Source organism: Dermochelys coriacea, chromosome 23, assembly GCF_009764565.3.
Source record: "Dermochelys coriacea isolate rDerCor1 chromosome 23, rDerCor1.pri.v4, whole genome shotgun sequence".
In the NCBI taxonomy this organism is placed as follows: Eukaryota; Metazoa; Chordata; order Testudines; family Dermochelyidae; genus Dermochelys; species Dermochelys coriacea.
The window spans coordinates 7168049-7228996 of record NC_050090.1 but is presented as its reverse complement, the minus strand read 5'-3'; the positions used below and the strand labels follow the sequence as shown (position 1 = coordinate 7228996).

At 47.8% G+C, this 60948-nt stretch overlaps 1 protein-coding gene across 3 annotated transcripts; it reads left to right on the top strand.

Moving 5' to 3' along the window:
- The first annotated feature begins 11841 nt into the window (after positions 1-11841).
- LOC119847287 (zinc finger protein 333-like) lies at positions 11842-43094 on the top strand. 3 transcript variants are annotated; one of them, XM_043501485.1, is made up of 6 exons: positions 11842-12569; positions 13733-14239; positions 20826-20914; positions 22205-22331; positions 23908-23910; positions 41507-43094. In XM_043501485.1, exons 1-6 carry the CDS (start codon positions 11957-11959, stop codon positions 41872-41874), a joined length of 1707 nt encoding a protein of 568 aa, XP_043357420.1. In that variant the 5' UTR covers positions 11842-11956; the 3' UTR covers positions 41875-43094. The 3 variants fall into 3 exon arrangements, with proteins under 3 accessions (XP_043357420.1, XP_038237860.1, XP_043357421.1); XM_038381932.2 differs by lacking the exon at positions 23908-23910; XM_043501486.1 differs by lacking the exons at positions 23908-23910; positions 41507-43094 and adding an exon at positions 24807-24951.
- The last annotated feature ends 17854 nt before the right edge of the window (positions 43095-60948 follow it).

Here is a 60948-nt window from a genome sequence, read left to right as displayed (position 1 = left end):
GAACAAATAATTGATATTGGGCTCTTCAGTCTAGCAGAGGAAGATCTAACATGATCCATTGGCTGGAAGTTGAAGCTAGAGAAATTCAGGCTGGAAATGAGGTGCACATTTTTAACAGTGAGGGTAATTAACCATTGAAGAACTTACTCACAGTCATGGTGGATTCTTCATCACTGGCAATTTTAAAATCAAAATGGAATTTCTTTTAAAGAGCTGCTCTAGTTCTCTGGCCTGCGTCACACAGGAGGTCAGCCTGGGTGATCTCAGTGGTCCCTTTTGGCTTTAGACACTATGAAATAAAGCCTGAAAGGACCAAGGCTTTATTTTTTCCATGAATCAAAAAGGAGTTGTTTTTTCTACCTCTGTATCTCAGGGGTGAGAATGCTGGTCTTGTAAATGAGTGCTTGAGAGTTCAACTCTCCATAGACAGGGCCGGCTCTAGGCACCAGCAAAACAAGCAGGTGCTTAGGGCGGCACATTTCTAGGGACGGCATTCCAGTGCCGGCCATGCCCTCCCTAGAATTGTGCCCCCGCCGCCCCAGCTCGCCTCCGCAAAACAGCTGTTTGGCGCGGCAAGCCTGGGAGGGAGGGAGGAGAAGCCGAGCGGCAGCGCGCTCAGGGGAGATGGCGGTGGTGGAATGGAGGTGAGCTGGGGCAGGGAGCAGTTCCTCTACCCTCCCATTACTTCCTGCGCTCCCCCACCTCGCTCCCTTCTGCTTCGCCTGCTCCCCTGAACGCGCTGCCTCCCTCGCCTGAAAAGGGAGGGGGAGAAGTGGAGCGGAGGCGTGTTCAGGGAAGCAGGCGGAGCGGAGGGGAGCTAGGGTGGGAGGTTGCGGGAGGGAGAGCCGCAGGAAGCAATGGGAGGGGAAATGCAGCACGCCTGGGGGAGGAGGCGGGGCCAGGGATTTGGGGAAGGGGCGGAGTTGGGGCAGAGCTGGGGGCTGGGGGGCACGAAGAAAAGGGGGGGCGGCCAAAAATTTTTTTGCTTGGGGGTGGCAAAAATCCTAGAGCTTGCCCTGTCCATATAGCAGGGGCGGCCAAGCTTATTGACCTGCTGAGGTGCACCTGCCAGGGCTTGGGGTTTCAGCCCTGCTCCTGCTGAAGCCCCAAACCCTGGTAGGTGTGTCCTGCGGAGCTCAATCCCCAAGACTCCCCTCCCCGCCGGGCAGAAGGCCCTACCCCTCCACTCCATTGCAAGGCAGAGGTCCCGAGCTCCTCCCTCACAGTCTGGTAGGTGGAGAATGAGAGGGCATGGTGGGGGCTGCACGAGCCACACTTTAACTGTAAAAGAGACGCATGCGGCTTGCAAGCCATGGTTTGGCCACTCCTGCCATAGCCTTGATTTTAAATTTAAATAACTTAAAATTTTCCAACTCTTGAGCCTCTGAGTCTCTAAGGAAAAATTCCTGAAGGAGGAAGAGATTTTAATCTCGAAATTTATAGTTTAATTTGATCAAAGAGTGAATATTTTGGTAGGGAATTGATGGAAATTTGTTGATAGAAAAAAAATCCTAGTGAAAATTGGCAAAGCTGAAGATATTTTGAAAAGTTACAGTGAAGTTACACATGAAGATACACAGAGAGAGAGAGAGAGAGAGATACACAAACAAAGCAAATCACAGAAAACCACAGCGTGGATAGAAACAAAAACCATACAGGATGCACATGCACAAAATCACACAGCACACAAACCCACATGCACATACATAAAAGCCACCCAAAACATTCATGTAACAAAAGCAACATAAACAACACAAAAAAGCACACAACAGCAAAGCACAAGGCTGCACAATGAAAGAACTCAAAGTCATATCACACAAAAACAAATGACATGCAAATTCACACACACACACCAAACTACACAATATATCCACAAAATCACACCAGACCCACATGCACATCAAAAAAAGCTTACAGCAGATACATGAACCACACCCCAGGTAGGGTTTGAGTGTCAGAGCCTAGGACAATGCAGGAAGGAGATTTGGGGAGCCAAGGATCAGAGGATGTGCGGGACACTGGCCTATGCTTGATGGACTCTGTCACAGGGGGATTGGTGGACTGAGCCCCACTGGAGAGGGGACCCCACTCTGATTCAATAGCAGCTTGACTCCTCCATCTCGGTTAACCCCCTTAACACCAGCCTAGGGCTCTGGTGCTCTCCTGCAGCTCCCTGGGCCCAGCCACTCCTTGGCTCAGCTGCAGCAACCTTGTATCAGGGGCTGTTCTTCTCCCTGCAGAGTCTGTAATAGGCAGCAGGTTTAAAACAATGTACAGTAAACCCATGGAACTCATTGCCAGGGGATGCTATGAAGGCCAAAACTATAACTGGGTTCAAAGCAGAATTAGATAAATTCCTGGAGGACAGGTCCATCAGTGGCAATTAGCCAAGATGCTCAGGGATTCAACCCCGTGCTCTGGTTGTTTCTAAGCCTCTGACTGCCTGATGCTGGGACTGGATCACTTGAAATTGCCCTCTACAGTTCACTCCCTCTCAAGCATCTGGCATTGGCCATTATTGGAAGACAAGTTACTGGGCTAGATGGACCATTGCTCTGTGCCAGTATGGCCGTTCTTATGTTCAGAGCATTGTAGATCTGTGGAATCTGACCTGCACCTCGTAGAGAAGGGTGCACTTCTTGACTCTTCCTCTTCTGCTCCCCATCCCTGTCCCCATCGCCCCTTCCCTTCAGTGTCCCTCTCCCTCCCCTTTAGCTGGTCCCAGCCTAATTAAACCCAACAACAACAACAACAAAAACACAGTGGCACTAACCAGGGGCAGATTAGATGTTTGTGGGGCCCTGAGCCAGAGCAAGTGGGGGCCCCTACTCACCCGTTCCTCCTGCAGTCACCCCTGTCCTCACCCTTGCTCCTGCCACTCCCTGGCTGGAGCATCAAGCATGCTGAGCGGGTTGGGATGTGGGGGGTGCCCATTTTTCCAGAGGCCCCCAATTGGCCAGGGCCTGTGAACAGGGGCCACATTGGCCCAGTGGCTAATCTGCCCCGGCACTAACATGCCAGTTGCTGCATTCACACTGCTGCCCTTTCCCCGCCCCCACCCCTGTGTGTGTCTGGAGGGTCAGCTCTTCATTCTGGGCCTGTCTTCTTGTTCCATGTCTGTACCGCGCACAGCACAGCCAGTCCTGGGCTGTGTGACTGGGGCTTCGCGAGCCAAGGGAACAGAAATAACAGGAACTAAGAAACTGCTCCCCTGCATGGTTTGCTTCCTTGCTGGCACTGAGGACGCCCACGTTTCAACACCAAAAACAGTGTGTGTTGTGTTGTGTGCATGTGTGTGGTGTGGTGTGTGGGTCTGTGTGTGTTTTGTGCGTATGTGTGTCTGTGTGTGTGGTATGGGTGTCTGGGGTGTTATGTGCATGTGTGTGTGGTGTGTGTGTGTGTGGTGTGTCTGTGGTGGATGGGTGTCTGTCTGTCTTTCTATGTGTGTTGGGGGGTGTGGGTGTGTGGGTCTGTGTGTGGGTGTGTGGTGTCTGTGTGTTTGTGGTGTGGTGTGTGGGTGTGTGCGTGTGTGCGTGTGTCTGTCTGCCAGTGTGGTGTGTGTGATGTGGTGTGTGTGTTGTGTGCATGTGTGTGGTGTGGTGTGTTGTGTGTGTGGTGTGGTGTGTATGTGGGTGTGCTGTATATGAGTGTGTTCGTGTGTGTGTGGTGTGTGTATGTGCATGTGTCTGTCTGTCTGTGTGCGGGAGTGATGTGGTGTCTATGGTGTGTCTCTCTGTCTGTGTGTGTCTGTGTGTAAACAATATGTCACAGCTTCTAGTCTCCTTCTGCAGCTCTATACATCATTTGTCTAGGCCTACGGATGCACTGTGCCTTCAGAACACAGCCCGAGCGGGGGGGGGGGGTACAGAGATGGACCATCCTATGGGGGGCAATAAAGCCCTTCTGCCTCCACACACTGTTTGCAAACACTTCAGAAGGCTCCCCCAATTCTGAGGTAACTGTTATCCTCTAACACCTCCCTATCCCGGGTATGCCCTCTGCCACTGGCTGCTGGGCACCTCCCCTTTTCTTAACCCCAGCGCCTACTCCCTGGCCCTGACTTTGCCCCCCGTCTCCCATGCCGCCACCTGTGTGACCCATCAATGCGTTCAGCTTGCCTGCCCTGCACATATTCTACCCCCTTCCTCCCTTCAGATTTGGCCCCTCTGCCTCCTTTCACAGCCCCATTTTCAGCAGGGCGTGGATTCTGCTGGTGGTAAGGGCCGAGGGAGGCCAGCGGCTTCAGATGCTATTGAGCAAGCTTCCCAGTGTTGCTGCTGCAGCAGCTTTGTTACTGTTCTTGGAGCCCCGATGTCAGCTGCGCTAGCAGACATGCAGCGTGTTCATTCCACAGCAGCCCTCGGTGTTACTCATAAGGAAAGACCATTGGCACGGTTCGGTGACAAAGGCACTGGGCCAGGTTTATTGTCGACAAAGCAGGGTACCAGCGCCCGGGCTCCGCGGTTACCAGCGCACTAACACCCGTATGCCCCTGACCATGGTACCAGCTCAGTCAGGGTACCAGGACGCTGCCCCCTTGGCTGGCCAAAGATGTGACTTCTGTGACTTCTCCTTCTATACATTGATACCAACAAGTTACGTGTTCCATGCCAGACGTGGCTAGTTACCAACCCTACACCTTGTACCCACGAGTTCAAACAAAACATCCCCATCCATTGTCCTGTCATCCCATCCTTATCTTATGAGGGGTCAGTGCGTACCTGAACCATCTCTTAAGGAGGTGTTTATATAGTTACTTGAGAACTCTGGGTGTTTCTGTACCATATTCCCCAAGCAGTCAGGCATGTCCCTGCCCAAACTCCGCCCCGAGGTCCCCTCCTGCTTCCCGTTCTTCCCCCGTGGCCCAGGCTGAGGCTAGGGTGGGCCAGCCTATGGCCCAGGACTTGGGGTGGCTAGGGCCACTGCTTGGGCTGCCTGGCAGGGGCGTCCTGCCCAGCACTCCAGGGCTGGGGGCACTCATGTAGGCTGTGGGGGGTGGCCATGGTGGGGGTCTCGGGGATACGGCGGGGATTGGGGACTTGGGGGAGCGGAAGGGGAGGAGGCAGGGACTCAGGCAGAAGGGGCCCTACTGGTCTCGCTGGTTGTTGCTAGAGCCCTGTAAATCCGCTGCTTTATGTCCATGGATATCCATGTATATAAATTGTGTATCGCGCAGGGCTCTGGCTAACTCCATGAAAAATCCTAATGGGAACAAGACCCAGGTAGATTTAACCTCAGTGTATCCAATTGAGGTCACCCCTGTTCCCACACCTGGGGCTGGTGGACAATCCTACGGGAAGTGGGACACACTTCCATGGTATAGGAGTTGATAAAAAGGACCATGGGATTCACCATAGGGAAGGGTGAGCTGCAAGATGGAGAGGACGGAGCTGGGAGACCACGGTGACACAAATGCTGCAAACAGCCTTAAAGTTCACCATGTGGGAATTAGCAAAAGTATAAAAGGGGGGAAATCTTTTCTCTGCCCTAGAAAGGTTTTTATGGTGTTGAACCTCCCGTGCAGCTTCTCCGACAAGTAAGGGCTGAGCACTGATGGAAGCACTTCCCGCACCTGGAGCATCTACCTAAGGGGTGTTCAAACTATGGCCCTGGGGGCCACATCCGGCCCTCCACACATTTTAATCCAGCACTCAAACTCACATCAAGAAGCGGGGTCCGGGGCTTGCCCCGCTCCGGCTTTCCAGCCAGGGAGCAGGGTCGGGGTCTTGCCCCACTCCACAAGGCTCCCGGAAACAGCAGCATTTCCCGCCTCCGGCTTCTACGCATAGAGCCAGCCAGGGGGCACCACAGGCTGCCCCCACCCCAAGTGATGCCCCTTAGCTCCCATTGGCCAGGAACTGCAGCCAATGGGAGCTGCAGGGGTGGCGCCTGTGGACAGGGCTGCACGCAGAGCTGCCTGACCATACCTCCACTTAGGAGCTGGAGTGGGGACATGCCACTGTTTCTGGGAGCTGCTTGAGGTAAGCGCCTCCTGGAGCCTGCTCCCCATATCCCCCTCCTGCCCTCCAAACCTCTTGATCCCAGCCCAGAGTACCCTCCTGCACCTCCAACTCCTCATCCCCGACGGCACGCCAGAGCCCACAACCCCAGATGGAGGCCTCCCACACCCCAATCCCCAATTTTGTGAGCATTCATGGCCCATCATAAAATTTCCATACCCAGATGTGGCCCTTGGGTCAAAAAGTTTGCCCACCCCTGGCCTAGCTCCATCCTCTTTGGAACCCCTCTTCAGGTAATTGAAGGCGGCTATCAAACCCCCCCCCATTCTTCTCTTCTGCAGACTAAATAAGTCCAGTTCCCTCAGCCTCTTCTCATAAGTCAAGTGCCCCAGCCCCCTAATCATTTTCATCGCCCTCCATTGGACTCTCTCCAATTTGTCCACATCCTTTTTGTAGTAGGGGGCCCAAAACTGGATGCAATACTCCAGATGTGGCCTCAACAGTGCCACATAGAAGGGAATAATCACTTCCCTCAATCTGCTGGCAATGCTCCTACTCGTACAGCCCAATATGCCGTTAGCCTTCTTGTCTGCTGACTCATATCCAGCTTCTTGTCCACTGTAATCCCCAGGTCTTTCTGCAGAACTGCTGCTTAGCCAGTCAGACCCCAGCCTGTAGCAGGGCCTGGGATTCTTCTGTCCTAAGTACAGGACTGCACACTTGTCCTTGTTGAACCTCATCAGATTTCTTTTGGCCCAATCCTCCAATTTGTCTAGGTCACTCTGGACCCTATCCCTACCCTTCAGCATATCTACCTCTCCCCCCAGCTTAGTGTCAGACACGGACTTCCTGAGGGTGCAAGGAATCCCATCATCCAGATCATTAACTAAGAGGTTGAACAAAACCGGCCCCAGGACCGAACCCCTTGGGCACTCTGCTTGATACCAACTGCCAACTAGACACTGACCTGCTGATCACTACCCATGGAACTCGACGATCTAACCAGCTTTCTATCCATCTTACAGTCCATTCATCCAATCCATACTTTTTTAACTTGCTGGCAAGTATACTGTGGAAGACCGTATTAAAAGCTTTGCTAAAGTCAAGATATATCACATCCACCACTTTCCCCATATCCACAGAGCCAGTTATCTCATCATAAAAGGCAATCAGATGGGTCAGACATGACTTGCCCTTGGTGAATCCATGTTGACTGTTCCTGATCACCTTCCTCTCCTCCAAGTGCTTCAAAATGGATTCCTTGAGGACCTGCTCCATAATTTTTCCGGGGACTGAGGTGAGGATTTTCCTTCTTCCTCTTTTAAAAGATGTGCACTATATTTGCCTTTTTCTAATCATCCGGGACCTCTCCCGATCGCCACGAGTTTTCAAAGATAATGGCCAATGGCTCTGCAATCACATCAGCCAACTCCCTCAGCACCCTCGGATGCATTCATCCGGCCCCATGGACTTGTGTATGCCCAGCTTTTCTAAATAGTCCTTAACCTATTCTTTCACCACTGAGGGCTGCTCACCTCCTCCCCATACTGTGCTGCCCAGTGCAGCAGTCTGGGAGCTGACTTTACCTGTGAAGACAAAGGCAAAAAAAAGCATAGAGTACTTCAGCTTTTTCCACATCATCTGTCACTAGGTTGCCTCCCCCATTCGGTAAGGGTCCCACACTTTCCCTGACCTTCTTCTTATTGCTAACTAGTAGAAACCCTTCTTGTTACCCTTTACATCCCTCGCTAGCTGCAACTCCAGTTGTGCTTTGGCCTTCCTGATTACATCCCTGCATGCTTGAGCAATATTTTTATATTCCTCCCTAGTCATCTGTCCAAGTTTCCACTTCTTGTAAGCTTCCTTTTTGTGTTTAAGCTCACAGAAGATTTCTCTGTTAAGCCAAGCTGGCCGCCTGCCATATTTGCTATTCTTTCTGCACATCAGGATGGTTTGTTCCTGCACCCTCAATAAGGATTCTTTGAAATACAGCCAGCTGTCCTGGACTCCTTGCCCCCCTATGTTATTCTCCCAGGGGATCCTGCCCATCAGTTCCCTGAGGGAGTCAAAGTCTGCTTTTCTGAAGTCCAGGGTCCGTATTTTGCTACTCTCCTTTCTTCCTTTTGTGAGGATCCTAAACTTGACCATTTCATGATCACTGCTGCCCAGGTTGCCACCCACTTCTACTTCCCCTAGCAATTCTTCCCTGTTTGTTAGCAGCAGGTCAAGAGGAATGAGGTGCTTCATCTGGGGGCATTTTGGGGCAGGAGTGAGGTGCATTGTTGGGGAGCGGGTTGCGGTCATGGAGTGAGGAGCATTGTATGGGTGGGGGCTGAGTCAGGAGCGAGGTGCATCACTGAGGTAAAGGGGCTGCAGGTTGGGAGTGAGGTGTATCATTGTGGTGGGGGCCTGCAGGTCAGGAGTGAGATGCATCATCACGATGCAGGGCTGTGAGTTCGGAGTGAGGTGCATTGTTCGAGTGCAGGGCTGCGGGTCGGGAGTGAGGGGCATTGGCAGGGAGACTGCGAATTGGGAATGAAGTGCATTGTTTGTTGGGGATGCTAGTCAGGAGTTGGGGATGCTGTGAGTCAGGAATGATACGCGTCAATGGTGTGGGGGCTGTGTGTAGGGAGTGAAGTGCATTGTTGGGGTGAGGGGCTGCGGGTCAGGAGTGAGGCGCATCGTCTGCAGGGGCTGCGGGTCAGGAGTGATGTGTATTTCGCAGGCTAGACCTCCCTCTAGCCGGGGTTCAGCCCTTCTCCCCAGTTCAGTCCTTGTTTCTCAGGTGTTTCCGGCCGTCTCCTTTGCTCAGGGAGTCTGAGAAGAACGAACCATGATGATGTCACTCCCCTGCCTTAAATAGCTTTTGCATACAGCGGGACCCTTTGTCTCCCCTCTTTAGTGCCCAAGCCTGTCAGTGGAAAAACACTGGTATTCTATGATGGTGTCCAGTACCAGGTGACTTGATCACATGCCCTATCCCTGGCAAATAAAGGCCACAAGGGGCCCACCCCAGAGGTGGCTACATCTCAGTGCTGGGAGAAGCAACATGTCATAGAGCTCATTAGTTGTGGGGTTTTGAGTCACTTCCAGTTAACATGGTGATGGTAAAGTGAGGGGTTAATACAGTAGCATGGAGATCGTCACCCACTCTGGGGAGTGCCTGGGGCAGCAAAAACCCAGGGCTTATCTTCACTGCCGCACTAGATCAGTGCAGCCATAGGCAGTGGGTATAATAGGCCAGGGGAGGCTAAGACTCCCCTGCGGCATAGCCACCGATCCACTGCTGCCTTTGAGTGACCAGACACCTGGGCTGTGGTGGCCCAGCTTGTGCTCTGTCCCCAATGTCCCCTCCCACTTTTCCTCCGGTGGTCCCCCAAGCGCTCCACCTCTTCCCGTCCCTGCTCGCCCCTCCAACGAGGCCCTCATGCTGCCATTCACCCAGTCTCCCCTCCTCCACTCTCCTCTCCCGTGACCCCGCCACTCGCCACAACGCTCGCTGAGTCCCGACTTCCTCCTCTGCTCCACCCTCAACCCTGGCCTCCCCCACGAGCAGCAGGGTCTTGAGGGGGGGGGAGGGAGGGACTCGGCGAGAGGTGGGCAGGGGGGCCTTGGGGACAGGGGTGGAGGGACTCAGCGAGTGGCAGTGGAGGGGACACGGGGAAGGAGGTGTAACACCAACAGACCCGAGTCATCGGGCAGGGGGGATCGAACCTGGGGCCTATGGAGCTTAGTGCATGAGCCTCTACTGCATGAGCTAAAAGCCAACTGGCTGTTAGTTAAGGCTGTAGAGCAAACTCATTTAATCTCTCTCTCTACGTGGTCTTGGTGCCACTAGATGGCACAGAACACCACACCCAGGAGGTGTGTGGGTTACAGAGGGACTCAACCAGTGGTGGGTGTCTCGGGACTCGGTGGGGTCTTGGGGAAGGAGGAGAGGATGGACTCAATGGGTGGGCGGGGGGCCTTGGGAGAGAAGGCTGAGCAGGAGCGGGGCCTGAGGTGGAGCAGAGGTTGAGCATGGGCAGGGCCTCAGGGGAGGAGGCCACATGGGGGAGGGGCAGGGCCTTGGGGCCCACAATCTGAACACCGGTGGAGCTTCTGGCACTCGGGCCAGCCTCCAAATGCTGGAGCCACATGCCACCCATGGGTGCAGCTGCTATCGATGTAGTGCATCTGGTGAAGACATGCGATGTCAGCCGCAGACGCTCTCGTTGACATAGCACAATGTAGACAGCCCTGAAAGTCGATGTGACTTATGTCACTTGGGGGGGTTCAAAATCTGACAGCTGATATCAATGTTCAGTCGTTAAAGACAGAAGGTTGGAAATCTAAAGAATTTTGGATCAATTTTCATAAATTAGAAAAGAAAGTGGAAAAATATGAGGGATTTAATACTTTGAGTCAATAATAAGTAAAGAAGTAAAATTTGAGTGAATTTCTGATAATTATTTCATAAATAGAAAGAAAAGGGGCAACATTTGGAAGGATTTTCTATCAATATTCAAGAATTTGAGAAAAGGGAAAGTTCTGAGATTTTATGTTAATATTTTAAAACAGAGACGGGGAAAATCTCCGTACACTTAAATAAGGAATAGAGAGGCAGAGAGAAAGCAGGGCAAAATTTTACGACAGTTTATAACAATCCTTGAGACATGGGGAGAAAATAGGATAGAAATAAAATATTTGATCATATGAGAGAAATACACCATGCTGTGAAGAGATTTGGTCTCAATATTAAATACGTGGGAAAGTTAGAAGGGATTGTACATGAACGTTCAATAAAGAAGCAGACAGTGATAGTTTCCCACCACCACTGCCATTCACACGGGCAGCAGGCAGCCCTTTGGAGAGCTGCTTTAAGAGGGGGGTATGGAAGAAGCAGACTCCCTGGCAGAAGGGAGGGCGCAGCAGCAGGGGTGAGCAGGTAACCTGCAGCACACAGGAGCTGGGGAGGGCAGATCGGGGGGACAGCAGCTCAGAATGGGTAACCTTGGGCTGGGCAGTCTCCCTTCCTCCTTACCCATTCTGTTCCCAGGGGCCCTGCGCTCTGAAAGACACTTTCCTCCCATCCCCAGCCCTTTCTCCAAGGTCTCTCTCAATTAGCTGGTGTCTCCAGCTCAGGGGTTGGTGTTGGCAGAGCCCGGGGGGCAGGTTCCAGCTGGAGAAAGTCCCCACCTCAGCTGAACACAGGAAGAACTTTAATGAAGGTCTCTCCCCAGCATAGACCTGGCTGGGAAAGCAGGAGCTGCTCAGCCAGGGCTCCCCGCTCACACTGGAGGTAGCAACATCTTGTGTTTCACAGAGCACCCAGTCAGGAGCTGCCCAGTGTCTTGTTCTTTGTGCTTCCTTCCTGCCAGCACCCCCTGCTCCCAGCTGTTCCAGCCCCTCCTGTCTCCTTCAATTCCAACCTGGCCTGCAGCCTGCCACACACATTGGGACAGGGACTTTCTCCAGAGGGAACTAGCCTCCATCTCTGCTCCTCCTCCTGCATCTGTGAGTCCCAGAGCTGCTGCGTTTCTCTCTCTCTCACACTCACACTCACACATACACGAGATTTTTGCTCCTGTTAGCCCTTGTAGGAGCCAATGCAGCTACAGAAGAGTGAATGCCCTGGGAACAGAAAAGTGACCAGGGCTATCTCTATACTGCAATGTAAACTCAGGCTCAATGCAAACCCCACTAGCTTCCACACTGCAATTGTGCTAACCCTGGGCTTGAACCCAGGGTCCCAGGACCCTGAAGGGTTGGAGGTCTGAGCCCTATTGCTTTGCAGTGTAGACATGACCCTGGCTTGATTCAGGTCCTGGGAGTCTGCCGGATGTATCCCACAGGTCACTGGGACAACTTCCTTAGTCCTCTCTATGCCAGCAATCTGCAATGCACTCTGTTGCAAACGGAAGCCCCCCTTGCGAATGGCAGCAAGTCAGCGTTAACCCATTGTCTTCTGAGCACCGCTCTGCAAGCACGCTCTCAGAAACCCTCCAGGGTTTGCAATGGAGACTGATCCATTCAAGCCTTTTGTAAAGCGAGCGGCTTCCTGGTCACTTGAGCACAGCCAGATTTTGGTGAATCTGTGGTGTGAGGCCAGTAAAACTGTGGATTTCAGCAAAAGCACCAGGAATGATCACCTGTACCAGCAGATCTCTAGAAAGCTGGCCACTCTGCAGATTTTCCGGACAAGTGATCAGTGCAGGGAGCGAATTAAGAGGCTAAAGAGAGAATACAGGAAGACCAGGGATAAGAATCGCTCCTCGGGCAACTCACCAATGACATGCCCATTTTATGATGACTTTGACCGGGTCCTGAGCACTGTGCCCAGCACAGAGCCAACCGTGCTTCATGACGACCTGGTGAGCCGGGACGGTGCCCTGCTGGCCCCCGAATCCAGCCTGGGGTCTGATTGCAGGCAGCAGCCGGCTCCCAGCCAGGATCATGAAGTGACATTTTTAATGCAACCAGTTCAAGAGCGTGCTGTGGATCAGGATCAAGAGCAAATTCTCAGTCCCTACTCACAAGCGCTGTTTGATCCTCCTGCTTCTGAAGAACAGCCCTGTGCCAAGTCTGCTGAGAACCCGGTGGAGCCAGAAGCGGCCCTAGAACCCGCCGGTAAGTGTATGATTCCAATTAAAAGTGGATTATTACAGTAATGGGAGCCATTTCTGCTTTAAGAAGCAATGCAAAACCACTGAATGCATCCGATGAAGTGATCGTAGCTCACGAAAGCTTATGCTCAAATAAATTTGTTAGTCTCTAAGGTGCCACAAGTATTCTTTTTCTTAATGCAAAACCAGTAAGCTACCCCTGGCTTACCAGCGTTTGGCTAGTAATGGCGGGTTGTATCACAGTCCCTAGGCGACCCCCCTTCCCCTGCCCCATCGTGGAGTTCACAGTGGTGACTTGGAATTTCAAACTTCCATACACAGCTGTAATGGTTATTTTAAGTATTAAGACACAGCGATTTGCTATGGTCATTCTCGTTTTCCTTTCAGTAATTAGAAATTTGCCACTCTACAATCACTCCTAGATCTAGGCAGCTGCCTGTAAACAGTGAACTGAGTGTGTGTATTTGGGAAACAGTGTTCTATATGTCCAGATCTAGTCCATTTCAGTTAGAGATAATCCATGCAAAGGTGGAGTAAAGTTGCAGATTTCAGAAAATGCTGCATACAGTAATAACGGGATAAGCCATGTGTGAGCTAACACAGCATCATGTTAATTCCCTCATGGATTCTGACCCAAGCCTAGCTGCTGATAGCTGCAAACTTCTCCTGAAGCAGGAACTCCAGATAGGTTGCATGGAAGAGCAAAATTTCCAGGCCCCCTCCAGTCACTGTACATTTGAATACTTCTGCTGCTTACACTGTTGGTTTACCTCTAGCAGTTTGGAATAACATTTCTGTCTGCCACTAGGGCACCACAAGGACGATTATGCCTTCTGAAATAAGAAAGATCTGAAATGACAAAAAAAGCCTTTTGCAGCAAGGGTGCTATACACCCCCCTCCCCCATATGACAATAAGTTACAAAGTTTTTATGAAGCAGAGTAAAGGTTTTAATTTTAAACTTACCATTGCTTCTGCACATCTGTCACTGTGATTAACAAGGCAGTGTCCAGAAACAGTGTGTGGACTGAAGTGTCCACTTCACAATATGTGTAGGTTCACTTCAGAACGGTTACATTTTATGGCCTTGGGATTCCTCAGTTACTGATTTTGTCTCCTCCGCTGAGCTAGTTTAGACACTAACGCTCTCTTTCTTGTCCTGTTTCAGGACCCTCAAGCTACACGGCCTGCTGTTCTTTAGGAACTCCATCCCTGACCCAGCGTACCCTCGCAGACCATTCCAAAAGAAAGCGTTTCCGTGATGAAGTTATGCTCCATGTTCTTCAGAGGGTAGAGCAGCAGGTGCAGTACCAGAAGCAGAGGGATGAAAGACTGGAACAACGGCGTGCTGAGAGGCAGGTGGAGAGGCTGAGGCTCGCCATCCAGCTGGAGGCAAGCGTTTCAACCAGGGAGCAGGCACTTGCAAAGCAGTTCCTGGAACAGGAACGGCAGCTAAGGGAGGAGGACAGAGCCCAACAGAGAGAAATGTTCCAGCAGCTCCTGTCTATAATGGCTGCAAGAGCACAGGCCCCTGCTGCCTCTCCCACACCACGGCATGGTGCCCCAGCAACGTACCCTCAGCTCAGCAGAAAGTGGGGACTTTCTCTAGCTGGAACCAACCCCCTACGACAGCTCCCGGCTCTGCTGACTTCAACCCCTGAGCCGGGGACACCAGGTGATGGAGAGAAACCTCAGTGAAAGTGCTGGGGACTGGACAGGCACAAATGCTCCTGGAATGTCACATCTCACGGCCTCTGAATCTGCTCCCTTGTTGCTAATGCTCCTGCGGGAGACACTGGAGTTGTGTTAACAACAGTGATGCTGTTGCTCTCAGCTCTTGCCAGGATCTGCTCCAGGAGCAAAACTGGGATTGTGGGGGGGAGCAAGGAGACCTGTCTCCAGTGGGTTTTCCCCTTTGTGTTTAGGGGGAGAGTTGTGAGGAAGGGAAGAGAGACAAAATAAAAGAGATTAAAGGGAGGGGGGAGAGAGACAGTGTGAAATGTAGATTTAACTATCTCTGTGTAGTCAGGAAAGTACAGCGAGAGGAGAAGAGAACATAGAATAGAATAGAATAGAATAGAATAGCAGGGACAAGGGAGGATGAAATCACCTCAGAATTGACCATTTCCCTCCCAAATACTGATAAAATGTTCTCCAATTCTCCCCCATTTCTCTCTAATTATCGAATATGGAGATAAAATCCATGTAGATTTCCCCCCCACACTTTTTTCCCTCAAATTACTGACCCCTTTTCTATTCTCCTCAGATTTTGCCCCATTTTCTCTCTAATTCTCCACTGTCAATTTCAAATCTCCTCAGATTTTGGATATTTCCCTGCCTGTTTTCTCTGCAGCAGATTGTCCTTGTTTAGGCAGAAAATTGTTGTCCTGATTCATTCCCCAGATGGGAAGGGGGTTAGTGGGTGCTGCTTGGGAGAGCCTTGCAGCCTGGCTACCGGTGGGATGGGATGGGGTGGCCGTTCTCTGCCAGCCGGCAGGCATGGAAGATGCAGAGGAGAAGGGAGGAACTAGAGTCCCCATGGAGACTGCCCACCCAGACTCAGAAAGAAAAGGAGTACTTGTGGCACCTTAGAGACTAACAAATTTATTAGAGCATAAGCTTCCGTGAGCTACAGCTCACTTCATCGGATGCATCCGATGAAGTGAGCTGTAGCTCACGAAAGCTTATGCTCTAATAAATTTGTTAGTCTCTAAGATGCCACAAGTACTCCTTTTCTTTTTGCGAATACAGACTAACACGGCTGCTACTATGGCACCCAGACTCAGGTTACCCAGTCCTAGCTACTGCCCCCCCCCCAACTGCCTGATGCAGCTTCCACGAGTCGCCTGCCCATCCGCCTTCAGCTCTGTATTCCCCTGCCTTGTCCTCTTAAAGCAGCTTTTCAAAGGACTCCCTGTTCATCATGTGAATGGGGGGGGGGGTTCCTTTGGTTACAAAAAGCCATATAAAATCCTTTCAAGTGTTCCCACTTTTCTCTCTCATTATTGAATATGGATGTAAAATGCCCTCAGATTTTACTGTTTCTATTATCAAATATTTAGTTTTTGACCCACTTCTCCCCAATTCTGATATAAGACTCCCCAAGATTGATATAAAATACCCTAAGTCTTGCCCCATTTTCTCTCTAGTTATCTATTACTAATTTAATATCCCCTGTTTCAGAGTAGCAGCCGTGTTAGTCTGTATTCTCAAAAAGAAAAGGAGTACTTGTGGCACCTTAGAGACTAACAAATTTATTAGAGCATAAGCTTTCGTGAGCTACAGCTCACTTCATCGGATGCATTTGCATCCGATGAAGTGAGCTGTAGCTCACGAAAGCTTATGCTCTAATAAATTTGTTAGTCTCTAAGGTGCCACAAGTACTCCTTTTCTTTTAATATCCCCTGCGATATTTCCATATCTCTCTCATTATAAAATGTTAACATTGAAATCTCCTCAGATTTTGCCCTTTCCACAAATTCTTGAATATTGCAAGGATTGCATATCAAGTGTTGGAGTTTTTTCTCTCTCTTGATAAAATACTGATAAGAAATTCATTCAATTTTTGCTTCTATTCCTATTATGAACTATTAACATACAATTAACATACCTGGCTCCAGCACTGTTTGAGGCTGGGTCTCTCCCACGGCCCCGCTTTCTGCCTCCAGGCGCCCCCCCCATGCATCTCCTGGACCATTTAAAAGAGCCCAGGGCCCCCCACTCACCACTGGCAGCACAGAGGAGCTGAGTGGCTTCCTGCCTGCTCACTGCATGTGGCTGCCAGCCCCTCCCTGCAGCCCCTGGGCGGGGGGGGGGGGAATCTGTGTCCCACCCCAAGCGCCCCTGCCTTCCAATGGGAAGCTGCAGGGGGAGTGCCTGGGGGTAGTAGCGCGTGGGGACCCCCAGCCTGCCCTGCCTCGGAGACCTAGGTGAGTGCCTCACCCCCTCCCAGAGCCTGCACCCCCGCCCCTACCCTCTGACCACCAAACTTCCTCCCAGAGCCTGCACCCTCTCCCTCTGCACCCCCTCCCATCCCCGAACTCCCTCCCAGAGCCTGCACCCCCACCCTCAGGCCAGAGCCTGCACCCAAACTCTATCCCAGAGCGTGCACCCCCCCCCCACCCTCTGACCCCCAAACTCCCTCCCAGAGCCTGCACCCCCTCCCATCCCCTAACTCCCTCCCAGAGCCTGCACCCCCACCCCCAGCCCAGAGCCTGCACCCAAACTCTGTCCCAGAGCGTGCACCCCTCACCCCCTCCTGCACACCCACTCCCTGCCCTAGCCTGGAGCCTGCACCCAGCACCCAAACTCCGTCCCAGAGCCTGCACCCCCACCACCTTCCCACACACCTCCTGTCCCCAACTTCCTTCCAGAGCCTGCACCCCAGCCCTCCGCACTCTCCCAGAGCCTGCAACCTTTGCCCCAGCCCAGAGACTACACCCAAATGCCATCCCACAGCCTGCACCCCAGACCCCCTCCCACACCCAAGCTCCCTCCCAGAGCCCAATCTCTATCCTGCACCCCAATCCCCTACCCCAGCCCAGGGCCTGCACCCCAGACCTCCTCCCCCCCGACCAAACTCCCTCCCAGAACCTTAGGCAGGTGGAGGGGCGGAGTTTGGGGGGTGGCAGGCTCTGGCCATTCTGGGCACAACCAAAATTTCTACAAATCTGCTGCCCCTGCCCATTCATACTTCTGGCCTTCACAACACCCTCTGGCAATGTGTTCCACAGGTTGACTGTGTGCTTTGTGAAGATGTACTTCCGTATGTTGTTTTAAACCTGCTGTCTATTAATTTTGTTAGGTTCACCTGGTTCTTATGTTATGTGAAGGAGTATGTAACACTTCCTTATTCACCTTCTCCACACCGTTCATAATTTTATAGATCTTCATCATATCTCCTCATCGTCATCTCTTTTCTAAGACGAACAGTCCCTGTCTTTTTATTCTCTCCTCATACAGAAGCTTGTTCCATCCCTCGAATCATTTTTCTTGTCTTTCTCTGTACTTTTCCAATTCTAATATATCTTTTTTTGAGATGGGGTGACCAGAAGTACACGCAGTATTCAAGATGCGGGCGTACCGTGGATTTATATAGTGGCATTATGGTATTTTCTGTCTTATCTATCCGTTTCCTAATAGGAAAACCTACTTGCATTTCCTAATGATTCCTAACATTCTGTTCGCTTTTTTGACTGCTGCTGCACACTGAATGGAGGTTTTCAGAGAACTATCCACAAGGACTCCAAGATCTCTTTCTTGAGTGGTAACGCTAATTTAGACCTCATCATTTTACATGTATAGTTGGAATTATGTTTTCCAATGTGCCTTACTTTGAATTTATCAACATTGAATTTCATCTGCCATTGTGTTGCCCATTCATCCACTTTTGTGAGATACTTTTGTGTCTCTTCACAGTCAATATCTTGAGTAATTTTGGGTCATCTGCAAACTTTGCCACCACACTTTTTAATATGTTGAACAGCACAGGACCCAGTACTTATCATTGGAGGATCCCACTGTTTACCTTACTCCACTTTGAAAACTGAACATTTATTCCTACCTTTCCTTCTCCCCCTCCCCCACATCTTTTAACCAATTACTGATCCAGGAGAGGACCTTCCCGCTTGTCTCAGAACGGCCTACTTTGCTTAAGACCCTTTCGTGAGGGACTTTGTCAAATGCTTTTTGAAAGTCCAAGTATACTACGTGCAGTGGATCACCCCATCCACATGTTTGTTGACCCCCTCAAAGAATTCTAATAGATTGGTGAGGCATGATTTAGCTTTACAAAAAGCCATGTTGACTCTTTCCTAACATTCTTTTATTTGTCTGATAATTCTGTTCTTTACTATAGTTTCAACCAATTTGTCTGGTAGTAAAGTAAGGTTTAGTGGCCTGTAATTGCCAGGATCCTCTCTGGAACCTTTTTTTAAAAATCAGCATTACATTAGCTATCCTCCACTCATCTGGTACACAGGCTGATTTAAGCAGTAAGTAACATACCACAGTTAGCGGTTTTGAAATTTCATTTGAGTTCCTTCAAAACTCTAGATTGAATATCATCTGGCCCTGGTGATTTATTACTGTTCAATTTATCAATTTCTTCCAAAACCTCCTATTGACACCTCAGTCTGGGGCAGTTCCTCAGATTTGTCACCTAAAAAGAATGTCTCAGGTGTGAAAGTCTCCCTCACATTCTCTGCAGTAAAGTCCTATGCAAATAATTCATTTAGCTTCTCCACAACAGGCTTGTCTTTCTTGAGTGTCACTGCCTGTCTGTCCTGGGGGAAATTCCTTCCTGACCCCAGCCACTCAGAGCCCGAGCAGATGAACAAGAACCAGCCAGCCAAGCACTTGAGAGAGAGAGAGTGCTCAGTGCCACCTCAGAGGCTTGGGCCTCCCATCTAGCATCCCATCTCCAAACATGGCTGTCTCTTACAAAAATCAAATCCCATGGGGAAAAAAACAGAATGAAACATTAACTGTGGCAAGTCACAGGAAGCATAATTAGGCAGGGAGGCCAAAAACGAATCTGAAGAACAATTAGCAAAAGACGCACAAACTAAGAGCAATTGTTTTTAAAGTACATCAGAAGCAGGAAGTGGCTAGTCCAGTGGCTCTGACATCGGTGGTCCTCACTCCCTCCTAGTCTCTCCCTGTGGAACATAATAGTTGATTTTCCCGTGGGCTGATATGCTGGGGTCTAATTTCAGTCTCTGGGTTAGTGTGATGACGCTGCATGGTGCTGGTGGTTTATGATATACAGGGGGTCAAACCGGATGATCTGCTGATCCCTTCTGGCCTTAAACACCATGCCTAACCAGAAGTATCCCCAAACCTTATGACAAATGGTCTCCAGGAGGGTTTGCTTTCCCCAGGGCTGAGATGCAGCCGCCTCTGGAGTGGATCAGTGGCCACTGTTAGCCAGTGACGGCATGGAAATTTCACACCCTCCATTCTCCGGTTAAAAAAGCATCACCCAGTGCTCCCTGTGTGAGTGGCCAGCAGGTGGTGAGCTAATGTTCTATCCTTTTAGCAAATACTGATATGAAATCACTTTCACCGTTCAGGACAACTGCACATGTATCTCCACTGCATGGTCCACCAAGGGCACCCATTTTTAGGCTTCTGGCTCCCAGCCAGCACCTCTCTAATGCAGTGTCCAGTGTTTCTCTTCCTCCTGTCCAGAGTGTTTCCTGGTTGCACAGCTCCCTGCCTACATTGCGATATCCCCAGCACGCCACACTGCAAAAACAGGCCAGTGTCCGCACTTTGCGTTGTCTCCAGAGGCGATCAGCAGTGTAAAAACAATAAAAACCTTCACACATGCTTATAAGCTTACCAGAAATCAGCCTCCACCCCCAGCAGGGGCTCTAAAAGGAGCCAGGCCCTCAAACTCCACTAAGCTTTTTTTCTGTTGTTACAAGTTCATAACAGCCTTAACTAGAACCAGAACAACCATAAATAGTTCAATCTTGCCTCTATACAGATTTGGCCTTTGATCTTGGCCTCAAATAACACGTGGCCAGCAGACAAAGGCCCACTCCTCAGGGCATATCTTCAGAAGGCTGGGAATTTGCATAAACTGGGGTGGGGGGATTTGCATTCAAGATATTTCCCAGGAAATCCAGTTCACACACCTTGTCCCAAAAGACCATTCTTGTCGGCCACCTTGTTCAATATAGTCCTTTGATCTACCTGGCCCACAATAATACAAAACCTCTGCATTTCCTACAATGGTCTCCAAAGATACTTAACTTCATTCTGTAACACTTACCAAGGAAATTGCCAGATCTGTCACAATCACCACAACTTTTGCTGCACTGGCCCCTTCAGTACTGCCAGAACTTCACATTTGGGAGGGAAAACTATTGCCCTGAGTCCTTATCCCAGATGTGACCTGTTGAAACAGATTCTGTCCTCATCTCTCCAAAGCCATGTTTCGTGTTTCACTGAAACTAGTGTTAATCCTGTCACTGGAGGGAAGGAGAAGGAGTGACTCCAGATTAACATAGGGATCAGCATGTGGTTAGTATTTGATTCAGAGACTTCGTTCCTGGGAGGGTTTAAAAATGTCTCTGTGGGTTTAGTGCTGGTGAGAGAGGCCAGGTCTGCTCTGCAATAAAGCGACCAAGCATTTTCCCTGCATGGCAGAGTCGAGAACAGCTCTGCCGGGAAAGAGCCTGTGGGGAATTGTGAGGTAAATTGAAATAAAGCCTTTTCTGCAATCTGCCCACTTGCTCTTTTTGTCCTGACAGGCTGCAGAATAACATCCCGGTTTCGCTCCTGCTCATCCCCTCTTCCCCAGCGACAGGGCAGGGAAATGGCTGCCGTGGAGCCAGTTCAGGTAGGGATGCTGGTAGGCTCCTGTGTGAGAGGGGAGAATACATAGCAGACGGGATCTGCTGGGCAGTTTGGCCTGGAGGTGGGAGAAAGGGAGGAGCTGGGTCCTAGGAACAGACCCAGGAGGTTTGGGGGCAGCGGTGCTGGAACTAGGGGTGCTGGGGGTGTGGCAGCACCCCCGGGCTTGAAGTGGTTTCCATCATATACAGGGTTTACAGTTTGGTTCAATGGCTCTCAGCACCCCCACTATAAACATTTTTTTATTAGAGCATAAGCTTTCGTGAGCTACATGCATCCGATGAAGTGAGCTGTAGCTCACGAAAGCTTATGCTCTAATATTTGTTAGTCTCTAAGGTGCCACAAGTACTCCTTTTCTTTTTGCGAATACAGACTAACACGGCTGCTACTCTGAAAACTATAAAAATTGTTCCAGCACCTCTGTTTGGGGGTATAAAAGTCCTGAACTGTGGAACAGGAAACAACCCCCTGAACTGCACTGGGAAAACTCTCCAGCCTCTAAGTGCTGGAGTGTGAATCTACTAACAAGGGGCTGCTGTGAGATATGAACGGGACCCCCCCCCCACCCAGTGAGGTGTAGGGGAGATAACCCATCCCCTCACATCCAGCTGATGGCAATGGGAAGGGCGTTGGGATTCCTACCAGGGAGCTGTCCCTGCACCATGCTAGCAGCTCTGTTTCCTGTATCTGCCTCATAGGCGCCAACTTCGTGGGTGCTCCGGGACTGGAGCACCCACAGGGAAAAAAAAGTGGGTGCTCAGCAGCCCCTGTGATCAGCTCCTCCCCCCCTCCCAGCACCTCCCACCCGCCGAGGATCAGCTGGTCAGTGGCGTACAGGAGGCACTGCGGGGGAGGAGCTGGGGCTGGGGCAGGGGCAGGAAGAGGCAGAGCAAGGGCAGGGCATGCTCTGGGGAGGGGGTGGAAGGGGGCGGGGTGGAGCAGGCCCAGGAAGGGGCGGGGTGGAAGAGGCGAGGCAGGGTGGGGCCTGGGGTGAAGCAGGGATTGAACCCCCTGGGGGAAATTAGAAAGTTGGCCCCTCTGATCTGCCTCTGGCTAGTAGGTGTGTGATGAATGCAGAGACCCCCCCCCACCCCCTCTGTCTTCTGGGAGTGGGGAGAGGTCTCCCCCCCTCCCCCCCGCCAAGTCTCCTGGCTGCTGTGAGTGGGGTAGGGCTGGCACTCTGCTGACTGCCCACTTCCCAGGGCTTCCATGTGATTAGCCCTTTTCTCCTGTGATGGGGGGGCAAGCACTAAGTAGGGGGCTCTTGCTCTTTCAGCGGCTGGTGACCTTTGAGGAGGTGGCTGTGTATTTCACCCGGGAAGAGTGGGCTCTGCTGGACCCCACTCAGAGAGCCCTCTACAGAGACGTCATGCGGGAGAACTATGAGAATGTGACCTCTCTGGGTAAGGATTCCTGACCCCTCGGTTCTTAGAAGGAGAAAAGAAGAGTTAAGGTTCACACCACCCACACAGTGCAACTCCAGCTCTGCCCTGCTTCAGCAACATCCCCATGTACCAATGACACATATTCAAGCACTCTACCCTCCACGCCACAGCACACGCTGGGAACAGAGCACAGGAGCAGCATGGCACAGAGTCTAACACCTCTTTGCAAAGGCCAAACTTGGGTTTGGGTCTGGTGTAGGGAATGGAAGTTTCCTGCTCTGAACCAGTGAGCCCAATCCACACAAAACAGCTCAGACTTGCAAAATGTTGCCACCCATTCACCCTTACGTGTATGCCAACAAACTACTGACAATCCCTGTGGAAAGGACACACCTTTGTGCACCTTTACTGACACAACCTACAATAATCAGCACTTACATGAGGCACCCTGTTCCCTCAGGGTTGACATACACCTGTCTTATCACAGTAACAACTCTGCCAAGCTGCTCCACTAATTCCTCCACCATTCAATTATAGTTGCCACTGACACAGTGCACCCAGCTGGAGGGCATGCGGAGAAATGCTGGTATTCCAATAGCTATTATAGATTTAGATTTTAAGGCCAGGAGGGACTGTTAGGTTATCTAGTCCGACCTGTATAACACAGGCTCTAGAACTTCATCCAGTTATTGCTGGGTTGATGTCAGGGCTGGGCCAGATCTAGTGGTCAGAGCTGGTGTCCACTGTCAGGAGCCAAGAGCCAGCTGGGTCAGGATCTGGGGAGCTCAGAGGCAGGAGACAAACCAGAGTTCAGAACCACAAGTTAGTAACCAGAGTCAGTCGAAGTCAGGATACCAGGGGGTCAAAGGCAGGCAACAAATCAGAAAGAACCACAACTCAGATGTCAGGAGCCAAGAAGATGATCAGGGCCCCTAGAAGTCAAGCCAGAGGATTGGGTATGAGAGCCACAAGATACACAGAGCAGGGTGGATCCCAGTTATTCAGACAGCTTCCTGTTCCTGTTGCTGCTTTAAGTAAGGTCAGCAGCCCAGTTGGCAGCTCTGGGACTCTGCCAATTGGATGTCAGGGGCGAAGCCTCAAACTGGGTCTCGGCTTCCAGGATCCTGGTCAGCAGTTAGCAGGCTGCCAAGTGGAAGGTTGAAGGGAGGTATGCACAAAGCTGGGAGGTATTGCCAATTCGGAGAAGGATCGGGATATTATACAGGAGGATCTGGATGACCTTGTAAACTGGAGTAATAGTAATAGGATGAAATTTAATAGTGAGAAGTGTAAGGTTATGCATTTAGGGATTAATAACAAGAATTTTAGTTATAAGTTGGGGACGCATCAATTAGAAGTAACGGAAGAGGAGAAGGACCTTGGAGTATTGGTTGATCATAGGATGACTATGAGCTGCCAATGTGATATGGCTGTGAAAAAAGCTAATGCGGTTTTGGGATGCATCAGGAGAGGCATTTCCAGTAGGGATAAGGAGGTTTTAGTACCGTTATACAAGGCACTGGTGAGACCTCACCTAGAATACTGTGTGCAGTTCTGGTCTCCCATGTTTAAAAAGGATGAATTCAAACTGGAGCAGGTACAGAGAAGGGCTACTAGGATGATCCGAGGAATGGAAAACTTGTCTTATGAAAGGAGACTTAAGGAGCTTGGCTTGTTTAGCCTAACTAAAAGAAGGTTGAGGGGAGATATGATTGCTCTCTATAAATATATCAGAGGGATAAATACAGGAGAGGGAGAGGAATTATTTCAGCTCAGCACCAATGTGGACACAAGAACAAATGGGTATAAACTGGCCACCAGGAAGTTTAGACTTGAAATCAGACGAAGGTTTTTAACCATCAGAGGAGTGAAGTTTTGGAATAACCTTCCAAGGGAAGCAGTGGGGGCAAAAGATCTATCTGGTTTTAAGATTCTACTTGATAAGTTTATGGAGGAGATGGTATGATGGGATAATGGGATTTTGGTAAGTAATTGATCTTTAAATATTCAGGGTAAATAGGCCAAATCCCCTGAGATGGGATATTAGATGGATGGGATCTGATTTACTATAGAAAATTCTTTCCTGGGTATCTGGCTGGTGAATCTTGCCCATGTGCTCAGGGTTTGGCTGATTGCCATGTTTGGGGTCGGGAGGGAGTTTTCCTCCAGGGCAGATTGGAGAGGCCCTGGAGGTTTTTTTGCCTTCCTCTGTAGCATGGGGCATGGTTGACTGGAGGGAGGCTTCTCTGCTCCTTGAAGTTTTGAACCATGATTTGAGGACTTCAATAGCTCAGACATGGGTGAGGTTTTTCATAGGAGTGGTGGGTGACATTCTGTGGCCAGCGCTGTGCAGGAGGTCGGACTAGATGATCAGAGTGGTCCCTTCTGACCTTAGTATCTATGAAGTGTGGCTGCTCCCACGGCCCTGGCTTCAAGGCCCCTGGTTCTGACAATAGATCCGAATACCTTGTGCTTGACTAAATTATCTTCCAGGAAGACATCCAGTCTTGGCATGAAGACTTCCAGAGGTGGAGAATCTGCCCCTTCCCTTTGCAATGCCTTTACTGACCTATTCCAAGTTGCTATTGCCAGCTCCCAGCACAGGGGATGGGGCAGAGCCAGAAGTTGCATGTGGATTTGAAAGCACTTTAAAATGTTGCTGTTAACCCAGAAATTCTGGTATCGGTGCAAAACCTCCAAGACGAATTCTTGTAGTATGCAAGAAAAATGCAACACACGCATTGTCTGAAAGCTGTCCCAAGTTTGGCTCAGACTAAAATGCATGGGTGTAGCTCAGGTTCAGTGGCCACAGCTTGTCCTCTTCAGTCAATGAATTGCTTTGAGAGCCGATTGCTGGAAACTCTTTGGGGGTTAACAGAGCCTTAGATTTGCTGGACATGTGCATTTCAGTCTGTTGAACTCATCAGTTTGGCTCATGATGACCTGACGTTCCAATCTCTGCGGTTTTTAGCTTCCCCAAAAAACAGTGGGTGTGATGGATGCCAAGCAACTGAGATCCATCAAGGAGACAATTAGAACAACTTTCAGAGTAGCAGCCGTGTTAGTCTGTATTCGCAAAAAGAAAAGGAGTACTTGTGGCACCTTAGAGACTAACAAATTTATTAGAGCATAAGCTTTCGTGAGCTACAGCTCACTTCATCGGATGCATCCGATGAAGTGAGCTGTAGCTCACGAAAGCTTATGCTCTAATTAGAACAACCGTGGCTATTAGCTGGGATGGGTAGAGATGGTGTCCCTAGCCTCTGTTTGCCAGAAGCTGGGAATGGGTGACAGGGGATGGATCACTTGAGGATTACCTGTTCTGTTCATTCCCTCTGAGGCACCTGGCATTGGCCACTGTAGGAAGACAGGATATTGGGCTGGATGGACCTTTTGTCTGCCCCAATATGGCCGTTCTTATGGAGAAAAACAGGGGGAGCGCTCAGCAGTGGTGCTGTTGGTGGGGAAGGATTGAGTTGGAGATCCGGGTTACCCGGGAATGAGGAACACTCATCCTCCTTGACCTGTCAGCAGCCTTTGATACAATGAACCATACTCTTCTTCATGAAATCTTGCCTTCCCTTTTCTTCCCCTGATTCTCCCGCTACTTCTCTCCTTCAGCATGTCCTTCGGAGGATCCTCCACATCCCCACTCTGTCCTTGGTCCCCTTCTCTTCTTCCTCTATAAAACTTACCTCTGGGGAATCTCATCCACAAACACAAATTCAGCTACCATCTCTAGGAGATGACTCACAGGTCTACCTCTCTACTCCAAACCTGTCTCCTTCTGGCCAAACTAAAATCTCAGACTGTCTCTCTGACATTTCCTTGTTGATGTCTGGCCACCAGCTCAAGCTAAATGGCTAAAAAAGACTCTTACTATTCCCCTGAGCCATCCCATCACCACCTGTCTCAGTCACTGCGGACAGCATCACAGCCACTCAGGCCTACAAGCTGAGCAATATCTTCAGCATGGTCCTCTCTCCAGGTCAGGGGTCTCAAACATGCGGCCCGCAGAGTTCTTTGCTGCGGCCCACCAAGTTCCCCGTACATCCCCACTCCCCGGAGTTACTTCCTGTGGCCGCCAAACTCCCCTCACCCCCGCCCTCCCGAGTTATTTCCTGTGGCCGCTAAGCTCCCCGTCCCTGTCCCCTCCCACGCACGCTGCTACCCGCTCCTCTACCTACCTCCAGGCAGTTCCTGCCGCCAAACAGCTATTTGACAGCTTAGCTGTTTCCAGGAGAGGGAAGGGAGGGGCAGGAAGCCATGCGCACAGGGGAGGAGGGGAGAAGAGGCAGGGATTTGGGGAAGGGGTTGGAATAGGGGCAGGGAGGGGTGGGTTGGGGTGGGGACTTTGAGGAAGGGGTTGGAGTGGGTGCAGGGAAGGGGTGGAAAGAGGCGGGGCAGGGCCTCATGGAAGGGGTGGGGTGCGGTTAGTGATGCAGCCCTCAGGCCAATGCATTAGTCCTCATGTGACCCTCTTGGTCATTTGAGTTTGAGATCCCTGCTCTAGGTCCTGATGGTCAAGCTGTCTGGAGTGGCTTAGGAGCATGAGTTCCTGGGTCAGGGCAGACTATTAAGAAGCAGGGCACACGCCCCAAACTGGCTGTGAGTTCTATACTTAGATTTCACCAACCAAGTACAAATTCCTCAGGCACTATAACAGCCTAACCATGGAGTGATAGACAGTCCCCCTGAGTACTCTGGCCTATTTTGCCATCCAGGCAAGCTTGCCTTTCTGATAAATGGTCCATTACACCAAAAAAAAAAAAAAAATCACAACAATTTTCAGGTTACTACAAGTTCAAAAGGACCAGTCACTCATCCTCGGTCAATGCACTTTAGATCTGACACCAAAAACAAGTCTTGTAGCCAATCCTGTAATAAACTATTTACAAATGTATTAACTAAGCATAAGAAGTAACAAAGGTTAAAGCAGGAAAACATACACACAAATAAGTGATAGTCTTAAGTTCCAAAAGGTGATAGAAGCCATTGTAATGTGTAAGCTCTATATGTCCTTTAGGGCTAACCCAGTCTAAGCAGCGGCAGATCCCTTGCTTATGCTTAGAAATCTTCCCTCCCAAAGTCCAAGCAGCATAGAAATCCAGTAGCTTCTTGTTAGGGATTTTATACCCTTCTCCCCTGCAAATTCAAGCTGATGGGATGAGTTCACATGCATGTCTCCACTTCATGCAGGCAGCGGAGGAATGCAATTAACAAAATCTTTGTTCTTTGATGTTTCATAATGGCTCATTTGGTTTCATTGGGTCTTCTTGGTGGGCAGGGCCGAACACCTTCTGTCGAAAGCCAGCATTTTACATTAATCAGTGCTTCTTCCCTGTTTGATGACTTAGTTACAGAGGATTATAGTGCAAATGCTTAATGTCACTCTAGAACACGGGGTACAGATGTTATAAGTGAGATTAATACATGCATCTTCCTATAAGTGTTGCATAAGTCTTAACACTAAACATTTTTATAACTCTAATACCTATTTTAACCTAACACACAGGTAAGCCAGAGTGGTTCCAGGGATGGGGTTGGTGGTGTTCAGCTGAGGCTTAGGGGCCTTTGCGGGAGCTGGCACCTGAACGGCCAACATCACACTCACATCCAGGTGATGGCAATATCTTTCAATTGCTACAAATAGCCATTCAGAAGTGAAACCACAAAGCTACCTCCTTATCCTCACACATGATCTGTGAGGAAAGATTGAAAGAAATTGGCATATTTAGTTTATGAGAGACCTGATAACAGTCTTCAAATATGTCCCAGCCTGTTATACAGAGGATGGTGACCAATATTTCATTGTGCCTACCAGGATATCACATAAAGTAAGTGGCTTGATCTGTAGCAGGGGAGGTTTCGGTTGGATATTAGGAAAAGCTTTCTAATGATAAGGATAGATATGCACTGCAGAAGGTTACCAAGAAACAGTGGAATCCTTATCAATGGAGATTTTTTAAGGACAGGTTAGACAAACACCTGTCAAGGATATTCTAGCTATACTTACTCTTGCCTCAAGGCTGTTGAGGATAGACTAGATGACCTGTGGAGGTCCTTCCCAAGCCTACATTTCTAGGATTTTATGATTCATTATTCTAGCCCTTTGCTTTGACCATGTCACCCTGTGGAGAAAGTGAGATGTTTTGGTATTATTTTTTTTTATGAAAATATGCATGATTCTGTTTCCACCCTCACTTTGCAATGTCATGCTCTGGGTTTGAAGGAGTTAATTATACTTCTGGGCTATGGGAAGTAACGACTCTCCCAGTAATTTAGGCTTGTCTAGATTGGCATGGCTACATTATCAAGAACTGTCTACATATGAATGGAGCGCCCTGAAGACCTAGCTGTGACAGGCATGGCAATTTCCTGCAATATCCTGATCACACCTTATTGAATGAAATTCAGTGTCTTTGGAGTCCATTGTATGAATTGTTTATGCATCCATGCGGAACAGGAACTGCATGTATTGCCATGAGGAAGGGTAGTTCCTCCAGGAACCAAGAGCAGTGAACACTGCTTAGGCAAATTTATTCATGTTGTAACACCGCCAGAAAAGCACCACCACCTTTAGAGGCTCGCATATACCAATGCAAACTGGGTTCTCCAGAGACCAACAGATGCAGAAAGGATTTTTGGATCAGTAGCCTGAATTTAAACTGACTCATGCCCTTCCTTCTCATCAAGAACACAGGAACTCTGGTCCAAGAGGGGCCCAATCCTTAGGAAAGGGTGGGAGAGACTTTGGCCTCCTGAGGCCCTGTACAGGGGTGCTGGAACAATTTATGTAGTGGGGGTGCTGAGAGTCATCAAACCAAACTGTAAACTCTACATATGATGGAAACCACTGGAAGCCAGGAGGTGTGGCAGCACCCCCAGCATCCCTGGTTCCAGCACCTATGGCCCCATAAAACTGAGTGTGCGTCTTCTGAGTTTGTAACCACAGGATAAACCAGGGGTGGGCAAACTTTTGGCCCAAGGACCACATCTGGATATAGAAATTGTATGGTGGGCCATAAATGCTCAAAAAATTGGGGCTGGGGTGCGGGAGGTGGGTGAGGGCTCTGGCTGGGGGTGTGGGTTCCAGGGTGGAGCCAGAAATGAGGAGTTCAGGGTGCAGGAGGGGGCTCTGGGCTGGGGTGGGTGGAGTGCGGGGGGGGGGGTGAGGGCTCCAGATGTGGGTGCAGGCTCTCGGGTGGGGCTGGGGATGAGGGGTTTCGGGTGCAGGAGGGTGCTCCGGGTGGGGACCAAGGGGTTTGGCGGGCAGGAGGGGGATCAGGCCTTGGGCAGGGGGTTGGGACAGGTGGCTCAGGGGTGCAGGCTTGGAGCAGCGCTTACCTTAAGCAGCTCCCAGAAGCAGCATGTCCATCCTCCAGCTCTTACGTGGAGGCACGTCCAGGTGGCTCTGGTGCGCACTGCGCCATCTGCAGGCACCACCCCCACAGCTCCTATTGGCCACAGTTCCCAGTCAGTGGTGGGAGGCACTTGGGACAGGGACAGCATGTGGAGTGGTGCCCCCTGGTTGCCTCTACATGTAGGAGCCAGAGGGGGACATGCTGCTGCTTCCAGAAGCTGCACCAAGCGGCCTCCGACCCTGCTCCCCAGCTGGAGGGCCAGAGTGGGAGCTCAAGGTCCGGATTAAAACAGCTGATGGGCTGGATGCAGCCCATGGGCTGTAGTTTGCCCACCCCAGGATAAACCCTTGGGGTGCATGAAGAAATTTTTACCAGCCACAGAGCTTGTTGGAGCTGCAGCGATTGATCTTTGGTGAGCATATTAGCAGGCATGTAAATTCTTGTACCGTTTCAATAAATATTTTCTCTGTACTGCTTTCTCCTTAAGAATTAATCTGCTTGCTTAGACCAAGCTGTGTGCAATTACACTAACCTGTGAGCAATTACACTGTTTACCATCTCAGAAGAGAAGGAAAGGCATGCCTACGTAGGTAGTATATCTTGCTGGGGAATTCGGAGCCTAGGCAGGGGATAGTGCAGCCTGGAAATACCCTTGTCAGGAGGCAGTGAGACATGTGTCACTGCCCAAGAGAGGTGACAGCGGGGGAACTCAAAGCCAGAGAGTGGGGGCCCTTGATGGATCATAGGCAGGGAATACAGGTGCAGTCACCCTGAACTGCAGTACCAACAACTGGACACGAATATGTAATGACTAGGAGACCAGGGAAGCAGAACATGGGAACCCTAAGGAAGTGGAACCTGGAACAAAGGGACTGGGTGTGAACAGGAGTTTTCGGCTGTCCAGGAGGGCACAGGGACTGGAACAGGGGAGAGGGAAGGAGAGAGAGAGAGAGAGAGAGAGAGACAGGAATTTGAGGACAATTTGGAAAAGCTGGGCAGAAGATTCTGCCAACATACATTTTGATTTGTTTCATCAGGCTAACCTAATGACCCTTCCGTTCTGTATTCCAGTTGTTTAATAAAGGCCAGGTTCTTCTTGCGATGCTGCCAGTACCTATTGGTTACATCTCCTCCTGAAGAGAGAGAGTGTCCAACAGGAATCTGAAATCATTTGGACGCCCTGGAGAACCACAACGAGAAAAATGGGTGTTGCCACCAGGAGGCCTGGTCTCTGAATAATAAAGCTGTAGGGGATGTCTTCAGAGAAAGCTACACCTACGCATTATGGGTCTGGAGCTCAGGGCTAGGCTTGGGCTGAGCTCAGGCTCTCCAGCCAAGGTCGGAGAAGGTGGGCTTAAGAGCCCACGCCAGACCAACAAGTCTGTGGACGTGGGAGGTTTGGTCCCTGATGCAGTGGAGAGTTGCTCCCAAGAGAGACTGTATAAAGGATGGGGCATATAAAACACTGACAATTCATGACAGAGCCCTTTCTTTGAGTCTCTCCACTAGCTTCCCTGCCTCTATTGAATCAAACATAAGCTGCTAATCTTAACTTTTAAGGCCCAATGTCGAGATGCTGACTTTGATCTCTCACCGGACCATGGTGCCATATTCCACCACCCACTTGTTAACATTTCAAACAAGCCCCTTTGTGCCTTCGCCACTGCTCCTCATGCTTGGGAGGAGGTCCTCAAAAGCATCCACAAAACTTCCTCCTTGTCCTCCTTCCCATCCCTCCCCACAACTCACCTTTTCCATGGCGCCTACCAAAATATGACAATGGCTAGGATGCTGGTGTGCTAAAATCACTGCCTATCAGAGTGATCAACACATCTTGTTTCCTTCCCTGCCCGCATCTATCTGTGTCCATCCGTCTCTCATCTTATTCTTAAATTGCCAGATCTTTGGGGCAGGGCCTGTCATTTTCTTCAGTGTTTGTAGAATGTCCAGCACAAGGGGATGCTGGTCCATTTCTCAGGCTACTAGGTGCTACTGGGGAGGGGCTGGATGGTGGCAGGCTGGGGTGGGGGGAGGCTTGGGGCAAACAGCACCCGTGAGCTAAGAGATCTGGGGACAGTGGGAAGGGGGGGTTCCATGGAGTAGGTACTGTAAGGAGTTGGGGTGCAGTGGAGGGCTGGGAGCAATGGGACAGTGCTGGACCAGAACCTCAAGAAGCTGAGAGGGTTGGTGTTAGTGAGAGTAAGGAGAGGGTGGCAGCTGCTCCAGGAAATGGGGTGCTAGCAAGGGGAGGGGGGAAGGGACACTTTTTTTGGCAGGAGCTCCTGGGACTCAGGAGCAAGGAACACTTGGGACAGTGGGAAGGTGGGTTGGAAAGTATTGGGGAGCAGGAAATTTGAGGGAACTGGTAGAGAGAAGCACTGAGGATAATAGGAGTGGAGGAGAGAACACAATAAGTGGGTGTTCCTGGGGCCCCAAGAGCTGGGGAGAGCTGACAGCAGCAGGGAAAGGGAAGTGGGTGTCAGAGTGAGTGACAGGGCTAGCCGTATCTCTATCCCCTTCCTGTTCTCTCTGAGCTCCCCCTATCCCCTAAGGTGTTAGGCCTCAGGTCTTTCCATCTCCTGGAGTGGAATTACACAATTTCCCACAATACCCTGTATATCAATCATGCTTACCCAGCAGGTCAGGCTGACTGCAGACACCTCTGGGTGTCTGGATCAGTGCTGTACAGTGGCAGCCTTCTTCATAAGAATGACCATTTGGGTCAGACCAATGGTCCAGCTAGCCCAGTATCCCGTCTTCTGAGAGTGGCCAATGCCAGATGCTTCAGAGGGGATGAACAAAACAGGGCAATTACTGAGTGATCTATCACCTGTTGTCCACCCCCAGCTTCTGGCAGTTGGAGGTTTAAGGAAGCCCACAGCCTTGGTTGCATCTTGGTAAATAGGTTCATGGAGGACAGGTCCATCAATACTTATCTAATTCATTTTTGAACCTAGTTATTCTTTTGACCTTCACAACATCCTTTGGCAAGGAGTTCTACAGGTTGACTGTATGCTTTGTGAAGTACTTCCTTATGTTTGTTTTAAACCTGCTGCCTATTAATTTCATGGGCTGACCCCTGGTTCTAGTGTTATGTGAAGGTAAATAACACTTCCCTAGTCACGTTTCCACATCATTCATGATTGTAAAGACCTCTGTCAGATCCCTCCCATTGTCGTCTCTCCTCTAAGCTGAACAGTCCCAGTCTTTAAAATTTTTCCTCCGACAGAAGCTGTTCTATACCCCTAATCATTTTCATTCCCCTTCTGTTTGCCTTTTCTGATTCCAATATAATCTTTTTTGAGATGGGGTGACTAGAACTGTATGCAGTATTCAGAGTGTGGGAGTACCATGGATTCATATGGTGGCTTTATGATATTTCTATTTTATTATCTTCCCTTTTCTGATTGTTCCTAACATTGTTAGCTTTTTTTTGACTGCCACCGCACATTGAGCAGATGTTTTCAGAGAACTATCCACAATGACTCTAAGATCTCTCTTTTTGACAGGTAACAATTAATTTAGATCCACTTCATTTTGTTGAATCAGTGGGATTATTTTTTCCAGTCTGCATTACTTTGCACTTATCAATATTGAATTTCATCTGCCATTTTGTCACCCAGTTTTGTGAGATACCTTTGTATCTCTTCACAGACTGCTTTGGACTTAACTATCTTGAGTAATTTTGCATTATCTGCAAATTTTGCCACCTCACTGTTTACCCCCTTTGTGAGATCATTAATGAATATGTTGAACAGAAGGTCCTAGTACAGATCCTTGGAGGACCCTGGTGTTTACCTCTCTCCACTCTAAAACCTGACCATTTATTCCAACCCTTTGTTTCCTATCCAGTTACTGAGCCAGGAGTGGATATTCCCTCTTATTCCATGACTGCTCACTTTGCTGAGTGCAGACATCTTTGGGAGTCTGGGATCAGTGATGTACAGTGATAGTCTTCTTCATAAGAATGGCCATGTTGGGTCAGACCAATGGTCCGGCTAGCTTGGAGAGGGAGCTTGTCAAAGGCTTTGTGAAAGTCCAGGTATACTGTATCATCCTTGTCCACATGCTTGCTGACAACCTCAGATAATTCTAATAGATTGATAAGGGGTGATTTCTCTTTACAAGAGCTGTGTTGACTCTTCCGCAATATACAGTGTTCTTCTATGTGTCTGATAAGTCTGTTCTTTACTCTAGTTTCAACCAATTTGCCTGGTGATGAAGTTAGACTTACCAGCTGGTAATTGCCAGGATCGCGTCTGGAGCCTTTTTTGAAAAATCAGCATTATTTAGCTATCTTCCAGTCATTTGATACAAAGGCTAGTTTAAGCAATAGGTTACATACCACAGTTAAAACAATAAGGAGTCCTTGTGGCACCTGAGAGACTAACACATTTATTTAGGCATAAGCTTTCATGGGCTATAACCCACTTCATTAGATGCACCTAGTGGGGAAAAAAAGTAGGCAGTTATAAATATACAGCACATGAAAAGATGGTAAAGCAACTCCCAAGTGTGTGTGTGGGGGGGGGGTCAGTGCTAATGAGGCCAATTCAATTGGGGTGGATGTGGCAACTGCTGGGAATGGGCCACATCCACCCTAATTGAATTGGCCTCATTAGCACTGACCCCCCACTTGGTAAGGCAACTCCCATCTTTTCATGTGCTTCCCTGGGACTAAGGTTCAAATTCTGTCCTGGGTAGTTTTTGTAAAAGTCAGGGACAAGTCGTGGGGAATAAACGAACATTCACGGAAGCCTGTGACCTGTCCTTGACTCTTAACTAAAAATGCCCTGGGGGAGGGGGGACAGGGACTAAGAGTTGGAGCACTGCTAAGGGCTGACCTCTGGCAGTTGTTCCAACCCCACCGCTGCTCCTGCAGCAGGGGCTGACCCAACTCCGGTTGCTGCTTCAACCCTGTGGCCACTGCTCCAGTGGTCTGCCCACCAGCCAGCTTCTCTGGTGGCCCCGGGGCTGACCACTGGCAAGCTGCTCCAGCGACCCCAGGGCTGACTGCTGGCCAGCTGCTCCAGAGGCCCAGGGGTCTCTGCTGTGGTGGCCTTGGGGCTGACTGCCAGCAGCTGCTCCAGCCCCACCACTGCACCAGTTCCAGAGGGGCTGATCAATCCCAGAAGCTGCTCCAGCCCTGCCTCTGTGGAAGATGTCCCAGAAAGTCATGGATTCTGTGACCTCCGTGACAGAGCCATACCCTTACCTCTGCCTCACCCATTGTGTCTTGGCCTCTGACTGTCTCAGTCAGAAGCAGTTCCAGGGTGATTTCCCTCTTACTAGAGTCCTCATCTTCTAGCCCAGAGAGTTACCTTCTCTGTGTCTTAGGAGCCTCTTTGAGAGGGAGTGTCTGCTTGTGTGTGTTCCCAGCACAGATGAGGATAGTTAAATGCCTCACAAGCAGAGAGCTTTGAGCCTTTGAGTGTCTGGGCATCTGTCCCTGGGATTTTAAGGCTTTACAATGGACTGGGGTTAAAATAATGGAACATTTTTGTGACAAATATCTCAAGAGTTCACTTGATCTCCCTTGTTTTCTTTCCCCTGGGCAGGATTTCCAGTTTCCAGACCTGATGTGATCTCCCAGCTGGAATGGGAGGAGGAGCTATGGGTCCCAGATCTCCAGGGCTCAGGAGAAAGAGAGATCCTGAGGGGCAGAAGCACAGGAGAGGAATCATTCACTCCGACTGACTTATGTCAGTAGCTCCCTCCCTCACCTGCCTTCATCCTGAGTGTTTGCATGGGATGTGGAGGGAAAATTGCTCCCCTGCTCTCTCCCTTAGTTGGAAGAGTTTGAGGGAATCATAGACGTGTAGGACTGGAAGGTCCCTCAGTCAGTCATCTAGTCCAGTCCCCTGCACTAACGGCAGGACTAAGTATTATCTAGAGCAACCCTGAAAAGGTGTTTGTCTAACCTGCTCTTAAACACCTCCAATGACGGAGATTCCACAACCTGCCTAGGTAATTTGTTCCAGTGCTTAACTGCCCTGACAGTTAGGAAGATTTTCCTAATGTCCACCCTAAACCCCCCTGTGACAGGTTGCCTGCCCCCCGGGTGCCACCTGCTGTACTGGGGTACCACTGAGCCTGCTGGTTCCACCAGTCTGAGTTCCCTTACACTGACCTGCCGAGCCAGGCCCTCAAGCCTCCTCCAGCACACAGGCAGGTAGGGCCACCCCCAGCTGCAGAAAGACACAGACACTGAAATCAGCTGTGCGTGGGAAGACTTAGCTCAGGAGTTGCCCTAAAGCACTCAAGTGCACACCCCCTCTGGAGTGTAAACCCAAAATTATATTGTCTTGCATTGCACAGAAAACTATAGCATAAGCTCATGAAATTCACTCCCTCCCACTATGTGGAGGAAGATATGCACAGCTTTTTGCCCGCCCCCCTTGTTACAAATTCCACAAACTGGTGTATAGAAAACAAAAACAAGTTTACTAACTACAGAGGATAGATTTTAAGTGATTATAACGGATCAAAGTAGATTATTGAGCAAATAGATTCATAGATACTAAGGTCAGAAGGGACCATTCTGATCATCTAGTCCGACCTCCTGCACAGTGCAGGCCACAGAATCTCACCCACCCACTCCTACAAAAAACCTCACCTATGTCTGAGCTATTGAAGTCCTTAAATCATGGTTTAAAGACTTCAAGGAGCAGAGAAGCCTTCCTCCAGTCACCCATGCCCCATGCTACAGAGGAAGGCGAAAAACCTCCAGGGCCTCTCCAATCTGCCCTGGAGGAAAATTCCTTCCCGACCCCAAATATGGCAATCAGCTAAACCCTGAGCATATGGGCAAGATTCACCAGCCAGATACTACAGAAAATTCTTTTCTGGGTAACTCAGATCCCATCCATCTAATATCCCATCTCAGGGGATTAGTCCTATTTACCCTGAATATTTAAAGATCAATTACTTACCAAAATCCCATTATCCCATCATACCATCTCCTCCATAAACTTATCGAGTAGAATCTTAAAACCAGATAGATCTTTTGCCCCCACTGCTTCCCTTGGAAGGCTATTCCAAAACTTCACTCCTCTGATGGTTAGAAACCTTCGTCTAATTTCAAGTCTAAACTTCCTGGTGGCCAGTTTATACCCATTTGTTCTTGTGTCCACATTGGTGCTGAGCTGAAATAATTCCTCTCCCTCTCCTGTATTTATCCCTCTGATATATTTATAGAGAGCAATCATATCTCCCCTCAACCTTCTTTTAGTTAGGCTAAACAAGCCAAGCTCCTTAAGTCTCCTTTCATAAGACAAGTTTTCCATTCCTCGGATCATCCTAGTAGCCCTTCTCTGTACCTGCTCCAGTTTGAATTCATCCTTTTTAAACATGGGAGACCAGAACTGCACACAGTATTCTAGGTGAGGTCTCACCAGTGCCTTGTACAATGGTATTAAAACCTCCTTATCCCTACTGGAAATGCCTCTCCTGATGCATCCCAAAACCGCATTAGCTTTTTTTCACAGCCATATCACATTGGCAGCTCATAGTCATCCTATGATCAACCAATACTCCAAGGTCCTTCTCCTCTTCTGTTACTTCTAATTGATGCGTCCCCAACTTATAACTAAAATTCTTGTTATTAATCCCTAAATGCATAACCTTACACTTCTCACTATTACATTTCATCCTATTACTATTACTCCAATTTACAAGGTCATCCAGATCCTCCTGTATAATATCCTGATCCTTCTCTGAATTGGCAATACCTCCCAGCTTTGTATCATCTGCAAACTTTATTAGCACACTCCCACTTTTTGTGTCAAGGTCAGTAATAAAAAGATTAAATAAGATTGGTCCCAAAACCAATCCCTGAGGAACTCCACTGGTAACCTCCCTCCAACTTGACAAAAAGAAAAGGAGTACCGGTGGCACCTTAGAGACTAACAAATTTATTAGAGCATAAGCTTTCGTGAGCTACCGCTCACTTCATCGGATGCATTTCAAATGCATCCGATGAAGTGAGCTGTAGCTCACGAAAGCTTATGCTCTAATAAATTTGTTAGTCTCTAAGGTGCCACCGGTACTCCTTTTCTTTTTGCGAATACAGACTAACACGGCTGCTACTCTGAAACCTCCAACTTGACAGTTCTCCTTTCAGTAGGACCCATTGCAGTCTCCCCTTTAACCAATTCCTTATCCACCTTTTGATGTTCATATTGATCCCCATCTTCTCCAATTTAACTAATAATTCCCCATGTGGCACGGTATCAAATGCCTTACTGAAATCTAGGTAAATTAGATCCACTGCATTTCCTTTATCTAAAAAATCTGTTACTTTTTCAAAAAAGGAGATTAGGTTGGTTTGGCACGATCTACCTTTTGTAAAACCTTGTTGTATTTTGTCCCATTTACCATTGACTTCAATGTCCTTAACTAATTTCTCCTTCAAAATTTTTTCCTGGACCTTGCATACTACAGATGTCAAACTAACTGGCCTTTAGTTACCCAGATCACTTTTTTTTCCTTTCTTAAAAATAGGAACTATGTTAGCAATTCTCCAATCATTCGGTACTACTCCCGAGTTTACAGATTCATTAAAAATTCTTGCTAATGGGCTTGCAATTTCAGGTACCAATTCTTTTAATATTCTTGGATGAAGATTATCTGGGCCCCCCAATTTAGTCCCATTAAGCTGTTTGAGTTTCGCTTTACCTCAGATATGGTAATATCTACCTCCATATCCTCATTCCCATTTGTCATGCTACCATTATCCCTAAGATCCTCTTTAGACTTATTAAAGACTGAGACAAAGTATTTGTTTAGATATTGGGCCATGCCTAGATTATCTTTAACCTCCACTCCATCCTCAGTGTTTAGCGGCCCCACTTCTTTCTTAGTTTTCTTCTTATTTATATGGCTATAGAACCTTTTACTATTGGTTTTAATTCCCTTTGCAACGTCCAACTCTACTCGACTTTTAGCCTGTCTCATTTTATCCCTACATGTTCTGACCTCAATTAGGTAGCTTTCCTTGCTGATCTCTCCCATCTTCCACTCCCTGTATGCTTTTTGCTTCTTCTTAATCACCTCTCTAAGATGCTTGCTCATCCAGCTTGGTCTACAACTCCTTCCTATGAATTTTTTCCCCTTTCTTGGGATACAGGCTTCCGATAGCTTCTGCAGCTTTGATTTAAAGTAATGCCAGGCCTCCTCTACCTTTAGATCCATAAGTTCTTCAGTCCAATCCACTTCCCTAACTAATTTCCTTAATTTTTCAAAGTCAGCCCTTTTGAAATCAAAAACTCTAGTTGCAGATTTATTTTTGTTAATCCTTCCATTTAGTTTGAACTGAATTAGCTCGTGATCACTTGAGCCAAGATTGTCCCCTACAACCATTTCTTCTATGAGGTTCTCGCTACTCACCAAAATTAAATCTAAAATGGCATCCCCTCTAGTCAGTTCAGCAACTACTTGATGAAGGAATCCATCAGCTATCGCATCTAGGAAAATCTGAGCCCTATTATTATTACTAGCAAATAAAGCAAGCTAAGCTTAACACACTAAAGAAACTGGCTGCAAGTAGTGATTTCTCACCTTAAATGTTGTTTTAAGCAGGTTGCAAAATTTCTTGTAGACAAACTGATCTTGCTTGCAGCTTAAAACTCCAGATATTCCTTTCACAGGCCAGATACCTTCTAGCCTGGGTCCAGTCCTTTCTTCCCCAGATCAGGCTTAGATGTTTTTAGCAGTCACCTTGGGTGGGGATTCAGTGAAGAACTGACCGTGATTAACTCTAACAAGCCAGACTGATTGCATTTTGTCTGGTGGGCATTCCCCAGGTGCAAACCCACTTGAATTTGTTACATAATCAATATTCCTAACTTCAGATACAGAAATGATAAACACGTACAAATGATAAACGCATCACATTCAGTAAATCATAACCTTTCCAATGATACATCACATGACCCATCTTGCATAAAATACAACTTAGTAATGCCATATTCATATCACAACAATATCTCTATGAAGAATATGGGGCATAGTGTGACACCCCCTTGCTGCAATTTAAGCCCATTGCTTCTTGTCCTATCCTCAGAGATTCAGGATAACATTTTTTCACCCTCCTCCTTGTAACAACTTTTATGAACTTGAAAACTGTTATGTCTCCCCTCAGTCTTCTCTTCTCCAGACTAAACAAACCCAATTTTTTTCAACCTTCCCTCATAAGTTGTGTTTTCTAGACTTTTAATAATTTTTGTTGCTCTTCTCTGGACTTTCTCCAGTTTGTCCACATCTTTCCTGAAATGTGGCACCCAGAACTGGCCACAGTACTCCAGGTGAGGCCTTATCAGCATGGAGTAGAGCAGCAGAATTACTTCTCATATCTTGCTTGCAACACTCCTGCTAATACATCACAGAATGATGTTTGCTTTTTTTGCAACAGTGTTACACTGTTGACTCATATTTAGCTTATGATCCACTATGATCCCCACATCCCTTTCCGCAGTACTCCTTCCTAGGCAATCATTTCCTAGTTTGTATGTGTGCAACTGATTGTTCCTTCCTAAGTGGAGTACTTTGTCTTTATTAAATTTCATCCTAAATACCTCAGACCATTTCTCCAGTTTGTCCAGATCATTTTGAATTTTAATCCTATCCTCCAAAGCACTTGCAACCCCTCCCAGCTTGGTATTGCCCACCAACTTTATAAATGTACTCTCTATGCCATTATCTAAATCATTAGAGAAGATATTGAACAGAACCGGACCCAGAACTGATCCCTGTGGGACGCCACTCATTATGCCCTTCCAGCATGACTGTGAACCACTGATAAGTACTCTCTAGGAAAGGTTTCCCAACCAGTTTTGCACCCACCTTATAGTAGCTCCATCTAGGTTGCATTTCCCTAGTTTTTTTTATAAGAAGATCATGTGAGACAGTATCTAAAGCTTTACTAAAGTCAAGATATACCACATCTACCGCTTCCCCACCCCCATCCACAAGGCTTGTTACCCTGTCAAATGTATGCTCTATACCATTATCTTAACCATTGATGAAGATACTGAACAGAACCAGAACCAGGACCAATCCCTGCAGAACCCCACTAGATATGCCCTTCTGGTTTGACTGTGAACCCCTCATATCTACTCTCTGGGAAAAGTTTTCCAACCAGTTATGCACCCACCTCATAGTAGCTCCATCTAGGCTATATTTCCCTTGTTTGTTTATGAGAAGGTCATGCAAAACAATATCAAAAGCCTTATTAAAGTCAAGATATACCACAGCTACCACTTTCCCCACCTCCACAAGGCCTGTTACCCTATCAAGGAAAGCTATTAAGTTGGTTTAACATGACTTGTTCTTGACAAATCCATGCTGACTGTTACTTATCACCTTATTATCTTCTAGGTGTTTGCAAATTGATTGCTTGATTATTTGCTCCATTATCTTTCCAGGTACTGAAGTTAAACTGATTGGTCTGTAATTCCCCGGATTGTCCTTATTCTTGTTTCTATAGATTGGCATTCTGGTCTGGTCTACACTACAGTTATCAGTATAACTACATTGCTCAGGAGTGTAAAATATCCACACCCCTGAGTGACACAGTTATACCAACTAACTCTTCATGTTGACAGTGCTGTGTCAACAGGACTCCTCCACTTTTTTGTGAAAACTGAAACAAAAAAGGCATTTAGCACTTCCGCCATTTCCACATTTCCTGTTAATTGTTTTTCCTGGGTCTTCCTCTTGCTCTCAGATCAGTTCCTGATTTATCTCTCCAGATCTCAAGTTCTTATTTTGGTTTGTTCTCCCCTTTTCCATCCCTGCTTCTGAGGCTTTTCTCTCTCTGTTTCCCGGTAGGTGATGGGATGGTGAGTGAGGATGCAGAAAAGAATTCTCAACAGGAAGATGCTGAGCAAGTGGAACTGCACAAAACATTATCACAAAGATCTAAGGGGAATATGTCCAGGAGTCATGGGCAGGGAAAAACCTGTGAAAGTCAGCACAGGCCAGGAAAACAGCTGGGAAACCAAGCAGGGGAGAAAGTGGATAAATCCAGTAATTGTCAGGGAACTCAAAAGGACCTCAAGGAAAGCACAGCCCAGCAGAGAATCCCCAGAGGAGAGACAAACAACACATGCATTGAGTATGGGAAAAACTTCAGTTGCCACAATGGTCTTATTAGACTGAAGAAACTTCAGTTGCCACACAGGAGAGAGCCCCTATGAATGCTGGGCGTGTTGTAAAACCTTCAGTCCGTGTGCAAACCTTTTTACACATCAGAAAATCCACAAGGAGTGAGCCTCTATGAATGCTGGACGTGCAGTGAAACCTTCCCTCTGCGCTTACTCCTTATCACATATCAGAAGAGCCACACAGGACAGAGAACATGTAGGTGCTACTAGTGTGGGAAAAAACTTCCATGAAAGCCCAGCTCTTTATCAGTAGAGAATCCACCAGGAAGATAAATACCCCAAAACCTTGTCTAGAGCTGAGAAAAGATTGTTTTGCTTCAGTACATTTGCTCAGTGCCACATAGTGATCTTTAAGGCTGTTTGCACCATTTGTGTCATTCTCGGGTCCTCCAGATAAGTTGCCCACTGTTGCCTTTTGCAGCTTGCCCTTCCTTGGGGTGAATCCCATGGTCCTTTCCTTCCATGGTCTCCACAAGGATTTTCCGCGACTGTAGCTGGTTTGAGTTAGATATCCCGTTGTAAAAACCCACAACTTCCTACAATAAAGGTATAGCCCATTTATAGTGGCTGGGGTACCTAGCATGTTTCCTCATGACCCGACCTAACCTCCATCATTTTCCTAGTCTAAAGAAACCCATCATATCTCATTTCTACTGTTCCTCCCATTGAATTCGAGTCACCAAGTTCCGCTCTTGGAACAGGTTCTCATTCCCACTTGCCCTGCCTGGAGCTGAACAGCAATTCTTCTGTATACCTTTTTTATAATTTAAAATCTTTTAAAATATAACAAAGAGCTGGAACAGGGACAGGAAGAAAAGTGTAGTTTCAGTCTCGGTGACACCTGAAGGAGATCCCTGCCTTCCCCATCACCACAGTAGTGTTACCTTCTGTCGGAGCCATGTGGAGTTTATTTTCTTCACATCCTACCCTCCACCTCCCAAGCATCATATGATGTAGTCATAGGCAGTGGTGAGCTGGATCCGGTTCCCACCGGTTCCCAGGAACCGGCTGCTAAATTTTGAAGCAGTTTTAGAACCGGTTGTTAAAAATTGTTAGGAAAACAAATGTTATAAAATGATCTTAAAATGAATAATCTTAATCTTATAAAATGGTGTAGAAAATAATAGGGCAGAGGTTTGCAACCTGCGGCACGCCTGCCAAAGGCAGCACATGAGCTGATTTTTACTGGCAGGCTGCTGCCAGCTGGGGTCCGCTGGCCCCACTCAGCCCACTGCCTGCCTGGGTGAATGGAACCGAGCAGAGCCGGCGGCCGGGACCCCGGCTAGCAGGCGCCGGCGGACAGAACCCCAGACTGGCAGCAGGTGAGCCGCTGCCGGTCTGGGGTTCTGTCCACCACCCTGCTCAGCCCGCCACTGGACTGGGGTTCTGGCTGCCGGCCCCTTGCCAGATGGGGTCCTGGCCATCAGCCCCCGCTTAGCCCGCTGTCATTCTTGAGTTCCGTCGGGGGCTCATGTAAGTGTAAAATTTATAGCTGGCACGGGGGAAACCTTAAATTAATGAAGACTTTTAATACGGTGTACAAAATAAACTTCAAATGCAAAGGGACGTGGAATTCTAGCAGTTAAAGAGCCGTTTCTACAACAGATAGGTCAAGATTTATGTTGCTATGCGCGTGCGCATGTCACAGGCTGCAACTCGGTCGCATCCAAGTTCGTCCTGACCTGAGACAAACGTCTCATTCATTATTTTATTAACAGGGGTTGCACTTGCCTCGTTTGTGCGCTTGCTCAACTGTTTTCTATGCAATTCAACACGACTAGTGAGTCATTGTCGGTCTGTTTGTTTCTAGTAAAGTGCGTGTGATATTTCGGTGTGTAATACTAACTGGACTGTTATTCGAAGATTAAAGTTTTCTATTCAATATTATTTATCCTTCATAATGAAACGCTAGAAAAGCATTAGTGACTGGTTTTCCACGAAAATGACAAAATCATTAGTCAGTAGTTCTCGTCGTGAAAATGATGATTTAAATACTGAAAACGCCGATGACAATAATTTTGGTGATGAAAGTATCTTAAATGTTGAATCATCTGAAAATGTGTCTGCAATGGAAGAGGATTTACGTGATTGCAAAAAAGGTAGCACCCGATGGCTGGACTTCAAAGCAGGCACAATATTTTTAAAAGAAATATCATAGCTTGATAATGGAAGGCAAAAAACGTGGCTATCCCCACTGTGCAAATTCGTCACATTTGGGGGTCCTTGGAAGAAAATCTTTACACATTTCTTCAACATGGCAAAAGTGTACTATTCAAGCCTCTGGAGCTGATAAAAAAAAGTTCAGCAAGCTTCATTAAGAAAAAAAATGAAGGAACATTTTGAATCAAGCTCTCATTTGAGAGTTATAAATAGTTTAAATGAATCTAAAAAAAAACCTCTCACTACAGTGATTGATAAAGTTACTGAAAAAAATATTGCAATAACCAGCAAAATTTTCAACATAGTTTACAGCTTAGTAAAAAGAAACTGACCAATGTCAGATATGGAGGATGAAGTAGAGCTACAAATTAAGAACGAAACCGATTTAGGGAACTGCCTACATTCTCGATTTTTGGCCATCAGAATCATGGAGCGTATTGCTGAATTAATAAGAAAACAAATTTTTAGTAAAATCATTGAAAACAATTCAAAGATTTGTATTATTATTATTGATGAAGCTTCTACAATTTCAAGTAAAACTGTGCTTGTAATTCTTACAAAAATGTGAATTACAAGATTCTTCACCAACAATTTTTCTCGGTTTAATGGAATTATAATCAACAAAAGCAGAAAATATTTATAATGCTTTGAGAAATATGTTAACCGATACAGGATTTGACACAGAATATTTAAAGAAAAATTTAATCGGATTTTGTTCTGATGGCGCGAGCAGCGTGCTTGGACATAAATCTGGAGCTGCTACAAGACTCATTCAAGACTTTCCAAACATTATAATTTGGCATTGTTTGAATCATCAGCTACAACTGGCTTTAGATGATGCTATAAATGATATCCAATTAAATAAGCCATTTCAAGATTTTTTTGGACAAGATTTATGCAATTTTTCATCAGTCAAATAAAAAAAGTCAGTTTGAACTTAAACAAGTTTCTGAAGAACTATATATTGAAATCATCAAAATAGGCCATGTTTTTAGTCCACGATGGGCTTCTTGTAGCCTTAGAGCTGTCAACGCAGTCTGGAGAGCTTATCCAGCTCTTTATATTTATTTTTCCAAAAATAAGAAATTTTCTGGCATGGAAAAAAGATTGAAAAACAAAGAATTTTTAAAAGACTTGACATTAATGATTGACATTTTGGATGAACTTGCATTATTATCAAATGCACTGCAAGCGAGACAATTGAGTTTAACAGAGGCAGATAAGTTAATCAAATGAACTATTGATTTTTTGATACAATTAAAAGATAGTTTTGGTATATCATAAAATGATAGGTTTCAGAGTAGCAGCCGTGTTAGTCTGTATTCGCAAAAAGAAAAGGAGTACTTGTGGCACCTTAGAGACTAACAAATTTATTAGAGCATAAGCTTTCGTGAGCTACAGCCACTTCATCGGATGCATTTGGTGGAAAAAACAGAGGAGAGATTTATATACACACACAGAGAACATGAAACAATGGGTTTATCATACACACTGTAAGGAGAGTGATCGCTTAGATAAGCCATCACCAACAGCAGGGGGGGAAGGAGGAAAACCTTTCATGGTGACAAGCAGGTAGGCTAATTCCAGCAGTTAACAAGAATATCAGAGGAACAGTGGGGGGTGTGGGTGGGAGGGAGAAATACCATGGGGGAATAGTTTTACTTTGTGTAATGACTCATCCATTCCCAGTCTCTATTCAAGCCTAAGTTAATTGTATCCAGTTTGCAAATTAATTCCAATTCAGCAGTCTCTCGTTGGAGTCTGTTTTTGAAGCTTTTTTGTTGAAGTATAGCCACTCTTAGGTCTGTGATCGAGTGACCAGAGAGATTGAAGTGTTCTCCAACTGGTTTTTGAATGTTATAATTCTTGACGTCTGATTTGTGTCCATTCATTCTTTTACGTAGAGACTGTCCAGTTTGGCCAATGTACATGGCAGAGGGGCATTGCTGGCACATGATGGCATATATCACATTGGTAGATGCGCAGTGGAAGGAGCCTCTGATAGTGTGGCTGATGTGATTAGGCCCTATGATGGTATCCCCTGAGTAGATATGTGGACAGAGTTGGCAACGGGCTTTGTTGCAAGGATAGGTTCCTGGGTTAGTGGTTCTGTTGTGTGGTGTGTGGTTGCTGGTGAGTATTTGCTTCAGATTGGGGGGCTGTCTGTAAGCAAGGACTGGTCTGTCTCCCAAGATCTGAGAGAGCGATGGCTCGTCCTTCAGGATAGGTTGTAGATCCTTGATGATGCGTTGGAGAGGTTTTAGTTGGGGGCTGAAGGTGATGGCTAGTGGCGTTCTGTTGTTTTCTTTGTTGGGCCTGTCCTGTAGTAGGTGACTTCTGGGTACTCTTCTGGCTCTGTCAATCTGTTTCTTCACTTCAGCAGGTGGGTATTGTAGTTGTAGGAATGCATGATAGAGATCTTGTAGGTGTTTGTCTCTGTCTGAGGGGTTGGAGCAAATGCGGTTATATCGTAGCGCTTGGCTGTAGACAATGGATCGAGTGGTATGATCTGGATGAAAGCTAGAGGCATGTAGGTAGGAATAGCGGTCAGTAGGTTTCCGATATAGGGTGGTGTTTATGTGACCATCGCTTATTAGCACCGTAGTGTCCAGGAAGTGGATCTCTTGTGTGGACTGGTCCAGGCTGAGGTTGATGGTGGGATGGAAATTGTTGAAATCATGGTGGAATTCCTCAAGAGCTTCTTTTCCATGGGTCCAGATGATGAAGATGTCATCAATGTAGCGCAAGTAGAGTAGGGGCATTAGGGGACGAGAGCTGAGGAAGCGTTGTTCTAAGTCAGCCATAAAAATGTTGGCATACTGTGGGGCCATGCGGGTACCCATCGCAGTGCCGCTGATTTGAAGGTATACATTGTCACCAAATGTGAAATAGTTATGGGTCAGGACAAAGTCACAAAGTTCTGCCACCAGGTTAGCCGTGACAGTATCGGGGATACTGTTCCTGACGGCTTGTAGTCCATCTTTGTGTGGAACGTTGGTGTAGAGGGCTTCTACATCCATAGTGGCTAGGATGGTGTTTTTAGGAAGATCACCAATGGACTGTAGTTTCCTCAGGAAATCGGTGGTGTCTCGAAGATAGCTGGGAGTGCTGGTAACGAAGGGCCTGAGGAGGGAGTCTACATAGCCAGACAATCCTGCTGTCAGGGTGCCAATGCCTGAGATGATGGGGCGTCCAGGATTTCCAGGTTTATGGATCTTGGGTAGCAGATAGAATACCCCAGGTCGGGGCTCCAGGGGTGTGTCTGTGCGGATTTGTTCTTGCCACACAAACTTCCTCGTGGCTGGACTTTACAAAAACTAGACAAGCCATTTACAAAACACACTTTGATTCTCTACAAAAGAAAAAGGACACTAAGCTATCTAAACTACTATATGCCACAAGGAGCCACAACAATGGTTCCTGTAACCCACCCAGCAATATTGTTAATCTATCCAACTATACTCTTAGCCCAGCGGAAGAATCTGTCCTATCTCGGGGCCTCTCCTTTTGCCCCTCCACCCCCACGAACATGATACAGTTCTGTGGTGACCTAGAATCCTATTTTCGACGTCTCAGACTCAAGGAATATTTCCAACACACCTCTGACCAACATATTAACCCACAGAGATCTTCCTGCCAACACTACAAAAGAAGGATTCTGGGTGTACTCCTCCTGAAGGTCGAAACAGCAGCCTGGATTTCTACATAGACTGCTTCCGCCGACGTGCACGAGCTGAATTGTGGAAAAGCAGCATCGCTTACCCCATAACCTCAGCCATGCAGAACACAGTGCCATCCACAGCCTCAGAAACAACTCTGACATCATAATCAAAAAGGCTGACAAGGGAGGTGCTGTCGTCATCATGAATAGGTCGGAGTATGAACAAGAGGCTACTAGGCAGCTCTCCAACACCACTTTCTACAAGCCATTACCCTCTGAGCCCACTGAGAGTTACCAAAAGAAACTACAGCATTTGCTCAAGAAACTCCCTGAAAAAGCACAAGAACAAATCCGCACAGACACACCCCTGGAGCCCCGACCTGGGGTATTCTATCTGCTACCCAAGATCCATAAACCTGGAAATCCTGGACGCCCCATCATCTCAGGCATTGGCACCCTGACAGCAGGATTGTCTGGCTATGTAGACTCCCTCCTCAGGCCCTTCGTTACCAGCACTCCCAGCTATCTTCGAGACACCACCGATTTCCTGAGGAACTACAGTCCATTGGTGATCTTCCTAAAAACACCATCCTAGCCACTATGGATGTAGAAGCCCTCTACACCAACATTCCACACAAAGATGGACTACAAGCCGTCAGGAACAGTATCCCCGATACTGTCACGGCTAACCTGGTGGCAGAACTTTGTGACTTTGTCCTGACCCATAACTATTTCACATTTGGTGACAATGTATACCTTCAAATCAGCGGCACTGCGATGGGTACCCGCATGGCCCCACAGTATGCCAACATTTTTATGGCTGACTTAGAACAACGCTTCCTCAGCTCTCGTCCCCTAATGCCCCTACTCTACTTGCGCTACATTGATGACATCTTCATCATCTGGACCCATGGAAAAGAAGCTCTTGAGGATTCCACCATGATTTCAACAATTTCCATCCCACCATCAACCTCAGCCTGGACCAGTCCACACAAGAGATCCACTTCCTGGACACTACGGTGCTAATAAGCGATGGTCACATAAACACCACCCTATATCGGAAACCTACTGACCGCTATTCCTACCTACATGCCTCTAGCTTTCATCCAGATCATACCACTCGATCCATTGTCTACAGCCAAGCGCTACGATATAACCGCATTTGCTCCAACCCCTCAGACAGAGACAAACACCTACAAGATCTCTATCATGCATTCCTACAACTACAATACCCACCTGCTGAAGTGAAGAAACAGATTGACAGAGCCAGAAGAGTACCCAGAAGTCACCTACTACAGGACAGGCCCAACAAAGAAAACAACAGAACGCCACTAGCCATCACCTTCAGCCCCCAACTAAAACCTCTCCAACGCATCATCAAGGATCTACAACCTATCCTGAAGGACGAGCCATCGCTCTCTCAGATCTTGGGAGACAGACCAGTCCTTGCTTACAGACAGCCCCCCAATCTGAAGCAAATACTCACCAGCAACCACACACCACACAACAGAACCACTAACCCAGGAACCTATCCTTGCAACAAAGCCCGTTGCCAACTCTGTCCACATATCTACTCAGGGGATACCATCATAGGGCCTAATCACATCAGCCACACTATCAGAGGCTCCTTCACCTGCGCATCTACCAATGTGATATATGCCATCATGTGCCAGCAATGCCCCTCTGCCATGTACATTGGCCAAACTGGACAGTCTCTACGTAAAAGAATGAATGGACACAAATCAGACGTCAAGAATTATAACATTCAAAAACCAGTTGGAGAACACTTCAATCTCTCTGGTCACTCGATCACAGACCTAAGAGTGGCTATACTTCAACAAAAAAGCTTAAAAAAACAGACTCCAACGAGAGACTGCTGAATTGGAATTAATTTGCAAACTGGATACAATTAACTTAGGCTTGAATAGAGACTGGGAATGGATGAGTCATTACACAAAGTAAAACTATTTCCCCATGGTATTTCTCCCTCCCACCCCACCCCCCACTGTTCCTCTGATATTCTTGTTAACTGCTGGAATTAGCCTACCTGCTTGTCACCATGAAAGGTTTTCCTCCTTCCCCCCCCTGCTGTTGGTGATGGCTTATCTTAAGTGATCACTCTCCTTACAGTGTGTATGATAAACCCATTGTTTCATGTTCTCTGTGTGTGTGTATATAAATCTCTCCTCTGTTTTTTCCACCAAAAGCATCCGATGAAGTGAGCTGTAGCTCACGAAAGCTTATGCTCTAATAAATTTGTTAGTCTCTAAGGTGCCACAAGTACTCCTTTTCTTTTTTCATAAAATGATAGAAAGTGATGCTTTTAAATGCATAGAGTTTGAACATAATGTAAGGTTTAAATCACTGCCACGAGACAAAGTAATAGAGTGTATTATTGAAAAAATGAAGGCAAGATTATTAAATGAAAATCACATTAAATATAAATAAGATAATTTAGGTCATTCTAGTAATACACCTAAAATAGTTAAATTATTCAATGTTATGGATCCCACTTCATGGAATATTGAAGAAGTCAGGTTACCTTGGAAATCAGGAGAAGAAAAAGTGCATGAATTAAACAAATTCATAAAATTTGTAGTCAATTTAAATGATTTTCGTGACTATGTAGAGAATAACATTCAATCAGAACATCTTCCTGATCTGGAAACAATAAGGAAAGCAAAGCAAATTATGAACACAATTGCAATTAGTTCTGCAGAAGTAGAAAGAACTTTTTCGTTGATGAATATTATTTGTAGTGATAAAAGGCCAAATTTAACCATTACACATATCTCAAGCTTTGTGACCATCAATTTGCTGGGAAAACCACTAAGTTCCTGGAACCCAATACCATATGTTAAAGCATGGATGTGAAGTCATCGATCCGCATTAGATACCAGAGTTCCTGTATCTAGATTATGGAGAAGATCAAGAAGCCATTTGGAAATTACTACCTAATTAGTAATAATGTACTTAAATATTCTTTAAAATATTGCTTGTTGCATTGTATACTTCAACATGAATATATTACACTTTTTATTTTTAATAACTTAAGTAGATCACGTAATATTTTAAAATACAAGAATAGGCATTTCATTATTAAATATTATTATCGTTTGCTTACTCATACATCTCTTCTTTATATTTTCTTCTTTTCAAATGTATTTTAAATTCATTTAAGAAAGCACTACTGTGTTTCTATTGTAATAAACATATAAAAATGTTTTTTTTTATTGTTAAGTATGACTCCCACTTCTTATGGAAAAAGGTACAAAAAATACATACTGTGGCACATCCCTTAAATCAGAACTTTTTATAGGGAACCGGTTGTTAAGATTTTGGCAGCTCATCACTGGTCATAGGTGCCGACTCCATGCTCCAGGGCTGGAGTACCCATGGAAAAAAATTAGCGGGTGCTTAGGACCCACCAGCAGCCAGCTCCCCACCTCCTCCCAGTGCCTCCCGCCTGCTAGCGGCACCACCAATTAACTCCTCCCCCTCACTCCCAGCGCCTCTCACCCACCACACATCAGCTGTTCCGCAGCATGCAGGAGGCACTGGGAGGGAGGGGGAGGAATGGAGACGGGGCATGCTCAGGGGAGGAAGCATAAAGAGGTGGGGCGGGGTGAGGCATTGGGGGAAGGGGTGGAGTGGGGGGCAGCATCTGGGGCTGAGTGGGGATTGTGCACCCCCTGGGACAATTGGAAGCCAGCACCTGTGGATGCAGTGTTCTCAGCTCCCTGTGCTTGGGAATCACCCTTTAATTTCTGTGATCTGAAATCAGACTCATTAGGGCTGCAGATGGAAGAGTCACCAACTGGAAAGGGGAATTAAATTAATCCCAAACAAGACATGAGCATTATGAGTTTAAATCCCAGTTCGGATCTATTTCCAAAGCCACTTCTTGTCTGTTTCCTGGTGAGTTGGGATTATTTGTGGAAGGAAAGGCTGGCTGTTTTTTTCCCATTAGGATGTTGATGATAAAACTTTCTTAAATAACACAACTCCATAATAATGAGACAGTGCTGAGTGAAACAGGTTTGAAAGGATCAGAGGAGACCGCAATGGGAGAATCTTGTCCTGATTCGGAGTTATCACATTTAACCTGTGACTTTATATGAAACTGAAAGTGTCTTTTACCTCTTTGAGATGTGGGTTCTCTCTCTTTCCTGAAGGCCATTTGGTCATGTAACTTTGCTTGATGAAATGTAGTTCAGATCTAAAGAGAACGCAGAGATTTTATTTCTTAGTTTATTTTTGCTTCTTTCCTGGCCCATCCACAAGGACATCGAGAAAGTTCAAGTGAAGTTCAGTCAACAAGAGAGAATACTCCAAGTTATTGGGCATGCTACCAAGGAAACTGCAATGTTTTAAAATCTCCAGTCTGAAATGATGAACAGCATACTCCGGATGTAGGGTTGCCAACTTTCTAATTCCAGAAAACCGAACACCCTAGCCCCGCCCCTCTCCTGAGTCCCCGCCCCTGCCCTGCCCCTTCCCAAGGCGCTGCCCCCCTCACTCCATCGCTTGCTCTCCCCCACCCTGTCTCACATGCTCACTGTCACAGCTAGGCCCAAACAGGCATATTTCTTGTTTTGGAAGATGTATTATGCTAAGTTGAGGTTTTATTTATTACAGGGCACTAGAGCTGACAGGAAAATAGTCAAAAAGGGTAACTTAAAAAAAATGAAATTTCACCAAGGTTTTCATGATTCTTTCCCTCCCCCTCCCCATTTTTTGTAACCAGCTCCATGTTTTTTGTTCACTAAAGTGATTGTAATGTTAAGTGTGGAATTAGGACCACATCTTATCACAGCTGCAATGGGTCCATTAAAGGCCCACTCCCGAAGCCCAAATACAAATCCATAGAGCACAACCAATACACACCTGTCCAGATACCTCTATAAATAAATCTGTAGAAACTGCCTCCCATACCTACATGCAGATACACACCTGTATTCATGTGTACATGTCTGGCATGCATTAACACATACACGTCCACATTATTTAATATTACAATTGTTGTTTAGTGCCTAGAGACCACAACTAAGGACAGGGCTCCAGCATGGTAGGTGCTGGACACACACATAAAAAGAGAGAGTCTGCAACCAAGAGTTTATAATGTAGCTAGACAAAGATGGGGAGAAATGTCTGATACATTGGCTCTTCTGCGATTACTCGTCAACAACATTCACTTTTTAAGAAATAATGCATTGCTTTTAGAGTTCCCTTCTCTTTTAAAAACTTGTTATGAAATGAATACACACATATTTTGTGTCATCGATTTTTATGTGCACAAGCCAGCAAAAGGAATAAAAGTCAAAGAGTTAGGCTGCAAATTTTATTCACACAGGTATACACCCATGCGGCAATTCACACACTTCCCTACACAAAGACACACAGTCTCTTACACACATACAATATATGCATGCACACACTTGCCTACACAGAGACACTTTTTCATACACTTTTCTAAGGGCTGCCTAAATCACCCAGCTGGAAAGGGAGGAGGGTGGGCTTGAGGGGAAAAGATGGGTGGTGGGGGAGAGAGGATGGGGAGGGAAAGAGGCCAAGGGCGAGAGCAGGGTGGGGGTGAGAGGGGGCAATGAAGGAGAGAGGAAGGGATGTGGGGGGTATGTGGGGTGGATGGGGATGCAAGGGGAGGCAGAAGGCTACAGGTGCATGAGGATGTGGGGGGCACAGGGGTGTATAAGAACATAATGGGAGTGCAGCAGTGTATGGAGATAAATGGGGTGCAGGGGGGGAGGGACATGGGGGTGGCTGCTCTGGGAGGTGGAGAGAATGGATGGGAGAGCACTGCAAGGGGTACAAGGCTAGGATGGGTAGGTGTGGGGGGCAGGACAGGGTGGGATGGAGGTGCAGGGGGCTTGGGGTGGGGAAGGGGATGGGGTGCAGCACTCAAAATGGGGATACACATACCTTGAACTCCTAGGTGCCAGCGATGGGGTGACCACGGTTCACCGCAGGGCATGCGCTGCAGCTCAAGCCCAGCCAGGCCAGGAGAAGAGGGTCGGGCATCAACAGGAGAAACACATGCCACGCAACTCCTCAACAGCTGTCTGCTGAACACTCGCAAGCCACGCTCGCGCTAGTCCCTCCCCTGCCCTGACCCAGCCAATGGGAGCTGTGTCCGCGGGGCGGGAGCAGCACACAGACCCCCCAGGCCACCCCTAAGGCTGGGAGCCGGACATGCCGGCTGCTTCCCGACCTGGGAGCTACATAGCACCAGGATCCATTTTTGACTGCGTGTTCCGCTCCAAAACTGGACACCTGGTCACCCTATCCAAATTGTACGACTAATTACATATGACCACAGTGTTGTTCCGTTGGTTACCTCAGTAATGACTCAGATGATCTGGGGAGAGAATTCCAAAGTAAGTGACTTTGAACTATGCAAGATGCCCATATGTTTCATTCCCAAAGAAGTTGTGGCTCTGGGCCTACTGCAGTTTACTGCTGAAGATATCTCTTAGCTAATCCTATGATTTGGAGAATGCTGCCCCTAACTATGCGTATGTGGAGGAAATAGAAGAGTTGTTTTGAACTCACCCTTTGTAGTTGCTGTAAATGTGTATAAAATGAAATGTGTTGAATGAGATAGCTGCAGAAAAATAACAATTTTTTAATAGAAATTCCATTTCTGGGAGCTTCTAGACTTTCTGATCCAGGCCTGTGTCCAGTTCCTAATTTAGACCTGTGCCACCCGATTAAAGAAATAAACCAGGAATGTTTGTAGAAGCTATACCTCACTACCACTGCTGACAGTTTGGGTGGCTTAGTAAAGGATTCTATTTCAGAGAAGTGTAAGTTTACCCTGAACAAGGCCAAAAATTTGGCAAGAACTCATGTAGAAATAGCAGGAACCTAGTTGTTGGTTTACATCCCAGACAAGGAAACTATGGTGAACTACGGCCCAGGTAAAACTGATTTTAGAACCACTCCCTAGTCATTGGCATTAATTACAGTCACAAAGGATGCCATGGTTAGATTGTGAACAATTATTCTTTACCATTTGGATCCAAAATTTCATGTGGGAAAGAGAGAAACAGTTGATTCCTTCAGAGAACATTCCTTCCCTATGGATCCCAATCTGGATGTCTTGTTGGTCAACAAGGACTTACTTGCCATCAAGTGATGGTAATCAATGAGGAAATGATCTATCAGGCTCCCAGTTCAGAATGCAAGATACACACATTTTGAGTTCTGATTCTGGTTTGTCTCTTAGTTTTGTTCTTGTATCTTATGCATTTGCATCACCTCTCCTCCACATCCTGCTACTTTGAAATATTACAAAGTGTCAAAATAGAACAGAGGTGTTTTTTCTCATGATTAAAACCTACCAAAATAAGTTTGTAAGTAAATTTCTGTTAAGAGGAAAATTACTTAAGGAGACAAGCTGTATAAACTTTTACCCAGTAAGACTGTAAGAGTCACCGAGTTCCCCACTTGTCTTTCCTTTTCAAACGAGAGGTGACATCTGTCATGAAATGTCCACATTTGTTTTTAAGAATGGTGATGGATGCATGATGCAGTGGGTAGTTTTTTTGTTAAAAAATTTTGCAACCAGTTATTCTGAGGAGTGCAGAGATCCCATTTCCTTTCGAGGAGGCCAGCTGTTAAAGTCTGTTTCAAGGTTCCTTCCCCACTCTGAACTCTAGGGTACAGATGTGGGGACCTGCATGAAAGACCCCCTAAGCTTATTCTTACCAGCTTAGGTTAAACGCTGCCACCACCAAAGTGTTACACAAAGAACAGGGGAAGTGCCCACTTGGAAACATCTCCCCCCCAAAATATCCCCCCAAGCACTATACCCCCTTTCCTGGGGAAAGCTTGATAAAAATCCCCACCAATTTGCATAGGTGAACACAGACCCAAACCCTTGGATCTTAAGAACAATGAAAAAGCAATCAGGTTATTAAAAGAGAATTTTAATTAAAGAAAAAGTAAAAGAATCACCTCTGTAAAATCAGGATGGTAAATACCTTACAGGGTAATCAGATCTCAAAACATAGAGAATCCCTCTAGGCAAAACCTTAAGTTACAAAAAGACACAAAAACAGGAATATCCATTCCATTCAGCACAACTTATTTTATCAGCCATTTAAACAAAACAGAATCTAATGCATATCTAACTAGATTGCTTATTAACTCTTTACAGGAGTTCTGACCTGCATTCCTGCTCTGGTCCCGGCAAAAGCATCACACAGACAGAGTGGACTCTTTGTTCCCCCCCCCTCCCAGCTTTGCAAGTATCTTGTCTCCTCGTTGGTCATTTTGGTCAGGTGCCAGCAAGGTTATCCTAGCTTCTTAACCCTTTACAGGTGAAAGGGTTTTTCCTCTGGCCAGGAGGGATTTTATAGCACTGTATACAGAAAGGTGGTAACCCTTCCCTTTATATTTATGACAGTCTGAGACCAAGCTATGGAAACCTCCTTAAAACTGGGCTTTCTTTCCTTTTTTGATACTTTTGGTGGCCACACATCCATACTGAATATGGTTGGTAACAACAGCTATATTAAGAAAACTTCTGAGGTAATGAAGACTTTTCCAAACTGAGATTAGCCCAAAGTCTGCTTCATTCCAATTGGATTAGGTCACATTGTCTGTCTCCAAGGTGTATTTCACATGCATCTGTGTTGATCACCTGTAAAATCCACACAGGGAAGATGCCAGAAAGAATAGTTCCCCAAATCTAACTACTCCTAAAACTCTGCCCTACAAAATCATTGACTGTGCACTCCTCATCCTGTGAAAGCATCTAACGAAACTGAACTGTCAGCTATGAACAGTTCGGTGAGAGCTGTTAAACTTCTGCTTATTAAAGCCTCACTAAGTATTGGTGCAGTACATAGGGAAACAGAGGTACACACAGTATTAGTATAAGACAGTAAGGGCTTGGCTACACTTGCAGATGTAGAGAGCTTTGAGTTAAACCAGCTTTCAGAGAGCGCAGTAGGGAAAGCACTGAAGTCTGTCCACACTGACAGCTGCAAGCGCACTGGCGTGGCCACATTTGTGGCACTTGCAGCGGCATGGGAGCGGTGTGTTGTGGGCAGCTATCCCAGCATTCAAATGACTGCAACGTGCTTTAAAATGCAGAGGATGGGATGGAGTGTGACAGGGAGCGTGTATGTGGGGGAAAGAGAGTGGGTTTTTGGGGTGCTGACAGTGTGTCAGCGTGCTGTCTTGTAAGTTCAGACACCCGCTCCCTTGCCTCTCTCTCACTCGCTGAAAGCAAGCAACATTCCTAAGTAATGTTGTTTTGTCTTGGAGCAGATAAGCAGCCGGCTGTCAGAAACGGAGCTTTGAAAGGGCATAGCCGCATTCCTCCAGCCAGTTCAAAACAATGACATGCACACATTTGCCTACACAGAGACAAGACACATCAGACGTTGTTCCTCTCGTCGAGGTGGAATACCAGGAGCGCTCTAGCCACAGAGTCAGAGCACTCTACATGCCTTGCCAGTGTGGACAGGGAGTGAGTTCGAGTGCACTGGGCGGCTTTGGTGTGCTCTAACTTGCAAGTGTAGCCAAGCCCTAAGACTCACATGCAACATAACAAGTTGAATAAAACCCCACTTTGTCACACCAGGGCAAGCCAAGAATCTAGCAGGGGCACAAGGTCGGGAAACCGAGGGGTGGGGGGACACACAGTACAATGCTGCAGGATGGGGCTGATTTCTATCTTTGTCCATCCCCTGCAGGGGCTCTCCCATCTCCCCTGCCCCCGTGCCGCACTGCCCAGAATTACAAGGTGGGCAACCCATGACAGCTGCTGTGGTTGTTTATGCAAAGGGAAAAGCTGCCCTCTAGGAACTAGGCTGAGACCCACCCAATTCATTGCACACAACAACCACCTTTTGCTCAGCATCCCCCCTCCTCCTGCCTCCTTCCATCCATGTGATTCCTGGTTCTGGCAGTCCAGACTCACCATTCTGGATTGATGGGTGACATAACGGGGTCCCACTCAGAGATGATTTAGTTGGGGATTAGTCGAGCAGGGGATTGGACTAGATGACCTCCTGAGGTCTCTTCCAACCCTGATATTCTATGATTCTATGGTGCTGCTTCGAGTGAGGGGGGCGGGGGATCCCAGGTTGTTTGATACTGCAATGCCAGTGCCAGGGGATGTGAGAGAGAGAGACGGGAGGGATTAATGGAGCAGATGGGTGTAGCCTAAGCCCCTCACCCAAAATGGGATAACGGGGGGATGGTATCTCCATTTTACACACAGGGAAACGGGCACGGAGAAAGGAAGTGACGTGCCCAAGGTCATGGAAACTGGTGGCATAGCTGGAAATAGAACCCAGGAGTCCTCCCTCTCTGTTCCACCCCTGCTCTAACCACTAGAACCCGCTCCCCTCCCAGAGATGGGGCTAGAATCCAGGAGCCCTGATTCCCAGCCCCCTGCTCTACCCCAGCCCAATGCATTGTGCTTCCCCATCCCCTTTTCTCCCAGAATATTCAGATGCCAGTGAATTATGCCTGGCAACCCAGTCTGGAAATCAGGCTGCCACCCCCATGTCACTGATGGGGAACCTGTGCCAAGGAGCAGGGAAAGGATTTCCCAAGGTCACACAGGGGCCGAGGGATCCCAGAGCTGGAGCAGAACATGCAGGCCGCACTCCCAGTTCCAGGCCTTGGCCACAAAAGCCTCCCTTCAGGAATGGAACCCAGGAGTCCTGACTCCCAGCCCTCCCCATGCCAACCACTAGGCCCCACTCCCCTCCAAGTGCTGGGAATAGAACCCAGGAGTCCTGATGCCCAGCAACCCGCTGCCCACTTTAACCCCACTCCCTTCCCTTAGTTACCTGACAGCAGGGGGTACAGAGAGAGTCAGGAATTGGCTTTTCCTCCCAGCTGCACCTCATCCTGTTCCCAGGAAAGTGACTCTGGCCCGGAATGCTGCAGGGCAGGTTAGCGATTTGAGAATCTATCTCCTCAATTATTTCTCTCGCTGCCCCTTTCAGTCTCTCTCTCCTTTTTCTCCTTGAGTCTCCCTTCCCCGTCCCTCCCCTCTGGCCTACAGACAGCTAGTCCTAGGTGTTCTCTCTCCTAGGGCTGGACAGGCTCCTGCAATTGCTAAGCGGAGGACAGATGTGGGGGGAGAGGAGCTGTTCTGCAGTCACTTCCATGCCCTTCCCAAGCACATTTCCTGAGGTTTCTCTCAATCACCTGGAGTGTCTGGCTCAGATGTTCATGTGGGCAGAGCCTGGGGCTGGCCTGTGGGGCTAATTGCAGCAGGAGAAAGTCCTCACCCTGGATGGCAACAGAGGAGGCTTTACACAAGGTCACTCCCTGGCCTAGACACCACCGGGGAGCAGCAGCTGCTCAGCCTGGGCTACCAAATGACTATGGAGGCAGCAGTGTCCAACCAGGAAGTTCAACCCCAATATCCTGAGCAGAGAGACAGACAGACAGAGACTGAGCGCTTCCCCCATTAGCAACAACCGAACCCCCTCCCAACAGGGACACATCCTCGTAGGCGCCGACTCCAGGGACGCATCAGGGCTGGAGCACCCATGGGGGAAAATGGTGGGTGCTGAGCACCCACCAGCAGCCCCCCCATCAGCTCCTGTCCTACCCCTCCCCCAGTGTTTGCTGCCCACTGAGGGCCCCGCTGATCAGCGCCTCCCCCTCCATCCCTGCGCTTTCCGCCCGCCACCACTAGCTGTTTTGCAGCCTGCAGGAAGCTTTGGGAGGAAGGGGGAGGAGCGAGGGTGCGGCGCGGTGTGGGGGGGAGAACGGAGTGGGGTGGAGCGGGGAGGGGAAGAGGCAGAACAGGGGAGGGGCCTTGGAGTAAGGGGCAGGAGTGGGGCCCGGGGCAGAGCCGGGGGTTGAGCACCCCCTAGCACATTGCAAAGTTGGTGCCTATGCACATCCTGATCTGATTTGCCCCTCTGTTAATCTGGAGTCACGGCCTGCTCTTCCTTGCAGTCACTCTGGGTTAACACTGGTCTCAGGGGGGCCAAAAACATGGCTCAGAAGGGATGAGGCGAGAGTCCTTTCCTCCTCCCTCCCTCCCCTTCTCCTTCTCCTGAGAAGGATTCATTGCAACAATTTTCCCTCCAAAACCGGAAGTTGCTGCAGTTTTCAAAAGGGGCAGAGAAGCAAAATCTGTAGTGATTTCACATCAGTGTTTGATAACTAGATAGCAAGTTCTCAGCAGCCCCTGCCAGCCAGTCACACAAGTGGAGGGAGCCCTGGCTGATACTTCTTGAACAGAAGAATGGACAGTGTGGAGGAGACATTTTTAGGTAATTTCCATGCCCGGTAACTGGTAAATAATGACCAACACACACGCACCCCAGAGGCAAATACATCTGAGCACTAGAGGAAGCAACCCCACCTGGAGCCCATCCGTCCTGGGGTCCTAGAACGAACATGCATTGAGTGGGGTGATCCACAGGGAGTAGCTCAAACCTCCAAAGTGTCTGGCCAGCGGCAGGACATTAGCACGGCAAGGGAGGGGTGTGACAGTGACACCACACAGGCCTTTTGCAGGACCCCAGTCTATTGGTCAAAGGTGGGGGGGGGTGACCTCACAGAGAGATGCTGACATCAGCTGGGCAGGACGGGGGCCAGGGAAACCTCAGAGACCCCTGTGGCTTTGCTTCAGCAAGTCTCCTTCTCGAGGTCTCTCCGTGAGGACTGAGAGAGGGTCAGGGTTCACATACATGAGCGCCAGGAGGAACCTCTGTCGAGTTTTCTCCTTTCCTTTTATTGACTTTACTAGCAAACAGACGTCCCTGTTGAGAAGATAAAGAACCTCCCCAGGTCTGAAACCTCTTCAGTCGGATCCATCTGGTGATAGTTGAATTCTAGGCATGGAAAACACAAGCTTAAGGAGGCAGAATTTTATTCCACACCTAGAATTTTGTCCCTTAGAATCCCTGGGGAGATTAGGGTTTGTCCTTTTTGTTTCACCTTTTCCTCCATCCCTCCCTCCTTTCTCTTCTTCTCTTGCTTCTTTTGTCCTTTCTCCTGTTCCCTTCCCAACACCAGGAGGCATGCATGTGTGTGTGTGTGTCACGGGGGGGTGCTCTGCAGCTCTCGTTGTGGGAGGCCCACCCTAAAATGTGGGGCTGAAATAGTGCTCGGGCAGTGATCCCCACTAGTGACCTGGGCCATCCTTTGGGCTCTCTGGTGAAAACCCTCAGCCTCCTGTCCTCAGCCTCTACCCCGATTGGCTGAGCAGGGGGTTATTGACAGGGAGGAGACTCAGGTACTTGTTCTTCTCTTTTAAGACCAAGTAAGTAAGTAAG

Bases quoted from the DNA above. Each gene is read 5' to 3' on its own strand.
- LOC119847287 (XM_043501485.1), top strand. From the start codon at position 11,957: ATGGAGACTGATCCATTCAAGCCTTTTGTAAAGCGAGCGGCTTCCTGG. The intron at 12,570-13,732 runs GTAAGTGTATGA...GTCCTGTTTCAG, and splicing joins AGCGGCCCTAGAACCCGCCG to GACCCTCAAGCTACACGGCC. The intron at 20,915-22,204 runs GTAGGGATGCTG...TTGCTCTTTCAG, and splicing joins CTGCCGTGGAGCCAGTTCAG to CGGCTGGTGACCTTTGAGGA.